The 72,089-nt window shown below is 36.0% G+C and overlaps 2 protein-coding genes and 2 long non-coding RNA genes across 5 annotated transcripts; 2 read left to right on the forward strand and 2 right to left on the reverse strand.

The window, feature by feature from the left end:
• The first annotated feature begins 9,578 nt into the window (after positions 1 to 9,578).
• LOC122195904 (uncharacterized) lies at positions 9,579 to 12,389 on the forward strand. The gene is made up of 3 exons (XR_006186951.2): positions 9,579 to 11,011; positions 11,387 to 11,560; positions 11,861 to 12,389. It is a non-coding gene; the product is annotated as an uncharacterized LOC122195904 (long non-coding RNA).
• Positions 12,390 to 31,153: 18,764 nt separating this feature from the next.
• On the reverse strand, positions 31,154 to 31,783 carry LOC111882846 (uncharacterized). Its single transcript, XM_023879219.1, has one exon. The coding sequence runs from the start codon at positions 31,781 to 31,783 to the stop codon at positions 31,154 to 31,156; it is 630 nt and encodes a 209-aa protein (XP_023734987.1).
• Positions 31,784 to 37,673: 5,890 nt separating this feature from the next.
• On the reverse strand, positions 37,674 to 55,186 carry LOC122195794 (uncharacterized). 2 transcript variants are annotated; one of them, XR_008226875.1, is made up of 3 exons: positions 54,736 to 55,176; positions 54,149 to 54,312; positions 37,674 to 37,833 (listed from the first exon to the last, which is right to left on the reverse strand). It is a non-coding gene; the product is annotated as an uncharacterized LOC122195794 (long non-coding RNA). The 2 variants fall into 2 exon arrangements; XR_006186541.2 differs by lacking the exon at positions 37,674 to 37,833 and having other exon boundaries at positions 52,609 to 54,312; positions 54,736 to 55,186.
• Positions 55,187 to 69,682: 14,496 nt separating this feature from the next.
• On the forward strand, positions 69,683 to 70,828 carry LOC111882845 (expansin-B15-like). Its single transcript, XM_023879218.1, has 4 exons — positions 69,683 to 69,851; positions 69,947 to 70,059; positions 70,235 to 70,425; positions 70,507 to 70,828. The coding sequence occupies exons 1-4, from the start codon at positions 69,683 to 69,685 to the stop codon at positions 70,826 to 70,828; spliced, it is 795 nt and encodes a 264-aa protein (XP_023734986.1).
• The last annotated feature ends 1,261 nt before the right edge of the window (positions 70,829 to 72,089 follow it).

A 72,089-nucleotide genomic window follows, 5' to 3' on the forward strand; every position in this document is an offset into this window, starting at 1 on the left:
AAGACCATTTTACCCCCCCCCCCCCCACCATGGTCTCCATTACCCATGTTAACCAAACCCTAAAGTCAACAGAAGTTAAACTCGAGTCAACAATCCACATTTTGCACTCTTGTGACTTGTCGAGTCCCTTCGTTTCCTTAGAAGTCTCAAGAAAGTCCAGATCAACTCGCCGAGTTATCGTACGATCAAGCTCATCGAGACAACCCTTACTGACTCGTCGAGTCCCTTCGATCTGATTTCTCGTTCATGCAATTTAAGGCAGATCTATATCTCCAAACACTAGATCTACCATCCTAAGGCTCGATTGTCACGTAAAGCTTCGATCGTTACACTCATGCATGGTGGTTTTGCTCCAAACTACCAATACATGTTCTCATAAGGTGTTAAACACCATACTCCTCATATGTATGAATAAAGTTGGGACTTTTGGGCTCTAGGGACCTCACAGGGTCCAGATTTGAGGGTTAAACCTCTAGATCACTTAGTATTCTCGAAATCCCAAATAATGTGATGAAAATCCTAACTTCTCAACTCATGAGATCTAACCAAATAAAGGGGAAAGGTTCAAGCTTTTTACCTTCCTCTTGAAGCTTTGGACAAAATGGCCTAAACCCCAACAACTCCTTCTTGTTCCTCGTTGAATAAACTCCTCTTCCTCCTCAAAGATGCACTAAAATCCTTCAAGGCTAGCTTGGAGACTCTCTTAGCTCACTACACTCGTTTAGGGTTTCACACATAAGGGTTAGGCAGTTGGTGAGGCAGAAACGGGGCATAAGTTCCCTTATATAGGCCCCAACCTCAGGAAATTAGGGTTACTCTGCCCAGCACCTACTCAGCGAGTCGGCTCTCTAACTCGTCGAGTCCATTCATTAATCCGAAGCAGACAAGTTGACTCTACTCGACGAGTTGGACTCACAACTCGTTGAGTCACTCCATAAATCTCAAAAATTAAACACACAATAATAAACCTGAAAGTCCGAATGTTACAATTCTCCCCCATTTGAATTAGATTTCGCCCTCGAAATCGCTTTTCAACATCACATAGATTGAACTCAAAAACACAAAAAGTACCAACGAAAGGATCTCATACCACACATCTAACTTCCTCCATGGACACCTGAAACCAAACAGGAAATCCCAAACCTGGAAGAGGACATACCCTTATGTCGCTATGATACCCCTTCTGACTCTCCAAAATCTGGAAACCGACTGTCACGATGTAACATCGTAAATTTCAAACCAATTTTTTTTCATTTTCAAACACAATAAACACATGTCTCATCTCCCAAAAATCTCAAGTATCATCATTAATGTCACACCCCAAAACCAAGAACGGCGGAAACATTCTGTGGCGGAGGACGTCATGTACAGTATCACAACAATGAAAAGTAGTAAACAAGCAACAACATCATCCATTGCATTAATAATATAAATTTTAATACAAGTGTGTTCTGTCAATATATAATAGACACTAAGTATAAATCAAAATAAAAGATGAGTCTTGAACGAGCACCATCTTCTCCGAACCTTGCATCGGTACCTGTCTATGGTTGACCTGAGGATACAAGTTATTTTGAAAGAGAGTATCAGCTTTAAAGCTGGTGAGATCATAATTATTTTAGTGTCTTAATTTGTATATAAGTATTTGTATGTATATGAACTGTAAGTATTGGAAATATATATGAACTGTAAGTATTGAAAATGTATATGAACTGTAATTATAAAAATGTTTTGTATGATCCTAGAAAGCCCTATGTTTCCTACTAATCGTATCCTTCTACCAAGGCATCTAATGTCTGTGTGTCTCTTGTAAGAGTGTGTATTTTCCCAATTTTGACTATCATTAACCAAAAATATAGTTTCTACATTACCGTGCGTCGTGTGAATGTTCACGAAGTGAATGTAATGGGAAAATGAAATAGTACTATGGTGTACTGTCGAACTACAACCGTACTAATTACCTTAAGTCTAGGTTAATTCTTCTAAGTACTGTAGTATTTGTAATAAATGACCACTTCTGTACTCCTATTCCCTTATTTGAGGGATAAGGTATAATGTGATGGCTAGATCCCAGGCTAGACGCTCCCCTGTCAAAGGGATTTTGGGACCTTTACACGACCCCTGCGTATATGCAAGCCGTGAACATCCACATTACTATGATCATATATACCCAATATAACTATCACAATGCGTTGTGATTCATCGGTATAGTTAGATCTTGAACTTGTTCTATGCTATAGCACCTAGTGATGTCTGTCCTTTTATTGTTTATGTAACCGTACTCATGTAAGCGTAATCATGTAAACATATCTATGTAATAGTATAGTAATGTACTGTAAGGTTCTACGTGTGCTAGCTGTAATGTGTGTTTTCTCTCTATCTAGCAAGTATAGTAATTGTTGGAATAGTCTCTAAGGCTGCAACTATATTTAGCAAGTATTTGACCGGTTATGAGAATAATATAAGGAATAATAATATTGTTATTTGATTAATATAAGTCATAAATTAATTAGGAATTAATTTGGTGACTTAAAGAGATTAATTGAATAAAGGGGCATAAATTGTCAATTGTATGATAGTTGTATTTTGAGCAGTGATCCTTAATGGATAAGGGGTGGATGGTTTTAGGGTTTGGAAGGACCTAGAAATCGTCCAAGGCTTATCAATAAGGAGATTGGATTGCTTAGGGCCTAAGTTATCCAATTAGGGTTTAAGGGTGAAACCCTAGGAGGCTCACTAGTATAAATACACCCTTAGGGTTAAGAAAATCGGCACCCTTGTGATTGGAGAAACCCTAGCCGACTTTTCTTACCCTCCTCTCTCTCTCTCTCTAATCATCCTCTTGCTAAGTTGGTGTTTGTAAGCCATTAGAGGAGTGACATTTGTGACTCTAAGCTCCAAGGACAAGAAGATTCAAGCAAGCAATTCAAGGTAATCTTTCAGATCTGATTTCATGTGTTATAATATGAATGTTTTCATTAGATCTATCAATAAAAGTCTTGGATACATTGCATGTTCAATTAGAGAAACCTAGATCCAAGCATTAGGGTTTGTATGTGCACATAGGAATGTTCTTATGGCTCAAACCCATCAGTAATGTACTGTAATGTTCTACGTGTGCTAGCTGTAATGTGTGTTCTCTCTCTATCTAGCATGTATAGTAATGTACTGTAATGTTCTATGTGTGCTAGCTGTAATGTGTGTTCTCTCTCTATCTAGCATGTATAGTAATGTACTGTGTGTACTAGCTGTAATGTATGTTCTCTCTATCTAGCAAGTATTGACTCATGAATGAACTGACTCATTGTGTGATATCGCGTTCTAGTAATAGTTCTAGTATCTTCCTAAACTACCCATATGGTAGCTTACTAGTAATTTAACTGGTACGTATGAACATGGGAATGTACCCTTGCTACCCAAAGGTATTGAACTGAACTGGAAGAACCTTTATGACTATATATGTACACATGATATATAACTAATATTTAAAGGACCTTCGGACGGATACCCGATATCCCACCAGACCACATCTCAAGCGCGAAAAGGAAATAGGGTGGACAACCTTCCTAAGTCTTTTAAACATTTCTCATATAACTATACATATATAGACATGCAATTTATAATATAAAAGCATAAAATAAGTTTTGTAAAATCTTTGAACATAATTATTATCTAAGAAAAGATCGACTTGATGTCAATCTATAAAACGGGTTGAAAGCCGAGTAGAGACGCGAATCATTATCCGGGTGGATGGCTGGACTCGGCGAGTCGCCCCAAGGACTCGGCAAGTCCACGCTGTTTAATGAAACCCTAATTCCTCGGGTTTGGGGCCTATTTAAAGGGCCTTATGGCCGTCATTTGCGGCTACCAGACCCCAGAGAGAAACCCTAAGTGAGCTAGAGCGATTATGAGAGGAAAGGAGTCATTTCTTGATCATTTGTTAGTGTTTTTGCAATTAGAAGAGGACCAAGACAAGAGGAGGCTGAAGAGGGTGCCGATCCAGTGATTCCAGGGCTCAGAGACTTCATTTTGAGGTATTCATTCGACCCTTCTCATAGAGTTAGGGCTTTTTAGCCCCTTTAGAGGATGGTTCTATGGAGTAATTGGTCCCTTCTCGTGTTGGTGCTGTAGATCTGGACCCAAAGAGGTCTAGAGACCCTTTTCCCTCGAGCTTTATGAGTGTTAATGGGGGTTATGAGCTTAGGATGTCAATTTAGAGGTCATATCTTCAAATAAGGCCTTTGAGCCCTTGCATGAGCACCAAGATGTTAGCTTTACGTGATTATAATGCTTTGGGAAGCTGGATCTACGGTTTAGAGGAGCGGATCTGACCTTAGGAGGTCAGTTCATCTTGAGCATGGCATGAACTCGCCGTGTCCAATAGCCGACTCGACGAGTAGGACGTGGGTTTTCCCGGTAATCACACAGTTAGTGACTCACTGAGTTGGGGAAGTGACTCGGTGAGTCAGAGGGAATCTAGAGGACAGAGTGCGCGATGGTACTCGCCGAGTCAGGAGCCGGACTCGGCGAGTTGGGTCGGGAATTTTCACAGATTGTGATCAGTGATGATTTCCAGAGTTGAGGTTGACTCAGTGAGTCGAATGAGGACTAGGAGAGTGAAGAACACGTGTGGACTCGCCGAGTCACAGTTGTGCACTCGGCGAGTTTGGTCAAGGTTGACCGTTGACTTCGTTGACTTTTAGGGATAGTCAATGTTTGGACCTTAGAGTCATCGGAAGGGTAGGATAGTCTTTTACCCTTCCTAGAGGATGTATAGAGAGAGAGAGAGAGAGAGATTTGCCTAGCTTTGAGAGTTGTATTAATTAGAGTATTTATTTCATGTGATTAGGAAGGGGCTAGATTAGAGTTTACCGAGTCAGAGATTTACTAAGATATCCGAGGTGAGTCTCCTCACTATACTTTACCTTGAGTAGGTAATCAGAGTTATGTGATACAGGGTTTGTATGCTATATATGTGTTATGTCTTACACTGCATTATTCTGTGTGATTTATGTTGTGCATGTTTACAGAGTTAGAACCTGAAGGTTCACAGAGATAGAACCTGAAGGTTCATAGAGTTTGGATGTACGGACCCACAGATTTATAGCCTCGAGTGGCTAATATGTGTTATATATGATATTTTGGGGAACTCGTTAAGCTTCGTGCTTACAGTGCTTTGTGTTATGTGTTTCATGTACTAGTGAGGATCGCGGAAAGGCGCCAACTTGATCAGTACACACACGGGATTTTTTTTTATCTTATGAGATCTTGGGATTAATATATGTTATGAATTGAGTTTTAAACAATGATGTTTTTATGAATAATGAATGAATCATGTTTTTATAAAATTCGAAAAATTGTTTTGAAATTTACGGTGTTACACCATTTGGCCCTATTCTTTGGAGTTCATGGCCCTGGAACTTCTTGGGCCATGAACACCTTACTCTTGGTGTTCTTATGGTGTTTTATAGTCCTAAACACATTAGTGTACATGTCTAAGCTAGTTTCATTGCTCAGGGAAGGGACTAGTGCATCATTTGACCCTTATAAAAGAGTTTATTCCCCAAGGTGTTCTTGGGCGGTAAACTCTCAGATCTTAGTGTTTTCCTATGATTTCTAGTGTATTAAGCATATAAGAAGCTTTAAAACAACACTAGATAGAAGTACTCACTTTCCGGAACGAAAGTCCAAAGATCCTTGAGAGAGAATTCGGCTTTTCTCTTGTTGGAAATGTAACTGATGAATAAATATGGTTCAAAATCCTATATATAGTCCTGGGATTTTTGGCAGAAAATATTTTTATTCATCCAATGAACTCTAATATCATAGAGTTTTGGAATAATAGTGTTGCACAAAACCCTAGTGCATCCACTCTCCTAATATCTCCTTAAGTGTAATTCCTAAAATACTCGAATTTATACCCAAAAGTCTGGAAATTTTTTGTAACTGTTCTAACTTCTATTGATTTGATATGCACTACTAGAAAACAGACCATTAATGACGCGTAAACAATGACACACACCGATACAGGACACGCATTTGTGGGCGCCCCAAAAATAAATGTCAGTTTTCAAAAATCCTAAGGATAGAAGACACGCATTTATGCGAGCCCTAAAATTAATGTCAGAAAAGAAAAGAAAAAAAATGCGGAGGGCGCCTTTCATAAAATGTGCGTCGTGTAAGAGTGTCGTTTTATATTTTTTTTAATGAAACACGCCTTTTAGGCGGGAAATGATGTCGACAAAAATTAACCCCCGCCTATTAGATCCCCCAAAATTTTGGAAGACCCGCTCATTCTTTCCTCTCCACCTGCCGATGACCTTCATTTTCTCCCCTCCTTCTCTCTGTAAAACCTAGCAGCCGCCACCACCAGAAACATGGTTTTATGTTGTCCTTCATTAATAGCTAAAGGGGGGGAAATCCCCCAAAATTTTAAACTACCCCGCTCACTCTCTCCTTAGATCTCCAACCGACGGATCGACCTTCATTCTCAACCCCAAGGTGTTCTTGGGCGGTAAACTCTCAGATCTTAGTGTTTTCCTATGATTTCTAGTGTATTAAGCATATAAGAAGCTTTAAAACAACACTAGATAGAAGTACTCACTTTCCGGAACGAAAGTCCAAAGATCCTTGAGAGAGAATTCGGCTTTTCTCTTGTTGGAAATGTAACTGATGAATAAATATGGTTCAAAATCCTATATATAGTCCTGGGATTTTTGGCAGAAAATATTTTTATTCATCCAATGAACTCTAATATCATAGAGTTTTGGAATAATAGTGTTGCACAAAACCCTAGTGCATCCACTCTCCTAATATCTCCTTAAGTGTAATTCCTAAAATACTCGAATTTATACCCAAAAGTCTGGAAATTTTTTGTAACTGTTCTAACTTCTATTGATTTGATATGCACTACTAGAAAACAGACCATTAATGACGCGTAAACAATGACACACACCGATACAGGACACGCATTTGTGGGCGCCCCAAAAATAAATGTCAGTTTTCAAAAATCCTAAGGATAGAAGACACGCATTTATGCGAGCCCTAAAATTAATGTCAGAAAAGAAAAGAAAAAAAATGCGGAGGGCGCCTTTCATAAAATGTGCGTCGTGTAAGAGTGTCGTTTTATATTTTTTTTAATGAAACACGCCTTTTAGGCGGGAAATGATGTCGACAAAAATTAACCCCCGCCTATTAGATCCCCCAAAATTTTGGAAGACCCGCTCATTCTTTCCTCTCCACCTGCCGATGACCTTCATTTTCTCCCCTCCTTCTCTCTGTAAAACCTAGCAGCCGCCACCACCAGAAACATGGTTTTATGTTGTCCTTCATTAATAGCTAAAGGGGGGGAAATCCCCCAAAATTTTAAACTACCCCGCTCACTCTCTCCTTAGATCTCCAACCGACGGATCGACCTTCATTCTCAACCCCCCCCCCCCCCCCCCCCCCCCCCCTCTCTGTAACACCCTCGCTTCATAAATAAATTTCTCTCTCATCCTTCTATGGTATGTATGTATGCTGTGATAATGCATGTATGTGTATATGTATGTGTGTGTGAGTGTTTGGGTGAGTTGGAAGTATGTATGTGTGAAACCATAGAGTTTGAGTTCATGGCATTTGTTCTTATATCCTTCAACTATGCAAATCAGAAATAGCACCCAAAAATCAAAACTCAGCAACAATTGATGAAGGTTACTGGAATCAAGAGAAATCATCTCCTACTCAGAATCGGAGACAAACCAGGTATGTACTCTTTCTTTATAGCGCAAAAGGGCATGAGCGATTCGAATTAATCTAACCTGTCCATTTGACGACCGATATCTGCTACTACCAAACAAAGATTATAATTATTTCACAGACAATGCTCTTAAATCAACCTTTGGTTGAATAGTTTTTGTTAGAAAATGTCATTTGGTTTCCTTTCCTGTATTTATTTCTCAAATTTTTTAGGTTCTTTGAGAATTGAAAGTCAATATATTCTGATCAACAGGAATGTGCACATTATGTGTTTGTTAAAATGTCTAAACCAAATTTTAAGCTTCATTAGACCACTTAACCTATCGCATCAGCCATGAGACATTTCTTTTCTGCAACCAAATATGTAATATGGATTTTTCTGATTTTACATATCAATAATATTGAACCAAAAGGGGGTTCAAACACTAATAGACCTTTTGCATAGTGCTGAAATTAGGTTTTAGAGAAACTGCTATATATAGATTTAACTTCACATTTTTGCAGAGAGTTGTATCCTTTTCAATTATTTATATCTTATTTTGTTAATCAATAACTGTAATTTCCTATTTCCTTCAAGATATTTGGAAGAGGCCCTGAAGATTATGGTGAAACATTCCATCTATTTCCATGAAAATGTCATACTTTAAGCCAATAAGCCATGATTGGTTTGAAAAGTAAGTTACAAATGATTCTCTTCAAGAATGGTTGTTGCTTCCATCTCTGAAAATCAGCTGTTTTCTAATTGTAGATACTCTAACAGTTGCTCATGCCTGCTCATGTAAGTGTGTACTTCATAACACTCATCATTCTTTTTAAAAATGGTTTTGGTTATTTTATTTATTTTCTTTTGCTTATGAATCAGGGGTGAAGTATATAAATGGCCAGGAGGGGTTGCCCCCCCCCCCCCTATTTTTTTTATTAGAAGTGTAAATTGTCCGTATCTTTTTTATCCATATTAGGCGTAGACTTTAAAAATTGGGTTGTGGCCCCTCCTGTGCTTTCCAATAGTCCAAATCAAACAAAAAAACCAATCATCATTATCCTTCATCCCTACCCTCGTGCCTCGTCTGAAGTCTGAAACAAAAATTCCTTAATCATTGTTGCGTGCATGCTGTCATGCTATTCGGCTGTTGCTGATGAGACAATCAATCAATCGGCACTCCTGCCTTATTCTCCAACTCCAAGTATGAAGTCTAAATTCTAAAGTCTTGCCTGAAGCCTGGAATTAATTGATCAATGTGAATACTGAATTGTGAAGTGAAGCCTGGAAAAAATGACAATCTTAATTACTTAATCAGGTTTGTTTTTTTATTTTATAATTTTTTTTCACAATGCAGGATTTGAACTAACAAAGATCAACTTAACGACACAAAAAATAACTAAGATAGTCTATATATTATTGAACTTACAAAGATCCTTATGTCTAGATGTTTCTGCATTACTGTCCCACAGTTTCTTTTCTGTCAAGAAAAGCTTAAATCTTACACAAGAAAAGCTTAAATCTTATTTGTGTACATTATGGCCATCCAGTGCTTACATTCACCTTTGTAGGATGGAGCATCCCAGACAAAAAAAATCTTAGTAAGTTCACTTATTCAGTAAGGGACAATGCAGCTGGTACAGTTGCAAAGATTATTATGGCCCACGAGAATGTTGTCCCACTATATCAGGTCTGCATACTAGTCTTATATATATATATATATATATATATATATATATATATATATATATATATATATATATATATATATATATATATATATATATATATATATATATTCTTCAGATTATGATTAGGGATGTTAATCGGGTAAACCCAATTGGGTTTTGTGTAGGGTTAGTCGGGTTTTTAATTTGAAAAAATCACCCGAAACCCCTATTAAGCTACGGGTTAGTTGGGTTCGGGTCAATCGGGTTTCAGAATGATAGAGTCGGTTCAATTGGGTTGGTCGGGTTGATACTGGTAATCCATTATGTAATCTAATTTTCCTATTTTCATAATCTATTAGAGATAAATAAACATTACATTCTTTTTAACTAACTTGGTTGAATTTATCATTCACATAAGGTTTACTTTTGAAGCAGTTTGTTTATCATTATGGCGGAACATTTTGAACATTTTGGGTGCATGAATAATAGAAAGTCCATGCAAGTGATTCTAGGAAGAAAGAAAGTGCACATCTTATTTAATTAAACATTTTGGTGGTATTACTCATATATCAATTGCAAATTAACAAACGAATTAAAAATAGTATCAAACATGATGCGTCAAAAGCCAAGAGTGAGGAAAAAAAAGCCAACAGTGAGAATGTTATAACATAAATTAATAAGTATAATATAGATTCACTAGAAAGATAAAAAATGATTTAGTTAATAGGATCGTATTTATTAATGATCTAACATGGCATTTCAAGTACTTGATGAGATTAAGTATTATTATTCGGGTTATTCGGGTCAACCCGAACCTGAAAAAAATGATATACAACGAACCCAAACCCGACCCTAATTATAGTTCGGGTTTATCGGGTTAACCCAAATAACCCGACTATGAATTTTTGACCCTATTAAACTCGACCCATTTAAGCTTATTCCGGTTTGGATCGGATCGGGTTAGTCAGGTTCGGGTAGTTTTGACACCCCTAATTATGATTTCGCAAATAATCAATCAAATTATCTTTAATCTTTCAATCATCAGGTCCATCCTATACTCCTCAAAGTTCTTCCTTTGAAAAAAGATTATGAGGAATCCAACCACTAGGTACTTGTATAAAATGTTTTCTCGTTATATAAAACATGTATAATGATGGTTTTCTGGTATTCTAATAAAAAGAAAGAAAGAATGTAATTGACATTGACTAATTTCTCATCATTCTTTTATTCGGTTGACCATTAGGCGTGGTTTGTACTTGCGTTTGTTTCTTGTTCACAGAGAGTGGTGACACACGAGGTGAACTTGAATTTACATGAGCATCTATTTGAACTACACGTTTGTTTGGAATTGATAAGTGAAGAGGTAAGGGATTATTGGAGAAGGATTCTGCTGTAACTTTCCTCTTTGAAGGTAATAATGGCTTCTGTTGGCCTACACTAAGTGATGAGTCTTGATTGGAAATAGGTTCCATTTGAAGAGGTGTTTATAATGGCTGAGATGCAATGCTGCTCATGTCTACTGGACTAGATGAAAAAAGCTATCCAGCATACCCCATTGACTTCCAGGATTATAGTCTACAATAAAAAAAAAAAAGAATTCAGGGATATGAGAAACTTCACTCAGGTAATGTTTATCATATGATATAAAAGTCAAAATAGCGCAAATACAAGATGACTAGACAACTTAACGAACCCCACGTATATTTAGCACCTAGACTATATACACTAGACACATATAGCAAGGAAGTTCAAGAATGCCCAAAACATTGTATAATATCAACATATGATTCTGCTTCATGTCTGTTACAAGCTACTCCATATACAAATAATAGTTATATCAATTCTTTCCCATCTCATTTTCATTGTCAGTAGAAATACTGTTGGAACAACTTATTTTGATGTTCTTACTTGATCCAGTTATCAGTTGAACTTGACAAAAACTGGTTTTAAAATATTGTGGAAAAAAATCTTGGAAAGAATAATCTTGGAGCACTTGCAGGAATGCCATAACACAGGAACAAGAAAGATTTTGGAGTACATGGAGTGTATTATAACAAGTCAAACGTATGAATGAAGCCAAAGCTGGAAGAGTCACAGTAAGGCCGTTGGATCAGGCTGCCACAACTTGTAATGTTGATGATAGCAAACGTCAAGCATCACACATGACTCCCCGGTTAGCAATTTCCCATGATTTTTTTCCTCCTTGACTTTGTTGTTACTAAGCTTAGTCTTCATCCGTTATAGGCTATCAATTTAGCAAAGGAATTATGAGTTAGATATGAAAATTAAGGGGAAGTCAACTGGTCAAATAAATAAGGTCAAACAGGTCAAGTCTTGGACTAGGGGTCTTTTAATCATTTTACTTGTTAGTTTAGTATAAATAAGAGGTAAAGAGGAGGAGGAGTTGAGCATCTATTGATTTTGTTCTTAGAACTATGTTCTTGTAAATGGGTTTTTGACTTTTCTGGTGCAGTTAGCAAATGAGAAGTAGCTTGTTGATCATTACAGCTCCAAGCATCCAAAGGAGAAGCCTCCAGCTTGTAAATGGGGTTTTGTGTTGTCTTTTTTTCTTTTTCATTTGCATGATGATGATATGTCTAGTGTTTCTTTTGCTTTGACATTTTTATAACAGTTACTCACTATTGGAATAATAATTTGTATTTGAGATATTACTGAAATGAATTATCTTTGTTATTTATGGTATTTTATTTTGTATTATGAGATTTTTAATGTATTATTTAATTTGAAAATAAGTAAATCTATAAATAATATTTTTTTTAAACATTTAAAATTATGATACGCAAAAATGTGTGTCATCTTCATTTATGACATGACCTTTCTTGACAAGGGCTTTCTTGATACATATTGCGTGTCATTAACACGCGCGTCGTAAGGTTACGACACGCGAATGCGTGTCGTCTTCCTTTATAATAGGTCCTTCCTTGATACGCATTGCGTGTCGTGAACGCACGTCGTAATTGCGCTTCGTAAATGCGCGTCCTCTCTCTTTATGACAGGGCCTTCCTTGACGCGCATTTGCGCGTCGTCTGAGCCTTTTACGACGCGCAATGAGCGTCGTAAAAGGCTGTTTTTCTAGTAGTGATGGTTTGTACAGAATGGAAATTTCGAGTTGTCACAATTAACACATTTTATATCAAAAGTTGTTTATCACAAAATCCAGGATCCTCCAAAAACATGTCTCCAATATGAGTGGGTGTACAATCAAGACAGGGCCTTCCCGCAATCAACAGAAGTACCTAAAACACATAACACATAACACGGTAAGCACGAAGCTTAGTGAGTTCCCCAAATTACCATACACAGCTCAGTAGCCATTCTAGGCTATAACTCAATAAGACCCTCCGGTCTGTGTGTCTTAGTGGGACCCTCTGGTCCCAACTCAGTAAGCTCATAATAACGATACTCAACATAAATCACAAAGACATAATGCAGAATATCAAATACACCAATAAGCACAATAAACATCTCAATCACACTTAGGTACTACTCATGGTATATAGAGTGAGAAGACTCACCTTGCAAGAAATCAGCAAATCTCGAACTCAAATCACCAGTCTAGCCTCTGCCTAACATACACGACAATTATCCCTAATTAATCACGGCTCTCAAGAGGCTACACTAAGAAAAAGGGCAAAAGACCATTTTACCCCTTAATGGCCATAAATGTCCATAAATTGACCAAACCCTAAAAGTCAACCAAAAGTCAACGGAAAGTAGTACGCTACACGTACCAGCTCACTACGTTGGGCGTACTCGGCGGTCATGCAGGCATCGGGGATGTGCGACCCTTACGCTGCGCGTACTGGAGTTACGCCTGGCGTACGCTCCAGTTTAACTGTAACACCCTGAATTCAGAAGACCTAAAAAGGAAAGAAAACCTCAAAATCAGGAAGTGACTCGTCGAGTTGATGGGATGACTCGAGGAGTAGGAGCGTGATTTGGGTCGCGGGTTAAGTGACCTACTCGACGAGTCAGAGGATTGACTCAACGAGTTGGTCAGGGTTTGGGAAACCCTAAATACGATCCTTGTATCCTATTTAAAGAACATTATAACACTCCATCAGCCTCCTTAATGCTCTCTCAAGACCAAAACGAAACCCTAGTGCCTTCCATGAGCTTGTGAGCCATTTGTGAGCATTCTTGAGTGTTTTGGAGCTTGAAGAAGAAGGTGAAGCCTTGGGGATACAAGAATAGGCTAGTGGATCTAGAGACCTCATGCATCCTTCTCCATTTTCTGGTAAGAAAGCTTCAAACTTGATCATTATGCACTTGGATCTCTTCTTTGTCACTTTTGGGGGTTTTTGGTCCAAGAACCCAATCATGAGAGGAATGGACGTCCCAAGGGCTTATGTTTTCAAATCTAGCACCATTAAGGGTTGTTATGGCATAAAGGTGCACGCTTTATGCCATAGGAATCCCCATGCAAGCATAAGAAGTGTTATTTTCGCCTTTTTAGCTCAAAAGGCCATGAGTGGAGGAAAAAGGCGGTATATTTGCATGGTTATGAGGTGGTTGGGTCCAGATGTATATTTTGGATGCTTTAAGACCCTCAGAAATCGATTGAATAGTTTTGGATATAGAGGTACTCGGTGAGTCACTCATAGGACTTGGCGAGCCAGGCCGTTTCCTTTCCCAAAACCCTTCTGCTAGAAGGTATGAGTTGGGTTAGTATGGGACTCAGTCGGTCTGGGTTCATAGTGGACATGAAGATCATGATACTCGACAAGTTCAAGGAGGAACTCGGCGAGTCCAAGGCAATCTCCCTAATTTATGAAGGTGGACTTGAAAAGTTCAAAGGAGAACTCGGCGAGTCAGATGAAGAAGGATCCCAATGTTTTGAAGGTGTACTCGACGAGTTCTAGGAGAACTCGACGAGTAGGATCGAAGTCCAGAAGTAACCTGTGAATTGTGGGACTCGACGAGTTGATGAGTCAACTCGGCGAGTTGAAGTCAACTCAGAGCGTTGACTTTGACCAAGCTTGACCTAGTTTGACTTTTGAGGGTATTGTGGTCTAAGGTCCCGTTTGATAGTTTCTGTCTGGGAAAGTGCTGTTTGGCAAACTGATGTCTGGGAAAATTTTCTGACTGGGAAAGAAACAATGTTGTTTGATTGTACATCTGATTGATTGTGCTAAATAATGAAAAAAAAGTAATAATTCAATAAAAAAAATTTAAAAAAAGTTATTTAAAAAAATTAACAATCCAATAAAGAAAGAAAGAGGCGGGGTTTGGTGTATAATTGTCTTTCCAACCCATTTAGCCAAAAAGATATGATTTTGGGGCTTTCTAGGAAAGACATATCTTACTGGGAAAGACCCCTTCTTTTGTGCAAATCAAACAGTCTTTCCGGTCCATTCAACCAGAAAGATATGTTTGGACCTAGAAAGATGCGTATCAAACAGGGCCTTAGTCTGTATTTGGGATTGTTATTTTTTACATCTACATCGGTTGTAATCTACCTATAATTCATTTCCCTACTTTTAGCCTGAACTAGTTCCCCCAAGTATGTTCTACAAATTCCTGCCTGGCGTTTGTTGAAATGTCATATGCATTCAAATGGTAGAGCTTCAAGATATGCTCTTGCAGTAACACCATTGGGAAAAGAGATTGTTCCTGAACACCACCCTCACTTTATTGGAATATATTAGGGTGATTTAAGCATTGTTGTACAATTATACTACAATTGTTTGAAGATGTTGTCAAGTGAGCATACAAAAGATGTTGTCAAGTGAGACAATTATGATTGCTTAAACAAGGGACTCCTAGTTCAACTATCGAAAACTTAAATTGCCACAAAGAAGCGGGTAAGAATCAAACATTGTTTTTCTTTTTCAATTAACAAAATTTATTAACGTTGAATTGTTGATCATCAAATTTTGGTGTTGTAGGTATGAATTCCAGATAGTTGGATTGTTTGATTATCGGCCCAGAATCATAACAAAATTTATTAATGTTGAATTGTTTGATGATTTTATTAACTTATCCAATATTGTAACAACTTAAAATTTTCATTTTTAAAACACACAAAAACTCATATTATATCTCAAAAACATAATTGTCTCAAGTGTCAACACACTCCACATAAAAATGTCATTATCCCAGAATCTTCCACATAATCTCGCATCGGCGTGTACAATCAACCGGTGCCTTCTCGTGATCCTAAAAGGTACCTGAAACACATAACACAAAAAACGATAAGCACGGAGCTTAGTGAGTTCCCCAAAATACCACACATATCTCATTAACCTTTCATGGCTATCCTCTAATAAGACCCCCCCGATCAATGTGTCTCAGTGGGACCCTCCAGTCCCACAACTCGGATGGACCTTCCGGTCCTAACTCAGTAAACTTAGAATAATACACAACACAAATCACAAAGAAATAATGTAGGATAACACAATACTCAATATAACACATAAGACCCTCCGGTCACACAAGGATTACCACTCTAGGTAAAGTATAGTGAGAAGACTTACCTCATAAGCAAGCTAGTAATAATCTTATACACGAATCTCAAACTAGCCTCCGCCTAACACATAAGATAATAATGTTTAATTAATACTTAAATCATGCCTTGAAATAAACTACGTTATTCTCTCTCTCAAACTCTTGGAATGGGTAAAAGACCATTTTACCCCTCCATTGTCCCCATACTCCCTGCTTTGACCAAACCCTAATTTCAATAGAAGTCAACACCCGAGTCAACTGTCCATGTTGACATGACTCGCCGAGTGCATCTATGTGACTCACCGAGTCCCCCTTCTTCCTTCAGATAATCACAAAAACCCAACTTAACTCGTCGAGTTGTCCCGTCAACTCGTCGAGTTACCCATGTCCAGACTCATCAGGGAAAACCCTAGCCGACTCGTCGAGTCAGATCTTTGACCCGTCGAGTCCCTTAAATCAAATTCCCATTTAGACGTTTTAAGGCAGATCTACCCCTCCAAACTCTAGATCTAGCCTCCCAAGGTTCGAATATCATGTAAAGCTTCGATCTTTACGTTCATGGATTGCATATATGCTCCATAATGACAATGCAAGCTCTAACTAAGGTGTTTAAGCACAATAACTCTTTCATGGTTGGATAAAGTTGGGACCTTTGGACTCTATAGACCTCACAAGGTCTAGATATGATGTCTCAATGCTTGGCAAGCACAAGTCATACCAAATCTCAAGGAAATATGGAAAAATCCCCAAAAGTTCCTCATTAACAAGATCTAAACAACATGATTAGCAAGGTGATGACTTTTACCTTCCAATGGAAGTTCCAAGTGAATGAATTCTGGATCTCACAAACTTTCCTCGTTCCTTGCTTGAATCTCACTTCTTCTTTTCCAATGATTCACTAAAACACTCATATATTACCTCTATCACTCTCTTTTAGCTCAAATGGCCGATAAGGATTTCACACAGGGGAGTTGGGTAGCTAGTGAGGCGGAAATGAGGACATAAGTTCTTTTAAATAAGTCTCAACCCCGGAGATTTAGGATTTCATCTCACAGCACCAACTCGGCGAGTCATCTCTCTGACTCGTCGAGTCGGTCATTAAACATGGATGCTCAAACCAACTCTACTCGACGATTCGGACACACAACTTGTCGATTCACTCATTAAATCTCAAAAATAAATAAATAAATAAATGTAATACTTGGGAGTTGGGATGTTACAAATATAGTTGGATTTGACTATCATCCTAGAAACTTGAAAAGGGTCTCACTATTGAAGAGTATCTCAACATAATGAATTTGATGATCGGCTTAGAAACCCTGTAAATTAATTTTCCTATGTTTCTTAATTTTCACTTTGTTTTAAAAAAAAATTCCCACTTTGAATTCTTAGAAATTAATTATGATTAAAAACTTGTTGTTGATAGAAATATAGAAACATTATTAGTAAATCCAAAGATTTTTTTTGTAGTATTCAGCATAAATAGGTACAATAAACTCATTCTTACAGAATATGATATCTAAGAACACATTTTTTATGTAACATTTATATTCTCACATAATGAACAAGTTCATTCTTACGAATTTGTTTCCTATTCTCAATTATTCTTAATGCCACTAACTCAATCATTTTTGTTTCAAATTTGTATAAGAAATTAATGTTCATGGTGTTTTTCTCATGCATGTGTTACTTAGATGCTCACATAAAGTCATTCTGACAGAATATCAATCTCACAAAATGTTATTCTAACATAATGATAGTGTATTTTGAAGTGTTATAGGGGTTAAACAAACACAAGACATCTAGGAATGAACCAAGAAGGTGAATGGGGATTCTTTCAAGAATGAGAATATGTTTTTGCAAACGATTTCAAGAATGATATGTTGGAAACAAACAAAAGAGGGATTCTTCCAAGATTTTTAAGGATGTTTTTTAAGATTTTTATTTTTTGATGTATTTCACTTTTTAATTGTATTTAGAGTTCATTATCATAAAGGTGTTATGGTTTATATTAACATTTTACCAAGGAAGTATTATCTTATTGTTCTCACTCTAGGAGAATGATTCAAGAATTACATATGTTTTTCTTTCGTAATATTGTTATTATTCTAACTAAACACGATTCTAAAAGAATAAAATAAATTTTAATCAGTTATGATAAAAGATTAAATTAGAATTGATATTGAAATCATTAAAAAAATCAAAATTATACTTTAAAATTCAAAATTTTCACTTTTTAAACATAGTTTAATTGACTAAAATACTCTTGTAATTCATTTTGAATGATAATATGGTACATGTTATTTTATTGTAATATCATGGACTCTCAAATCATAGCATTCATTATTTTCAAATGTGTGTATATATATATATATATATATATATATATATATATATATATATATATATATTAGTCAAGTAACGCCTATGGATTAATCGGAGATTAATCGGGACCTAGTCCAGATTTTTACAATAGTGGTATCTATATATATATATATATATATATATATATATATATATATATATATATATATATATATATATATATATATATATATATATACCACTATTGTAAAAATCTGGACTAGGTCCCGATTAATCTCCGATTAATCCATAGGCGTTAGTTGACTAATTAGAGGGCGTCTAACGATTAATCCCTACCTAAAATGTGTGAATTAGTAGAAATAGATGAAATTTTAATACTTTTAATAAGTTCTAACTCAATAGAAACTATTTGACGAACGATTATTGTTGTATTAATCAAATTAACTTATTTTATTATGATATTAGTGGTAATTACGAACTTTGTTATGATATTAGTCATATATATTTTTTAAAATTCAATGAATTTGCAATTAATGGTCCGCGATTATATATATATATATATATATATATATATATATATATATATATATATATATATATATATATATACACGTGTGTGTGTGTCGTATTGAGAACTTGAAAAGGTTGAGAACACAAGAACAATTATGAGTCAAACATTTTATAAGGAGCATTATAGGAATGTTATAATTACATTAATGAGATAATGAACTTAATGAAATGATTTGACTACATTTTACAATCCTAAGTTGTAAATGTTTTATAAATTTGGTGTTCAAATATGAATGATTTATGTATGATTTTTTGTGTTAATGTTGTTATGAATAAATTTATTTTTTGTATTGTATAAGTACGTGAGAATGTATTTGTCTTTATAACTATTTTTATTAAATTCAAAATGATTGATTTAATAAATTTATTAAACTATGAATGTAGTATTTAACAAGACATGCATAACTTTATATACGGATCTGACTTAGAAGGAAGGATGGATGTGACATTGGTAAAGGTGGTTGGTGCCGGCGTATGGTGGTGGTGGTTGTGGTAGATTTTGGGTTTACTTATCTAAAATTTTGAATTAGTGTAAAATTGATTGTATGTGTATTAAACTGTAAATAGATTGCATAAAGTAGTTTTTTTTATAAATTTTGTGTTAAAATATGAATGAATGTATGAAATAAAATATTAGACTAGCTGCTTTCTTACCAGTAAGATAAAAATCAGAATTTTAACATCTTTAGTAATATTCACAATACATATTACTCAAGAAATGGGGTTCATGTGGTTCCTAATCTTTTGTGGTTCTTATTTGAACTACTCGATACATTGAGAACGTGAAAAGGCTGAGAACGCGAGAACAATTATAAACCAATCATTTTATAAGAGGCATTATAGGAATTTTACAATTACATTAATTAGATAATCAAACTAGTTAAATAATAGTTTCCTATAGTGTTGCAATCATTGATTTCAACTTTTCAAAAAAAAATGTTATTTCAATACACAATTATTAAATTGAATGCATTCTCTTTCTAAAATATAATAATTCACGCTCTTTTTTGTCTACCGATTGAAATTCAAATTACGATATAACTAAATAATTACCTAAAAATAAGGAAATAATTGTTTTTTTTTCTTTTTTTGTGATGTATTATATATATATTTTAACATTTTTTCTACCAAAATAATTAAGTATTATCTTATTGTTCTCACTCTAGGAGAATGATTCAAGAATTACATATGTTTTTCTTTCGTAATATTGTTATTATTCTAACTAACCGCAATTCTAAAAGAATAAAATAAGTTATAATCAGTTATGATAAAAAATAAAATTAGAATTGATATTTAATTAATTAAAAAAAATCAAAATTATACTTTAAAATTCGAAAATTTCACTTTTTAAATATAGTTTAACTGACTAAAATACTCTTTTAATTCATTTAGAATGATAATATGGTACATGTTATTTTATTGTAATATCATGGACTCTCAAATCATAGCATTCGTTATTTTCAAATGTGTGCGTGTATATATATATATATATATATATATATATATATATATATATATATATATATACACACACACACACACACACACCACTGTTGTAAAAATCCCGACTAGGTCCGATTAATCTCCGATTAATCCCTAGGCGCGGCACCGATTAGAGGGCGTCTAACGATTAATCCTACCTACAAAATGTGTGAAGTAGTAGAAATAGATGAAATTTCAACACTTTGAATAAGTTCTAACTCAATAGAAACTATTTGACGAACGATTATTGTTGTATTAATCAAATTAACTTATTTTATTATGATACTAGTGATAATTACGAACTTTGTTATGATATTAGTCAGATATATTTTTTTTAAATTCAATGAATTTGCAATTAGTGGTTCGCGATTAATCCCCCTATTAATCCCCGTCTAGCCGATTAATCTCTTAAACCTAGTCCATCGACTTGCTAACGTCAAACGTTTTTTAGAACCTTGATATATATATATATATATATATATATATATATATATATATATATATATATATATATATATATATATATATATATATATATATATATCGTATTGAGAGCATGAAATGGTTGAGAACACAAGAACAATTATGAGCCAAGCATTTTATAAGGGGCATTATAGGAATGTTATAATTACATTAATGAGATAATGAACTTAATGAAATGAGTTGACTACATTTTACTATCCTAACTTGTAAATTTTTTATAAATTTGGTGTTAAAATATGAATGAGTTATGTATTATTTTTTGTGTTAATGTTGTTATGAAAAAATTATTTTTTGTATTGTATAAGTACGTAAGAATGTATTTATTTTTATAACTATTTTTATTAAATTCAAAATGACTGATTTAATAAATTTATTAAACTATGAATGTAGTATTTAACAAGCTAAAGCATAACTTTATATACGGATCTGACTAAAGGAAGGATGGTTGTGACATTGGTAAAGGTGGTTGGTGGGAAGTATGGTGGTTGTGGTAGATTTTGGGTTTTACTTCTCTAAATTTTTGAATTAGTGTAAAATTGATTGTATATGTATTAAACTGTAAGTAGATTGCATAAAGTGGTTTTTTTTATAAATTTTGTGTTAAAATATGAATGAATGTATGAAATAAAATATTAGACTAGCTGCTTTCTTACCAATAAGATAAAATTCAAAATTTTAACATCTTTAGTAATATTCACAATACATATTACTCAAGAAATGGGGTTCATGTGGTTCCTAATCATTTGTGGTTCTTATTTGAACTACTCGATTCATTGAGAACGTGAAAAGGTTGAGAACGCAAGAACATTTATAAACCAATCATTTTTAAGAGGCATTATAGGAATTTTACAATTACATTAATTAGATAATCAACTTAGCTAAATGATAGTTTCCTATAATGTTGCAATCATTGATTTCATTTTTTCAAAAAAAATTGTTATTTTAATACAATTATAAAATTGAATGAATTCTCTTTTAAAATATAATAATGCACACTCTTTTTTGTCTACCGATTGAAATTCAAATTACGATATAACTAAATAATTACCTAAAAATAAGGAAATAACTGTTTTTTTTCTTTTTTTGTGATGTATTATATATACTTTTTATCATTTTTTTCTACCAAAATAATTAAGTATTATCTTATTGTTCTCACTTTAGGAGAATGATTCAAGAATTACATATGTTTTTCTTTCGTAATATTGTTATTATTCTAACTAACCGCAATTCTAAAAGAATAAAATAAGTTATAATCAGTTATGATAAAAAATTAAATTAGAATTGATATTGAATTAATTAAAAAAAATCAAAATTATACTTTAAAATTCGAAAATTTCACTTTTTAAATATAGTTTAATTGACTAAAACACTCTTTTAATTCATTTTGAATGATAATATGGTAAATGTGATTTTATTGTAATATCATGGACTCTCAAATCATAACATTCATTATTTTCAAATATATATATATATATATATATATATATATATATATATATATATATATATATATATATATATATAGGCTTAGGTTATTTTATTCAAACTAAGTATTGTGTTATTGTATGCATAATTGTGAGCCAATCATTTTACTTAATTTTGGAAAGTGAATAATACATATTATTAAATTATATATAATTAAAAAATACCAACTAATTTCATTTTAAGGGTATTTTAGCCAATTAGCATAAATTTAAAAAAGGAAAATTGCATATTTTAAGGAAAATAAACTCTATTAATTTTCAAAATCTGATTGTATGGATGATAATTCTCCTAATTTCAAAATTCTGACGGAATATGTTTATCAATATATTGAAAAATAACAAATATGATTGAACCATACAAGAATTACACATTTTGACATAAGATATATTTTGATTTAATGAACTTCTTGAAGATTAAGAAAGTTTTGGATACAAGTTAAAAAAAAATTCACTACATTCTTAGAAAAAGAAAAAAAAATTATATATTATTCTATGCGAATGTTACACTTATTAATAACACAAAAAACGCAATACATGAATCATTCTATCATAATATACTATTACATATATTTTTTCATTATATTGTATATTATTCTGGTAGAATAATCCATTCTTTTTGGAAGATTGGTGGTCATTGTTCATCTTCATCCCATACAATGTTCATCTTCAAGATTTTGTTCTCACAGAATCAGAGTTCAAGATTCCATTCCAGTTCCACTCCAGGAGAATGTTGTAAGTTTCATATGTATCATGTTTTGCTTTGATATCTCTCGTTTCGTACCTACAAAAAATAATGGTATTCAACAGTTGATCATTATTAACCAATAATATAAGATAAAATTCATGCATAAAATTGAAGCAACTTGAAAATATTTTGAAATGTAAAATGTTGTAATTTAAGTGTGATATATCAGGGTTATTAAGAGTTATGTTTGCCTTCATACCATCATCAGGGTCACTAATCAAGAGATTTGCAACATGTGTTGCAGAAGCATCTAAGCCCTCCAAATCATCACACGCATCTTCCGACATGCTTTCCATATTAAACCCTGATAAGATCAACATGAATGTCATAAAATCATGATCATTTATTCCATAACCTTTAAAATACGTACTACAGGATTTCAGAAATACAGAACATACAAGCAGTGCAAGGTTATCCACCAAATAGAGTTACTTGACGTGTTGGTGCACTCGGGCAGATCCATTTGATCTACATCATAAATCAAATTACATAGTAGTTATATATAACGAAATTATGAGTGAAGTTTCTTGAGAAATGAATAAAAATTTCAAATTGTTACATTGGGAAGTGGTAGAGTTGCTTACTTTGCTTATATAAGGACCAACTCAATCTCAAATAGACATTCAATTAAGATTCGAGCATATGACACTTTTTGTAGTCAAATTTGACAAAAAATTTCTTGATGTTATATTTTCAAGATGTTTATGTTCTAATTAATGCATTTTATATAAACAAATGAAATAACACAATTTGTTTTTGGAACACGATATTTCGATATATGAAAATAACTTTAACTTTCAGTCGATTCAAAACGTCAAGCATATGCTTTTCTTTCAAAGTGAAAACTCAATTAGAAAACTCCAAAAATTGACGGTTTAGATTGGTCATCGATGCATAGTCCATATATAGAACAAAACATGATCATTTAACCAAAAAAGAATATATGTATCGTCAAATCACAATATATTCGATTCCCAAAAGAGTAGAGCCCACTGATTGTTCTTAAAGTTAATATAACTAAAGATGCATAATCACCTTGGACCCTTTTCGCCAATGCCATGCAACCAAACAATAGTTGCTCGGTGAGTTCCTTTGGGCATCACCACAAAAGTCCTCCCGAACTCCAACGCGTTTCTTCTAAGATTGCGACTACCTGAGAAAAAAAACACATATGGAGAATGCTATTAAACCATTAAATCTTTACAAACCATGCAAGATATATCATCTCGTTCCTCCATTAGGCGACACTAGAGTCGCGTAAATCACCACCACGTCGAGATCTTCTTCTTCACCTTCAAGATTGAATCTTTGGGTGCGATGGGTCTGCAATCGCCGGACATCCATCGCACCTCGCCACTGGAGATGCCTCTTCCCTCGGTCTATAGCTGCGATTAACAGTGGCTCATCCTTCGGAGAGCTGGAACGGTTTAATGAGGGGATCAATTTAGGGTTTTCAGAAATTGGTTTTTATATAAAGTGGGGAACAAGATTTAATAAAAGTCAATACAATGATTATAGGAGTTATTTTTGGAAGTTATTAAACAAAATACTAAATTACCCTTATTTATTTATTTATTTATTTAATTTTTTATTTAATTTTAATTGGCCCACATTTATGCATACGATAACACAATATTTAGTTTAAACAAATGAACCTAGCTCTCTCTCTCTCTCTCTCTCTCTATATATATATATATATATATATATATATATATATATATATATATATACCACTGTTGTAAAAATCCCGACTAGGTCCCGATTAATCCCTAGACGCTACTTGACTGATTAGAGGGCGTCTAACGATTAATCACTACCTACAAAATGTGTGAAGTAGTAGAAATAGATGAAATTTTAACACCTTGAATAAGTTCTAACTTCATAGAAACTATTTGACGAACGATTATTGTTGTATTAATCATATTAACTTATTTTATTATGATACTAGTGGTAATTACGAACTTTGTTATGATATTAGTAATATATATTTTTTTAAAATTCAATGAATTTGCAATTAATGGTCCATCGACTTGCTAACGTCAAACGTTTTTTAGAACTTTGATATATATATGTCATATTGAGAACATGAAAATGTTGAGAACACAAGAACAATTATTAGTCAAGCATTTTATAAAGGGCATTATAGGAGTGTTATAGTTACATTAATGAGATAATGAACTTAATGAAATGATTTGACTACATTTTACTATCCTAAGTTGTATATTTTTTTATAACTTTGATGTTAAAATATGAATGATTTATGTATGATTTTTTGTGTTAATGTTGTTATGAATAAATTTATTTTTTGTATTGTATAAGTATGTAAGAACATATTTGTTTTTATAACTATTTTTATTGAATTCAAAATGACTGATTTAATATATTTATTATACTATGAATGTAGTATTTAACAAGCCAATGCATAACTTTATATACGGATCTGATTTAGAAGGAAGGATGGCTGTGACATTGGTAAAGGTGGTTGGTGGCGGCGTATGGTGGTGGTGATAGATTTTGGGGTTTACTTATCTAAAATTTTGAATTGGTGTAAAATTGATTTTATGTGTATTAAACTGTAAGTAGATTGCATAAAGTGGTTTTTTTTTATAAATTTTGTGTTAAAATATGAATAAATGTATGAAATAAAATATTAGACTAGCTGCTTTCTTACCAATAAGATAAAAATCAGAATTTTAACATCTTTAGTAATTTTCACAATACATATTACTCAAGAAATGGGGTTCATGTGGTTTCTAATCTTTGGTGGTTCTTAATTGAACTACTCGATATATTGAGAACGTAAAAAGGTTGAGAATGCGAGAACAATTATAAACCAATCATTTTATAAGAGGCATTATAGGAATTTTACAATTACATTAATTAGATAATCAACTTAGCTAAATGATAGTTTCTTATAATGTTGCAATCGATTTCATTTTTTCAAAAAAAAAATTGTTATTTGAATACAAAATTATTAAATTGAATGCATTCGCTTTTAAAATATAATAATTCACACTCTTTTTTGTCTACTGATTGAAATTAGAATTATGATATAACTATATAATTACTTAAAAAAAAGGAAATAATTGTTTTTTTTTTCTTTTTTTGTGATGTATTATATATATTTTATCATTTTTCTACCAAAATAATTAAGTTAACGTTTTTTTCTAATTTATCTTTTAATCAGAATACTTGTAATCATATATGAATAAAACTTATTTGTATTTACAAATAAATACAGCCCTTTTCTAAAATGAATAATATACAATTTATAGATAAAAAATTCAATACAATTATAGACATAAACGAATAAATCTCATTGCATAAATATGTGGTTGATACATCTATTCATAAATGAATAATGCATTGTAGTATTTAGGCATTTTCTTATAATAATGTATGAATATAACACAAACTAAAATTTACTAATTAACTACCACTCTATACTTATAAACGAATCATTCTTAATTTTCAATATATTTGATTGGATATTGACACTCTAATATTGCATACCCAAAACATCTTGACATCTTGATTTTCTCATGATTTTCTCTGTAAATTTTTAAATAAAAAAATTAATATCAATAACATTAACTACATCAATAAAAAAATTAAAAATCTAAATGAAGTTAATCTGAACATATCCTATAATCATCAGTGAATAAGACATCTTATAATTATTAGTAAATATGACGTTCTATATTTATTACAGTATTAAATACTACATCTTGTATACAATCTCTACCACCCATTCATTAATAACTAAAACATGATTAGATATAAAAAACCAATCAAGATTAGAGCAATCACAATAAACAAAAAATGATATTAGCCCATTCTTTTCTTGGTAGGTAACCGACAAATTATATACAGCTTACATTATAATTGACAAATTTTATGCATTTTTAGAATTATTTTTTGTAATCAATCAACAAGTAACAAAAGAAATATTTACCCATTAGTATTCTCAAATCAAACATAAGAAAACAGAAAAATGGAATCAAGTGGAATTAGAGGCAACAAGTTTGAAATTCTTAATGGACTCACATGTGATATGTGTTTTGTTGCTGCTACTCTAGATTTAATCGACACCGCGACACGGATGTTTGGAACACTACCACCATCTGTCTATAAAAAGAATATTTGACTTTTAAAAAAGCAAATAGGAAATATTCATATTTTATCCCAAAATGGTAAGAAATCAGACAATGTTTGATAAGAAATTCATACAAGAGAAGATAAAAGGAATGCATTCTATTTGAGGTGAAGAACATCATTTTACATGTTATTATGTTATGAGAAGCAGAGTCATTTGCGATTCTTATAAGTAGTTGGCTCTATCGGTGGACCCCGTCTATTAAGAAGGTAAATTAACAATGTACCAAGCTACTCAAATCAATAAATTGGAATGAGTCAATGACCTATGAGTTTTGAACTGAAACCAACCCCACCCTTATCATTATTTTTCTTGGCCTGCGAGAAAATGAAGGTGGCTGGAATGGTGATGCTATTGGGTCTCCAATTAAACAAGGGTGTTGTATCTTTGGCTTGTGGTTTTTGTGATGATGGTGGATGTATGAATTGTTGGTAAAGTTTGGTATTACCCGATGAATGCCCTTTCATTAACCAATCATCAAATAAATACAATGTGAATCCTATATCTAAGGAAAAGATAAACACAATAGTTTAAAACAATAAATAATATACTATAATATGGAGTATATATCGTCTAAGAGTCCTCCTCAACTTCAGCTGGAGGAGGCCAGATGCTCAAGCTATCTCTAAAGTCAAAGAAAAGTTGTCTCGATAAACCTTTGGTGAAGATGTCAGTGATTTGGTATGCATAGGGAACATGGAGTACGTGAATGTGACCAATAGCTACCTTTTCTCGGACAAAGTGAATATCCATTTCGATGTGCTTGGTGTGTTGATATTGAACCGGTTTGCCAGACAAATAACAAATAGACAGTAGATATGATCGCAATACACTAAGGTAGCTTTTCAAAGGGCGGTATGTAACTCAAAAAGAAGGTTGCACAACCAGAATCTTCAGCGACAACATTTGCGTATATTTAGCTTCGACACTGGATATTAAAAGAGTGGCTTGGTGCTTGGTGGACCATGAGATGGGATTGTCACCTAGGAATAAACAGTAGCCAGACGTGGAACTTCTGGTGTCAGGAAAATCGCCGCAGTCAGCATCAGTGTAGGAAACACGTTGTATTGAAGGTAATGAGTATAGGGGAGTATATGATGAGCGGCACCCTGTAAATAACAGATGATGTGTTTTAAGGCATTGAAATGTGGGACCTTCGGGGAATGTATGAAAATCCAGATTTGTTGTACAACATAAGAAATATCAGGTCTAGTGAAAGTGAGATATTGAAGGGTACCCACCAAGCTCCCATAAAGAGAGGGATCGGCCACCGGTTCTCCAACATGAATACTGAGTTTGGAGTTAGTATCGAAAGGGGTAGCAATAGGCTTGCAGTCTTTCATATTGGCAAGGATGTATTTTTGTTTTGAAGGGAACATGATATTTTTTGGTGCGAGTGATAGCAATGCCCAAAAAACGATAAGGGGCCAAGATCTATCATCTCAAACTCCCGAGTTAAGGCCGAATAAGTCTGGTCTTCATGGTTGTAGATGACGTAGCTAAGATGATACCATCTATATATAGGAACAAGTATGCATATTTTTCTCTATGTTTATAGATGAACAAGGATCACTTTTGTTGCAAAGAAAACCAATAGTTAGTAGACAAGAAACAAAGCACTGATACTAGGTCCATGGTCCTACTTTAGCAAGTAGAGAGACTTGTGCAATTTACAGACATGATTGGTAAATTGAGTGTTGAAAAACCCAGATGTTGATGCATGTATACTGTTCTGTAACCATGTAAAAACGCATTTTTAACATCTAATTGGTGAATTTCCCAGTTGCGCCCACATCAAGCCTCAAAACAGTCCGGATGGTGGCTGGTTTGACCACCGTGCTAATTGTTTCATCACAATCGGTCCCAATTTCTTATTTTCCCGTTAACTACAAGACGTGCTTTATACCACTCCAAGGTGATCAGATCTGAATTTATGACAAAATACCTACTAACAACATATAATGTTGTGACCCGTTGGTCGTGGGACAAGTTCCCATGTTCCCTGTTTCATTAAAGTAAGATATTTTGTTTTCATAGCATCGAGCCAATTCAGGTCATACAGAGCAATTCTTAGATTGGGAGGTATGTAGGAGATGCTCTAAGTGTGAAGCGTAAATATGTTTTTTTTCTTTTTGATGATGTCATTCATAGAATAGGTGTGCATTGGATGAAGAGGGGGTGGGTGGGGAGGGCGGAGATTAAGGTACAGATGGATTTGGGGAAGCCAATGATGAAGGATTGGTTGTGTAGGAGTGTGATGGTGTATTATTGTTGGGCAGGGGTGAGGAAGTAATTGATGGTGAGTGATGTAAGGCGAGGGCTCATCGTCATTTATAAAGACACAGGAAGTGGTTTGATATTTAGTGAGGTTAGAGTAAGTAAAGATATGCTCATGAAACATTACGTGTCGAGATATGATTGGTTTAGAGTTATAGAAAGGGAGCCAGAGATATCCACGATGGTTGTCGGGATACCCAAGGAATACACATGGTGTGGAGCGGTGGGCTAGTTTGTGAGGGATGGTGGCTGGGGTATTCGGGTAAAATAAATAGTTTAATGTTCTTAGATGTAAGTATGTTGGGGTATGAAGATATAGGACTTGAGTGGGTGTCTTGTTACCAATTTCACAATATGGTAAGATGTTGGATGGGTAGGTAGAATTGTGTAAGGAATAATTCCAACAGGAAGGAAGTAAGGATGCATGGATAAGAGATGTTTGAATCATGTTCTTTAAGGTTCGACTTCGAATGATTCTTTCGGCTTTTCCATTTCAAGATGAGGTGTATAGGCGTGTAAATCGAGTATGTAAGTCGTTGGTGGTGCAAAATTGTTGAAAGAGATTATTATTGAATTCTTGTCCATTGTCATTATGAAAAGTTTTGATGTTTGTAGAAAATTGTGTTGGGATATATTTGTGAAAGTATATGAGGATATGGAATTTCTCTGATTTATTTTTAAGTGGGAAACTCCATATAAAATGAGAGAAATCATGAAGAAGGACAAGATAGTATTTGTGACCAAGTTTAATTTCAATTGGAGATGTCTAAATATCGGCATGTATGATATCGAAAGGTAAATAAGTAATCTTATTAGAATCATGAGATGGAAATTAACAATGTTTACCCAAATAATAAGCATTACATGATAAAATATTTTTAGTGCTAGTAGGTAAAGAGCGATAAGAAGCTATAAACTGAAAACTAGGAAATGCAGGGTGACCAATCCAATTATTCCATGTTGTAGGAGATTAGGTATGGAAGACATCAGGATAAGGATTGGCTGAAGCAAAAGGGGTGACACGATATAGGTTGACAAGGCTATTACATCGGGTTATACTTTATAGTTTTCTTTGTGTTGAGATCCTTAACAATAAAATCGAAGGGGTTAAATTCAATAGAAGTGTTGTGATCACGGTTAAATCTTTTAATGGAAAGAAGATTTTAAATAATATTAGGGACGTGATTAACATTATTTAAGCGAAAAGGAAAATTAAGTTAAGAATTAACAGTTTTAATTCCATGACCGAGAATTGGTACTCGATGACCATTGCCCACAAGAATATGATTTGTATTATTAAAATGCGAGAAGTTAGAAAGTATACCAGCATCGATTGTGAGATGAGAGGTGGAGCCTATAATAATTTACCAAGAATTATCATGTGGTTGAATTTGCATGGTGTGAATGGCATCAGAAAGTTTAATAAGAGTCATGGGAGTGTTATGGGCTGGTGATTGGTTGTAAAGTTTGGCTTGAGGTGTAGCTTGGGCCTGTTGTTGTTGCATTTTTGTGGGTGATAATTTGGTCGAGAGCCCATAATACCATCTGAAGAAGAGGTCGTTCGGTAAGGAAAAGGTGGATCAGTCCATAGGTAGGGCAGTCCATAGGTAGGGCAGGAACCACCCGATCCAGAAGGGAAATTGTGGGTTAGTACGACCATTTTTGTGACCTCATCCCCTGTCGCCTCATTGTCCTCTACAAGACCATCGTCCACCACAACGTTGGTTGCCATGGGACTGTCCGTGGCCAGTAAAGGTGTATTGGGAGTCTTGCTTGTTACGAAAAAAAAAAATCAAGGTGGAGGCTTGATTTTGCTTTATTAAAGCTAGGAAGAGGGTCTGTCTGTTGAATGATGGTGGCAACCATGTAATACTCGCCCTTAGTGAGTCTTGAGACAAGTTTAAGCACCATTTTTATTTCTGATATGGGATTGACCACATTCTTGAGTTGATCGGCAAGTTTGTTGAGGCATGCACAGTAATCAGTGATGTTGGAGAAAGCCAAAAGATATTTTTTGTTGAATTTCTCCTTGAGATAAACGGATCTAGTGGTGCGGTTGTCTTGGATGATTTCTTGCAGATGTTTCAAAAGACCAAGGGTAGTAGCACCAGGTTTCATGATGGTGTGGGCGAGTTCTGGGGATATGGTGTTATAAATCCGTTGTTTCACTAGGGCATCGAGACGGGTCCATGTAGTATTGTCAATATTAGTTGGCTTTGGCAATTTCTTGTCATTGTGATATTTGACATTGTAGACACATATGTGAATGTGAAAGAAATCCACATGTATCGCATAGTGATCATCATCTTGTTTAATAATGATAGCGATGCTGTTCTTTATATTGGTAACAGTGAACGCCAGGTGGAAGGTGGATTTGGCAGAAGGTTCGCCTTCAGTAACAACCATGATGTTGCATGGATCTGAATGAAGAAGGAGAAGAGATGTGACGGCTAGGGTTAGCAACAAGGAACTGGTTACCGTAAAGTTTCGTATTGCCTGATGAATCCCCTCTTATTAACCACTCATCAAATAACTACAATATCAATCCTAAATATAAGGAAAATAGTTTACAACAATAAATAATATACTATAATATGGAAAATATATTGTTTAAGATTTGGTGTTTATCTTTATTAAAAAAATGAAGCAAATGGTCAGGGTGTGTGTAGGAAGAATGATGGTTGCAAGTGTGTTTTGATGAAGGGAATGTAATCATGTTATGTTGATGGACGTATAGGTTCGGTGTTGGTAGTGATCTAAGGTGGAGATGTTGATGGTAGCCACATATGGTGGTGGGTAATTTGTAGTCGGGTGGAAGGGTGAAATAAGAAATAGTGAATGACGAGCTCCTCGCCAGTTGGGTGAAATCGAAAATCGGGAGGCATATAGTAACAACCATAAAAACGTAAGCCAATTTAAAACTTTTTAAAACATTTATAAGCCAATAGTTATTACAAATTTGTTTTCAAAATAGTTCCATATCATAGTATCCCAGAAACAAAGTCATAAAATGTGAGGAGTTGTACGATCATGCCTTTGCCTTCCTGCAATCATCTGAGGTACCTGAAACCAAAACTGAAACTGTAAGCCCAAAGCTTAGTGAGTTTCCCCAAAATACCCATATACACAACAATACACATATAATCACGAACAACATACTATGGGTCAGTCAACCATCGGGTTGGAATACCACAGGCCCTCAACCTTCTAGTTGGAATGCCAACATACTATGGGTCCAATCATCATCGGGATGGAATACCCCAGGCCCACAACCAACAGGTTGGAATGCCAACATACTACGAGTCCAGTCATCCTCGGGATGGAATAATCATAGCCCACAACCATCGGGTTGGAATGTCCGGGTCTATTGGCTTTCGCATAAAGCAGATAAGCCTTAATCACCAATCAAACATGTGCACGTATATTAGCTAATCACATAACAGATCATAACAATAATCGAGCATATAACATATCAGAATAGCAATCCAAAAGCGCCGGCCTTGGTGCCTTAGACCCTTAAGAATAGTGAGGAAAACTCACCTCGCAATGTCGATCTAAACTGAGGAATTGAACTCCTGAATCGTTGTCTCACCAAAAATCCTGAACTATCCAAATAACGAATATTAAGTCAATAAATGGGAATATCAATCTTGACTAAAGGTCCACATAATTCATTTTGTCCTTTCTCTTTATTGGGCCAAGCCCCAATTGCCAAATCCATAATCTTAAAAGTCCATATATCCAAACCCCATTAATGGCCCAAATTTCCCAATTTAGGCCTAAATTCCTAATTGGGTCTTATTATAGGATCTCTTATCAAAACTGGCCAAATCGTAATTATTCAGAGGGCCCAACAAGGCCTAAGTCCAGTTAGTCCAAAAGCGACCCAATCCCGAAGCCCAATTTGTCAAAAGCCCAACAAAGGAAGTACGCGGGGCGTACTCCGATTGTACGATGGGTGTACTCTTCCTGACGTTGACCTCCATCGGGGTGGTTGACCCAGTACGCTAAGCGTAAAGAATTTATGTGGGGCATACGCGGGGTTTTGCCAAAACCCTAATAAGTGCTTAATGGCTTAAGCATTTAAGTCCAAACTCCAGATCCATCGACCAAAAGTGCCTTAGAAGCAAAAAGTTTTGAACTTTAAGACTTTGGACGTCCAGAAAGTTCTTAACACATGGTCTTAATCCATTGAGGCCTTCCTACTCCATGTATGAGATACATTTAACTATTGGGACATCATTTTTATCACTCAGGACCTCTTCAAGGGTCTAAAAGGACAGCTTATCTCGTCTAAATCACATCATGCACCAACTTGGGACTTTTGGGACAAGAAATGGTTCCGTAAAGCTAGCATGGCAAGATCTATATCATACAAGCATAAAGTTTGAAGCTTTTTACCTTCTCGAGCTTCTGGGGCACCAAACAACTTCAGATCTACAAGCTTGTTCTCCTTCTCTAACTTCTTGATGCAACACTTTCTTATCCAACTACTCAAAACACACTCTATAAGCTCACACACTCAAGGAAAGGATTAGGGTTTGGGGAAAACGGCTCTAAACTGTGGAGGTTGAGGTAAGGGAGGGTTATGAACTCATAAGGATGTTTATACAACACTCAACCCCTAAATATTAGGGTTTCCTCTTGACGTGAGTACGCTTAGCGTACACAAGTGTACGCCCAGCATACTAAGGCGCGCCTAATATGCTTAGCGTTCCTTATGTACACTTAGCGTACTAGCCTTGTTTTTCAAAGTTGCAACTTTAGCCCTTAGGCTTCTCATGGGTCGAGTCTTCTAACCTCAGGGACTACAAATGACAAAATAATAATAGAAGAGAGGATTAGGAAATACCTACAAAATCTCAGGATGTTACACATATTCAATGCAACTTCAGCATATCTTACCTTTTTTCGGTGATCTCATCTTCTAATGTCAAAAACAAAAATTGATCTGGTTTGACTATCTATCTGATAATCTTGTTTTCTATTGATGTTGAAATGAGTAGGAATTGAAGTTCGTTTTGAGGATTTGAATATGAGGAGAATTTAGGATCCCTAGGTAGGGTTTTATACATGTCTCGATGGTTAACAAAAGTGTCTAGGGTAGTGGTGGTTGTTCAGAGGTGGTGGTCATGGATGATGGTGGTGGTGGCTCTTTTTTGTCGGAGACGGGGCTATTGAAATGAAGAGCTACAGTTCTAAGGACCTCTGTAATGGTCTTCACAACCATAACCGCCTTCCACCACCACAAATCTTCCCCTTGCAATCGAGATGGTGTGCACGAGAAAAGATTATTGTCAAAGAGAGAAATAAGAGAGGGAAGGAGAAAGAAGGCAGAGAGAAAGAGTTGTGGTCAAATGTGGTGGTGACAACAATCCTCCATGACAACGAGCGACAATAGAGGATCGGGATAGTGTGCATAGCCATTGTTCGTGGCCACGTCGACCATGACGAGCCTCGTGCTCAGTATAACGAATAGCCTAAACTTCCGTTTTCATTTTGAGAGTATATCAAGGAAGAGAGGTAAGAGTGAGATATTTAAGGAACCAATCGACAATGAGTAATCAAAATGACTCTAATACCCTGAACACCCTTATCCTATTTTATAATATTTAATATTTTTTATTCAAGTTTCATTATTTACATAAATGGTCCATTTTATATAAACCTTAGATTTTAATATTTAAATGGTTCAAAACTGTTTTTTCTTTTCTCAACCTTTCTGGTATTTTTGATTTACCGCACCTATATATATATATATATATATATATATATATATATATATATATATATATATATATATATATATACTTTCTGGTATTTTTGATTTACCGCACCTATATATATATATATATATATATATATATATATATATATATATATATATATATATATATATATATAGGGCTAGGTTAAAGTGTTTTTTACATTTATTGTGTGCTAGAATGCACTAATAGTAATTTAGTAAAATTATATTATTATTTAATTAAATAATGATAGATATTAAATGGTTCCAAAATTGTATGTATATTAAATGATATCCATAATTATAATTTTCTCTTTATGAAAATTAATTAAATTTGTCATTAATGTCAGCAATAACATTCTTTCAGAATGAATTCGTATCTAGGTTTTATGTCAGCAATAACATTATTTCAGGACTCACTCACTTAAAATACAATATAGTTGTATGGAATATGAAGAATGAGGGTGTATTCTAGTAGAATATACTTTAGTTCTCCTAGAATACACTCTTATTATTTTATATATGAATTCATTCTGAAAGAATATTATTATTGACATTAATGACGAATTAAATTAGTTTCCATAAAAAATATTTATAAATATGGATATCATTTAATATACATTTAATGTTTACTCAATTTTTATTGGTGCATTCTAGCACACAATAGATGTAAGAAACATTTGAACCTGCCTCTCTCTTTCTCTCTCTCTCTCTCTCTCTCTCTCTCTCTCTCTATATATATATATATATATATATATATATATATATATATATATATATATATATATATATATATATATATATATATATATATATATATAAATCCCCCTCTTCAAGCAGCTTGTGCACTTCAAAACCAACCAAATATTTTTGTGTGTCGTGGAAGAGGCATTGGCTTTAATTGTCTTTCCATTCAAAGGAGGAAAACATGAGTATTCGTTCGGTTTAACATGTAGAGGAAACAGCCTTGGGAGCGAAGAAGAAACTCCGAGTAATGGTTTGATTAGATGTGGTTTACAATTTTTTTTTGCTTACAATTGCATGTATTGAGAATAACTTATTTTTTTCTCACTTTATTCATCTTTACTTTTTTTTCCTTAGTACTTGTTTTCATTTAGACCGATTAGGGGCGTCAAATGGGCTTTGAAGAATTACAACTAATCAATTTCTATATATTGTCTAGTTAATGATTGTGTTATATGTGACCTGTGTTTTGCTCTTTTTTAAAAACATTTGAATTTCCTCGTGTAATATGATATTCTATTAATGAAACATATATATATATATATATATATATATATATATATATATATATATATATATATATATATATATATATATATATATATATACACGATTATATAAAAATAAGGCCAATGGGCCGATCATTAAACACAATATAACATAATAAAAAACAATGATAATGAGCTTCCTAACAGCCCCCATCAATGTGAACAGGAGTAGGATCTTGAACATTCAAGTTGGATCTAAAATCAAGAAATAATGGTGAAGGGAGACTCTTCATAAATATTTCAGTTTATTGAGACAAGGATCGAACGTGAAGAACATGAACATGACCAGTAGTGACCTTGTTTCGAACAAAACGAAGATCAATCTCAATGTGTTTGGTCCGTTGATGTTGAACCAAATTTAAGGACTTGTACACAACACAATAGTAGTCGTTAAGGAGAATAATGAAACTCAAGTAAAGGATTATGAATCCAACATGTCTTTGTAATAGTATTTGCTATTGTAATAGTATTTGCTACACCCTGATATCTTTCCTCTATACTAGATATTGAAGTCGTATTCTAACATTTGGAAGACTAGGACAACAGATTATGGCCGAGAAAAACACGATAGCATGCGGTGGAGCGGCGAGTGACTAGGCAGCCGCCCCAGTCGACATGTAAATAGTAATCAGATCTCGATTGGGTGATGAAAATAACTGAAGTCTATAAGTTGTTTGTCATGAATGTATCGCATAATACGTTTAAGAGCAGTAAAATGAGATTCCCGAGGATTATGCATGTAAAGAAAAAATTATTACATTAGATATCGAAGATCTGATCTTGTGAATGTAAGGTACTAAAGGGCACCTACAAGACTGCGATACAAAGTAGGATCAACAATAGGAGAACCTGACCCATCAAGTTTGGATGACATATTAGCAAGGTTACGAGATGGTTTGCAGTTGAGCATAGAAGCACGATCACGGATTTCAGTGGCATATTTATGCAAAGATAAAAATAAAAGAATGGCGGAACGAACATTGGAAATACCCAAAAAAATAATTCAGATCAATAAGGTCTGTCATCGAAAACTCAACACTTAATAAGGATATAATCTGAGTCAGCAAATGAGAAGAAGAACCAGTAAGGACAATGACATCCACATAAAGAATAAGATATGCAATAGAGGACACCCTACCAGTATATAATTAAGGAAGAGTCAGTCGTATTCTGAACTGTCACACCCCAAAACCGAGAACGGCGGAATACGTTCTCGGGTGGATGACATCATGTACAGTATCATAACAATGCATAATAGTAAAAACAAACAACAACATCCATTGCATAAATATAGTAATTGTAATACAAGCGTGTTCTGTACAGTTTGTTAGACACCAAAAGTATAATAAAAAATAAAGACGAGTCTTGTATGCGCTCCGTCTTCTCAAAAACTGCATCTGTACCTGTCTATTGCCGACCTGAGAATACAAGTTATTTTGAAAACGAGTATCAGCATAAAGCTGGTGAGTTCATAAGAATTTAGTGTCATTGCTTGTATAAATATGTTTACAATCGTATAACATGAAAGTTGTTATTAAGTTTGAAATTAGTGTGAATCTCTAGAAAATCCCATATTTTCTAATAAAAGTAGTCTTTTAGCCAAGACTTGGTTATTTGTAAGTTTGGTCCATCTGAGTGTGTAAAATTTTTCCCGATTGGGTTCATAATTATAAACATCTAATTTGAAATCCATTTAACCAAAGTAAATGGGAAAATAATGTATTATTTTTAACAGTATTACTGCCGACTGGATGGTAACTAACCGCAAACTCTAATTAGCGATATGTATTTAATACACCATCGGGGAGTCTACTTTACCTTTAATTTGTAATTTGTTAGATTAGGGTTCCGAATGTAAAATATGTGTGTAACCATGCGGATAGGCGATTGAATGTAATCATGACCCTCCAAGTCATATGTAGTGTGGTAGCATGTTATCATCCCTGTGCCTAGTCGGCTCGGACTGTAGCTAGCAGTCGGGATGTCTGAGTATCTTCCCGGTATAGATCTATACACGTAGAGCCCGCTCTCCCTCCAGGAGACTAAGGTTACACGATGAAGGCGTAGTCAAGTGTCGTATATAGAGATAGTGCCTCACATTCTGTTTTAGTATGTTCTCTGGTATTAGTGCATAATGTGCTTCTCGGTATAATGTATTTAGTATTCTTCTATTATAGCATATACTATTATTCCTGTATAGTATTTAATATGTAGCGAATCGTGATATCACTAACCGTGGAAAGTATCATAGTAATGGTAGGGAGGAGTGGAAGGCCTTAACTATACCTATTATAGTTAACTGGCATGTTGTAGTCGTTCTTGGATATTCTTAAATATTGAAATAAACAGAGGTATTCATATCCAACACAAATACATACAATATATAACTAAGAATTCAACGACAGTCGGACAGATAACAATATACCCCAAGACCCCAATCAAAAAAGAACAGGTAATAAGCTATCAGTCCTAAATCCTTCAAGTCTTACTTATATAATTATATTGGTGTGGATATATTTTTAGAAACATAAGAAGTTTAAAAGAGTTTGAAAATAATTTTTGTAGCAATCTACATAAAAATGAGTTTGATAATTAATGAAAACAGTTCTTTGAAGGCAAAACAGCTAAAAGTATAGAAATCCCCTTTTGATGGTAAGTTACAAATCACATGTGATTGATACTATTAATTGATGGATTCAACTTGTATTCCCCCCCCCCCCCCCACCCCTAAAAGCATTTAAAAACATTTGAAAGGTTAATTAAGGGGGTATGAACTCACCTGCAGTGAGTTGAGCGGATGAAAATGCCGGGTAGGATGCTAGGTGTCAAATGAGAATTTGAACACTCATACTGATCCTATAAACAGGTAGTGACACATAATGATGTCTAATTAGTTATTTATTCATTAAATAAGTAAGTAATTACACCCTAATGCATGAAAACACTTTTTTTTAAGTGCTAGGAGTGCCAATGGTTGCATCTAAGGAGCATATGACCTCACTATGGAGTTTACACCTCAAATACTCACCTTTGGTGAGTTTACGATTGAGGGACCCTTTCCCCCATGAGTTTACGGCCATAAACTCATGGAAGAGGTGTATTTGTGTGCTTTTTAGCTTCATGCCTCACTAAGGAAGGTTCTAGGGTTGATTTCGAAGGTTTAGGAAGTGGTTAGGGCATAAATTGCCCACTTATTGGAGTTTACGGTCCTTGGACCCTTTTGGGGAGTTTACTACCGTAAACCCATGAGTTTACGACAGTAAACTCATGGTTTGTCCATCCACTTCAAATTTTGGGGTTCCTAGATCATCCAAGCAAGTTCCTAGTCAATAAATCATGCTAGATAGGGAGTTGGGTCATCAAAACACCCTTTTTGGGGTGTTTACGGTTCTTGAATAGTTCTTGGGAGTTTAATACCGTAAACACATGAGTTTATGACAGTAAACTCATGGCTACTCCATCTATTTAGTGATTTGGGGTCCTTAGTTCATTGATGCAAGTTTCTAAGTGAAGGGCCAAGGCTAAATAAGAGGTTTAGGCTCATTTTGCATCATTTGAGGGAGTTTACGGCCTAAGAATGTTCTTGGGCCGTAAACCCTCTTCCAAGCCCCCAAACATAATGTTCAATGTCTAAAACACTTCAAGGGTAAGATCCAAGTTAGCCTCTAAGCCTAAGGAAGGGATTTGGGGCATTTTTGGCACACTTTTAGGGGTTTACGGCCTAAGAGGGTTCTTGGGCCGTAAACTCCTTGTTCTTGGCCTCCATGGATGATTTTCAAGATATATTGACATGTAATGAGCTTTAGAACAACCTAGGGTAAGAGAACTTACGGTTTGGAAGCATAAACTTGCAGATTTTTGGAAAAACCAGGACTTGAAGAGAGAGAGAGTAGAGAGAGAGTGACTAGAGTGGTAAAAAGTCTAAGTTGGTGACCACTCAACCCTTATATAAGGCTTGAGTTGGTGGCCAGGTAGGGATCCACCCCATACCGACGTTAAATGAAATTTAAATTTTTACCCGATTAAATGGTCGTAACCCGGCTTAGTTGTAACTAAAAATTTTTCCGAAATAAATTTGAGGGTAATACACGTGTTTTTATTTATTTCATTACGATACTAAAATAAAATAAATTATTAGTTGATTTTTCTAACCCAAATGTTAACAATATTAAAATAAGGTATTCTATTAACGGAAATGGGATGCCGTAACAGAATAAATTTCGGGTTGTCACATGAACAAATCTAATATGAGAAATTGATGAATTTATGTAGGCGTCCTCGGTGCTGACCAGTTCTCGATAGCTTTAATCTTGGATGGGTGCACGTGGATTCCTTCCTCACTAACCACGTGTCCTAAGAATTCGACTCTTCGGATCCAAAATTCGCACTTAGAGAACTTTGCGTATAACTTCTCCGATCGTAGGGTTTCTAGGACTCGTCGTAGATGATCGCTATGTTCTGCCTCACTCCGAGAGTAGACAAGTATGTCATCAATAAAGATGATGATGAACTGATCTAAGTAAGGACGACACACCCTATTCATCAAGTCCATGAATATTGCGGGTGCGTTAGTCAGTCTGAAGGGCATCACTACGAACTCGTAGTGTCCGTAACGAGTTCGGAAGGCTGTTTTCGGAACATCCTCCTCAAACACTCGTAACTGGTGGTACCCGGACCTAGGATCAATCTTGGAAAAGTAACTTGCCCCTTGCAGTTGGTCGAATAGGTCGTCTATACGGGGAAGATGGTAGCGATTTTTGACTGTGAGTTTGTTGAGCTCCCTATAATCTATGCACATACGGAACGATCTGTCCTTCTTCACGAACAAGACCGGAGCTCCCCAGGGTGAGAAGCTTGGTCTTATAAAGCCCTTGTTGAGCAGCTCGTTAAGTTGATTGGACAGTTCTTGCATCTCCGCAGGCGCTAGACGATAAGGCGATTTAGCTACGGGGGTAGCCCCTGGGGTTAGGTCGATTCTGAACTCAACCTGAAGTTTAGTAGGTAAACCTGGGAGCTCCTCTGGAAAAACGTCGGGGAAATCGCATACGACGGGGAAATCTTTTAGATCTTTCGTTTTCTGACTTGTGTCGCAACGTGTGCAAGGAATGCGCGATATTCCTTACGCAAGTACTTCTGGGCTTGAATACTCGAGATGATGCGAAGGCTCGTACTGGGTTTGTCTCCATAGATTAACAGAGTTTCGTTATTCGATAGATTTAAATGGATTGCTTTGTCGAAGCACAGGATATCATATAATGGGGACTCAACCAGTCCATGCCCACAGTGACATCGAAACTGGTATGAGGTCGATTGGGAAGGAATGATAATCTAGCGTGAGGGTGCAACCTATGTAGATTTCGTTAGAGCTCTCTGTATTTCCGTTAGCCATTTCTACGACGAATGTTTCTTTTAGTGGTTGTGGGGATTGCTTAAGTAAGTGTTTAAAGTTTTGGTTTATGAAGCTTCTTTCTGCACCACTATCGAATAAGACACAAGCATAAAAGTTGTTGAGAAGGAACGTACCCGTGACTACTGTGGGGTCTGCTACTGCTTCATTGTGGCCAATGGAAAGTAGTTTCCCCGTTCCTCCTGTACTTCCAGCTTTTGGGCAGTTTTTCATGAAATGCCCCACTTCACCACAGCCATAACAGGCCTGGCTGACTCCCGAACCAGAGACCTGAGAAATAGGTTTGGGCTGAGATCTGCAAAACCGGGCGGTATGGCCCTTCCGGTCACAATTAGTGCAGTGCATTTCACGGCAGAGGCCGTTATGATGAAAAGGGAACTTTGGGCACTTGGGCAGGTTTCCAACATAGGTTTTTGTTGGTACAGGGGTAGCAAGAGTAGTGGCAGCATGGACAACCACTATCTATTGGTTTTTGGAAGAGGATTGAGCTTTCTTATCCTTCTTTTTGTCCCACCGCTTCCTCTTGTTGTCGGATGTCTTGGGATGTGCAGTGGCGGTTGTTGTTGTTGTCGTTGGAGTGGAAGGAGTCTCATGATCGATCAACCTGTGGGCCAATTCCTTGGCGCTGTCAAAGGTTGCCGGATTTGAAGATATAACGTTTCCTCGATACGGGGGCACTAAACCCCAAATGTACCATTCAATTTTCTTGCTTTCAAAGGGGATCATGTTAGGGCACATAGCTACCAGGTCGCAGAACCTGGCCGTATAAGCCACTATGTCGGTTCCCTTCATCTTGAGGTTCCAGAGTTCCTCCTCAAGCTTCTGAACCTCACCTCTAGGGCAGTACTCCCTTCTCAGTAGGTCCTTTAGTGTGTCCCAGCCCATGGCCATTCCACCACGTCAGGGCCCTTTCAGTGAAAGTGGCAACAACGAACTTTATTTTGCTTTCTTCGGGGCATGAGCACATTTTGAAAACGGCTTCGGTCCTTTCGATCCATTGGGATAGAGCAAGGATTCCTCCGGTCCCATTAAAAAATGTTAGTTTACAGTTCATGAAATCCTTATAAGTACACCCCTGTGTACGTGAGGGAATTTCACCATGTGTGGAGTTGGTGCCCATTCCGGCTCCACTAGCATCGCCAGAATTCATTTGGGCCATGGTTGCCGTCACAGCTGCGGTCACAGTTGTTTGAAACAGCACTGGATCGAACTACGGAGGAGGAGGTGGGGTTTGAGTCGCAGGTCTGCCTCTGTTCAGGCGCTTGCGAGGAGGCATCTTTTACTGAAAGTTCATAGAGATGATGACAATAGTAAGGGTCTATTGCAAGTATGATAAGAGCGTTTCATGGACTAAATCAACATAGCCCAAAAATCAGAGAGAGTCATAGCAACAGAGTAGGTAACTGCCAATATTACTGGTATTAATGATGTAATATGAGTTCGTGAAAAGTGACCTAACAGTAGTTATTACATCAAACCATAAGGAAAATGTTGGCAGTCTAAGAGTCTAGGTAAAGTACTTTCAAAGTTAGGAATGTTTACAGACAAGTGCTCTACCGAGCATAGAAAAGAAAAGACTATTCCTTAAACAAAAGAGAGGGATAAGCTGACATCTTCTACTAGCGACGGGTATCCCTTGGGCGAACCCTAAGATCATCTAGTTGGCGCACAACTTCTTGAAGATGTCTTTCATGTGCTCTTTGACGCGCCCGGAGTTCCCTGACTTCGGCTCGGGATGCGGCTAGCTGTTGCTGCAGAGCCTCATTGGTCCTCCTCGTCCTATCCATAGCTTCTTCCAGTTGGCGGATACGAACAGTGTTAAGGTTAGAGTTGACATCAACTTCCACAACTCGGTCAATAGCTACTTGACCTTGTTCGACGTTCCTGGCAATCCTTTGGACCATGATGGGCAAGACTCGGTCCGCTGAACATCCCTCGCTTATGTTGTAGAAGTTTCGGTCTCCATTGAAAGGTAAAGGCTGACCCTGTTCATCGCTCCATCGGTTCAAGGTTATTGCCCACATGGGAGTGGGACCCTGAAATGTCGGATGGGGGTTAGGGTTTGGAGCTACTGGGGGCAGGTTGTTGACTTCTGGCTCAGAGTCGGAGTTATCCGAAAAGCCTTCTGCATGGTGATCATCCAAAGGGATCGGGTGATCATCTTCCGACTCTTCATCGAGCCATCCTCCATTGCCCTGATTTTGATAGTATGGATCGCCGGGATGGTGGAAGCCAGCCATGCTATCTACGCGAGAATGGGGTAAGAAAGGTTAATAGACGTACTAATCTAGGATACTTATAAGATGATCGTTACTAGTTGACCCAATACTTGCATAGTGCATACCAATTACATGTAACCGAAGCAGGATAGACCTTCGAATAAGTGACCCTAACTCTAAGTCCACAATCAAACAAGAACAGGAAATGAAGCAAAGGTCACAGATTCTAAGCCTATAGCGCCCTAATCACATGTAACTGTGGTGTATCCACTTAGCAATTATCGTCCCACTAGTAATGACCCTTTTTAGTTATCACATATGTAGCTAACGGAATGCAGAATACTCCTATAGTATTCTTGTTCTGACGTTCTTGTGGTAGTGTTGGTGGTAAGTTTTTAGACTTGTTGCAACATCACAATCACTATTAGGCACATGCTAGTCACTCCTAAGGAAATGTAGTTGATCAGGCTACATCCACCCAGATGTAACTATATGTCTCTAAGCCCAATTGTACTGTTCAACAATCTTAATACTTTTGTTATGTTCTAGTATGATACTGATCCTTTGTAATAATGGATGTGCATATATATACTTACTTAAATATTTTAGTATTTAAAAGTATATATTCTTGGTCAGAGTGTTTTAGTCCCGAAGTGTTTATAGTTTGTATATGTTTTATGGGTTGATATACTTGATTCACTATAAACAATGCTTTGATACCAATCTGTCACACCCCAAAAGCAAGAACGGCGGAATATGTTCTGGGGTGGATGATGTCATGTACAGTATCATAACAATGCATAATAGTAAAAACAAGCAACAACATCCATTGCATAAATATAGTAATTGTAATACAAGTGTGTTCTGTACAGTTTGTTAGACACCAAAAGTATAAAAAAAAAAAAAATAAAGATGAGCCTTGTATGCGCTCCGTCTTCTCAAAAACTGCATCTGTACCTGTCTATTGTCAGCCTGAGAATACAAGTTATTTTGAAAACGAGTATCAACATAAAGCTGGTGAGTTCATAAGAATTTAGTGTCATTGCTTGTATAAATATGTTTACAATCGTATAACATGAAAGTTATTATTAAGTTTGAAATTAGTGTGAATCTCTAGAAAATCCCATATTTTCTAATAAAAGTAGCCTTTTAGCCAAGACTTGGTTATTTGTAAGTTTGGTCCATCTGAGTGTGTAAAAGTTTTCCCGATTGGGTTCATAATTATAAACAACTAATTTGAACTCCATTTAACCAAAGTAAATGGGAAAATAATGTATTATTTTTAATAGTATGACTGCCGACTGGATGGTAACTAACAGCAGACTCTAATTAGCGATATGTATTTAATACACCATCGGGGAGTCTACTTTACCTTTAATTTGTAATTTGTTAGATTAGGGTTCCGAATGTAAAATACGTGTGTAACCATGCAGATAGGCGATTGAATGTAATCATGACCCTCCAAGTCATATGTAGTGTGGTAGCATGTTATCATCCCTGGGCCTAGTCGGCTCGGACTGTAGCTAGCAGTCGGGATGTCTATGTATCCGCCCGATATAGATCTATACACGTAGACCCCGCTCTCCCTCCAGAAGACTAAGGTTACACGATGAAGGCGCAGTCAAGTGTCGTATATAAAGATAGTGCCTCACATTCTGTTTTAGTATGTTCTCTGGTATTAGTGCATAGTGTGCTTCTCGGTATAATGTATTTAGTATTCTTCTGATATAGCATATAGTATTATTCTTGTATAGTATATAATATGTAGCGACTCGTGATATCACTAACCGTGGTAAGTATCATAGTAATGGTAGTGAGGAGTGGAAGGCCTTAACTATACCTTTTATAGTTAACTGGCATGTTGTAGTCGTTCTTGGATATTCTTAAATAGTGAAATAAACAGAGGTATTCATATCCAACACAAATACATACAATATATAACTAAGAATTCAACGACAGTCGGACAGATAACAATATACCCCAAGACCCCAATCAAACAAGAACAGGTAATAAGGCTAGCTATCAGTCCTAAATCCTTCAAGTCTTACTTATATAATTATATTGGTGTGGATATATTTTTAGAAACATAAGAAGTTTAAAAGAGTTTGAAAATAATTTTTGTAGCAATCTACATAAAAATGAGTTTGATAATTAATGAAAACAGTTCTTTGAAGGCAAAACAATTAAAAGTATAGAAATCCCCTTTTGATTGTAAGTTACAAATCACATGTGATTGATACTATAAATTGATGGATTCAACTTGTATTTATTCATTAAATAAGTAAGTAATTACACCCTAATGCATGAAAACACTTTGTTTTAAGTGCTAGGAGTGCCCAAGGGTTGCATCTAAGGAGCTTATGACCTCACTATGGAGTTTACTCCTCAAATACTCACCTTAGGTGAGTTTACGGTTGAGGGACCCTTTCCCCCCATGAGTTTACGGCCGTAAACTCATGGAAGAGGTGTATTTGTGTGCTTTTTAGCTTCATGCCTCACTAAGGAAGGTTCTAGGATTGATTTCAAAGGTTTAGGAAGTGGTTAGGGCATAAATTGCCCACTTATTGGAGTTTACGGTCCTTAGAGCCTTTTTAGGGAGTTTACTACCGTAAACCCATGAGTTTACGGCAGTAAACTCATGTTTTGTCCATCCACTTCGAATTTTGGGGTTCCTAGATCATCCAAGCAAGTTCCTAGTCCATAAATCATGCTAGATAGGGAGTTGGGTCATCAAAACACCCTTTTTGGGGTGTTTACGGTTCTTGAATAGTTCTTGGGAGTTTAATACCGTAAACACATGAGTTTACGTACTCCATCCATTTAGTGATTTGGGGTCCTTAGTTCATTTATGCAAGTTTCTAAGTGAAGGGCCAATGCTAAATAAGAGGTTTAGGCTCATTTTGCATCATTTGAGGAAGTTTACGACCTAAGAATGTTCTTGGGTCGTAAACCCTCTTCCAAGCCCCCAAACATAATGTTCAATGTCTAAAACACTTCAAGCGTAAGATCCAAGTTAGCCTCTAAGCCTAAGGAAGGGATTTGGGGCATTTTTGACACACTTTTAGGGGTTTACGGCCTAAGAGGGTTCTTGGGCCGTAAACTCCTTGTTCTTGGCCTCCATGGATGATTTTCAAGCTATATTGACATGTAATGAGCTTTAGAACAACCTAGGGTAAGAGAACTTACGGTTTGGAAGCAGAAACTTGCAAATTTTTGGAAAAACCAGGACTTGAAGAGAGAGAGAGAGAGAGAGTAGAGAGAGATAGTGACTAGAGTGGTAAAAAGTCTAAGTTGGTGACCACTCAACCCTTATATAAGGCTTGAGTTGGTGGCCAGGTGGGGATCCACCCCATACCGACGTTAAATGAAATTTAAATTTTTACCCGATTAAATGGTCGTAACCCGGCTTAGTTGTAACTAAAAATTTTTCCGAAATAAATTTGAGGGTAATACACGTGTTTTTATTTATTTCATTACGATACTAAAATAAAATAAATTATTAGTTGATTTTTCTAACCCAAATGTTAACAATATTAAAATAAGGTATTCTATTAACGGAAATGGGATGCCGTAACAGAATAAATTTCGGGTTGTCACATGAACAAATCTAATATGAGATATAAACATGGAAAACTACTAAATCCATGCTTGAGGACAAGGGCAGAACCAACCAGTAGCAGCCAGGGGTAGCCCGTGATACCCCTCATGTTTGTCCGAGAAGTATAAAATTGTTTTGATGGTATAGAGGTGCTGAGACAGATGAAATGCTACTCACAGAAGTTCTCGGATATCCAAACATTGATGAAGTTGAATAAGAAATACGGGTTCATGGAAACCTAAATACTGATTACACGATGGGTTACTTGAAGCATTACGTCCAGATGTATTCCTCAAAAACAATTTGAGATTACTAGTAATCGAAACAATTTTGTAGTTGGCTATTGCTCCTGCCTTCTTGAAAACCGTTGCTTCTATAATTGTTGATCTAGTATTCAAAATTGAGTTTCCAGTAATCAAAAATCAAACCTCATGATGACACAATGCACCACTTTGATACCAAATCCATACAAAATAGAAGAATTTGAAATATTTTATGGCAAAAATTGGTTGTATGATTGAATGTTCAAGGAGTTGAATAATTACCTATTACTCTCCCAAGTGATTTCAAGGTATATTTAGGTGTTCTTCAACTTATTAATGAAAGCTACCATTTTGGAGGTATCTTTGATAGTCTAACCAGTTGTCTATTCTTGAATTTGATTTCTAATTTGATTATAGTTATGTTCTAATTTCCCTACATTTATGTGGGTTTTAGTTGCTTATTATAGAATTCAAAGTAATGATCGGGTTCTACTTGTTTAATGTTATCACTGCCATCTTCCATTAACTTGATTTGATTTTCGAGTCAATTTTTTTGTTACTTTTGCTTCAATTCAAGTTATCTCATGGGTTTTGGGATTCAAATTTCGCCCAAAATAAGCCATATTATATAATAATGTTAAACTTATATAAGCCTTTGGCATGTAAACTATAAATTGTAAATCTTGTTACAACCTTACAAGTTTAGCTGCAAACAACTGTAAGGTGATATTTAAAGTGGATAATATAAAGTGACAAAACCACATGCAACTCCTTTTTTAAACTCCGTATTATTTAAGGCATAGTGTTGAAGTTATTGCTTGCAGATTCATGCTTAAAATGGAGAGCATAAAGTGATAAAACCGTCTCTTAAACTACCAAATTTTGATTAAAATCCATAGCCTAGACAATTTGTGGTTGGTCTAAGATGAAAATTGACCAAATTGTCTCATTCCTGCTAAAACTTTTATAGGTGTATCAGATACATTGTATGCATATACTGTTGAAAATTGTGTGCTATCCCTAATGAAAATTTTTAGTTTCGCCCCTGCCCGAGGAGCTTGCTTAAGACCATACATAGACTTCTACAACAAGAAAACATGATGAGGTCTAGAGGGATTCCGAAAACCTTTAGGCAACTGCATATAGAAGATTTCCTGTAGCTAACCATGAAGAAAAATCATTCTTCACATCTAATTTGCGTATGGGCCACCAGTGCGTGATAGTAATCCTTAAAATCGTGCGTATATTGGCCAGTTTAACTACCAAACTTAAAGTCTCGTCACAATCAATGCTAGGTATCTGACTTCGTCCATCAGCAATAAAAAGAGCTTTATAACTAAAGAAAAAGCCATATTCATTTAATTTCTTCTTAAACAACCAAATACAATTAATAATGTTAACAATGGGAGGTCTTAGTACAAGAACCCAAGTTTTGTATGTGATAAGAGCAGTATATCCTTTTCGCATTGCTTTAAGCCAGTTAGGATCATTAAAAGCCTGCAAATAATTTTTAGGGACATGAGAGGTAGAGTCAATGTAAAGATTGAGTTTTCTAATGGGCTTAATGATATCCATTTTGGATCGAGTAATCATGGGATGATGAGACAGGTTGGATTTGGCATCGAAAGACAAGTCAGGAGAGACCTCAAAGGAAGACGAGGTGGGTTTGATTTAGGACTAGTAGACACAGATGGGCCTATTGGGCTTAGAGGTGGACGACTCAATGTGACTGAGCTAATGTGATGAGGTGTTAGGAGAGTTTGTGAATGGACAAGTAGGATCAACGAAATGAGATGGAGTCTTGAGAGGAGACCCACCATCAATAGGTAAGTCGAAAGTATTATTATATGAGAGAGGAGTGGTGAGATCAACATGATCAAGAAATATGTAAGAGGGGGTAACATTTAGAGTCATAGAACCAAAAGGAAAGATTGTTTCATTAAACATCATATGTCGGGAAATAATAATTTCATTTGTGTCAAGACTTAGACACTTGTATCCTTTATGATTAGAGTGATAACCAAGAAACATACATGGATTAGAGCGAGGTGGCAATTTGTGAGGAGTCACAATGTTAGGGAAACAAAGTCATCCACGAACACATAAATGATCATAGGTTGGTTGAGTTTTTAATAATCTATGATAAGGTGTGTCATGATTTAAAGTGGTGGATGGAAGTATATTTATAAGATGAGCAGACATATGGAAAGGTTTAACCTAATAGGTGGGAGGAAGACTAGCATGGAAAATAAGAGCACGAATACCATTGTTTAGAGTGTGAATCATACGTTCGGATTTTCCGTTTTGCTGAGAGTTATAAGGATAAGAAAAAATGCATGATAATGCAATTTTGATCAAACAATTGGTGATATTTACTATTATTGTATTCACCCCCATTATCACACTAAAAAGATTTAATATCGGTTTGAAATTGCTTTTTAACAAAATGCACAAAAAATCATAAATTTATCAAACACATCAGATTTAGCACACAATGGATATACCCAAACATAGTCAAATTATCAAGGAATAAAACATAATATTTAATACCACTAGTGCTCTCAATAGGAGAAGTTCAAACATCAAAATGAACAAGTTCAAAAGGAAATGGAGAAACAGAATTTGAAGAGTTAAAGGGAAACCTTATATGTTTACCCTTTTGACAAGCATGGCATAAACTAGAGTCTTTATTTGGAGAACATGAAATAAAACAATTGTTAAAAAGTTGTCTAAAAACTTAGTGTCCTGGGTGCCCAAGACGTTGGTGCCAAATAGATGGAATAATGGAAATGCGAGCTTAAGGGGTCAATGTCTTGACATGATAGAGATCATCAGTGTTGTCACCTCACATGAGGATTTGTTTGGTTCGGTAATACTTCACAAAAAATCCAAAAGGGTCAAAGTCAATGGCATAAGTATTTTCATGAACAAAGTGAAGAATAAATAAAAGAGTTTTAATAATATTGGGAGTAATCATGGAATTTTAAGAATTAAAGTACGATAAGGGTTAGAGAGAACAAGGGTGGTGTGTCCTATTTTAGTCACAAACATTAATGATCCATTCCCAACTAAAACTGATTAACAAAAATTACTATTTTTATCAGATATGGACTTGAGTGTACCTACATTGACATGGAAGTGCAATATGGATCTGGTATCCATGTACCAATCAACATGACATGATTCATTTAATGTCATGCTATTGAACATCTGAGGTAAGATAGTGGCCTCATTACTCTGTTGTTGAGCCAGGTATGCCGAGTGATAGGCTTGCTGCATTGGAAATTGGCTAGAAGGTTGTGAAGGACTACTAAAAAACTGATGTTGTTGGGTTGATTGTTGTTGGGTTTGCTATTGTTTGGGCCCAATTCTAGTGTTGTTGGACTGAAAAGAAGCAAGAATTGGACTTGGAAGTAGTCTATCATGTTGCATCGCATGGTTAGGCTATTACACTTAAAACCAACCATAATCCCATGTACCTCCTCCTATACGTTGTTGTTTCTGCCCTCGATTAAAAGAATGTTTCCTCCATGATAGTTTTTGCAATGACCATTACTTCCACCACATCAGTTTCCTTGAAAATTCCGTCCACCAAGACCTCCATGGAATCCTCCATGAGAACTGTTGTTTGGATTCATGACAATGAGAATTGTTTGGGAGGAGGCATGTTCAATGTGTGAAAGGGATGCCTCTTTTCGTTCATCTTGGAGCATCTCCCGTTCCTCGAGGACTAACATTAATGAATCCCGGTTATGAAAAGTCGTTCCTATGTGACTGCATTTAGAAGTGAGCCCATTTATCATGTATGAAACTATATTGATTTCTGATACTTTTCCATCCATGTATTCAAGATGACCAGTAAGGGATTTAATTTTATTGCAATTTCGTTACATATCTATAACTAATTGAGATACTACGAAGTTCTTTGTCGATTTGAATGATCTTTGATTTTTTGTTGTCACGAAACACCTTTCCAAGACACTGCCAGACTTCAAATGTTGTAGCCTGTTTCTTGAAGATCATATTCAAGAGAGGGATGGAGAGAGTACCTTATAACCAAGACCTTACGGTTTCATCCATGCAAAACCATGCAGCTTTGGTTGTTGCTGATTCAACTTGCAGCTTGTCCTTCTCTTTATCTGTAGATGATGTGACTTGTCCGAAAGGAGGCTAGAGGTGATCATCGACCCGATAACCAATGCAATGAACTTCGAATAATACTCTCCATATGCATAATTCATCTACTCCAGATCAAGAACTAGAGGAGCAAGATGCTTAATGTTAATTGTAGGGGACGGTTTAAACCACAAAACTGTAAGCACACAACTTAGTGGGTTCCCTAAAATACCACATATCATGCATATCAGTAGGCCCAACCCTAACAGTGTATTTCAACCCTATGTGAATGCCATGATCCAACCATAGTCTTACAGTCACTTCTAGATTATAACCCAATCGTAGCCTTTCTGCCATGATCCAACCATGGTCTTCCATGCAAGTCACAAAGACAAACAAGTGATGTGATCCAACCATAGTATTTCATATAAGTGTTGTGATTCAACCAAAGTCTTTAATAAAAGTGTTGTGGTCCAACCACAGCCTTTCATACAGGTGATATGATCCAACCATAGTCTTTCATGCAAGAGTTATAAAGACAATCTAGCAACCTACATAGTATAGTGAGAAGACTCGTCTTGCAGACGTAATCAACAACTAATAGCTCTCATAGTTAATAAATCGAGTGTTATATACCCCTAATAAACCATACAATGTAAACCCTTAGTTCACCTTCTAAAACTAGCCAAATGGCCAAAAGGTAACAAAGTAAAAAAGGCAACGGTTAAAGTCAACTTCAGTGAGTCTCCACGTCATGGCCTCTTATTGGCCACATCATGGCAAAATAACGACAAAATAGTTGAGCATCCCCCGGTCGCCACGTCGTTGAAATTGGGTCGTAACAACTTAATGACTAAATTCGTTTTCCTTCCACTCTAAGAGTTCCAAAGCTCATATCTAGTCCTTCCCAAGGTCTTGATGGATAAAGTTTCCAACTTTATTCATTAATACATGCCAATAAGACAAGATCTCTAAACCTAGATCCTAAATGACAACTTAAGGCATGAACTAATCTATTAAGCACTTAATCACCAAAGACATAAGTCCATAACTTCCACAAGGATTTCCTACGCCCAAATCATTATAAAACCATTGCTTTATAGACATGCATGTCTCTTACAAACTAGGATAAAATATGGAAGAAATGAACTCAAGCTTCTGTATGAGACCAAATACCCCATAAGACTCTAGATCTGGAACATATAACCCCAAAAAGGACCTCAATGATCCATAAAGTTGCCAACTTTATGGAATCCATTCCTCAAACTTCCACAACATGGAGAAAAAGGGACAAGGAACCTAGATCTAGAAGCATGCGACATAAAGCTTGGATCTTGGACACTTACAATGGTCCATAAATGTGTTAGAGAATGATGGTGAGGCTTGAAAGTCAAATCTATGTGCCAAGGGATCTTCCTTCTTCTTCAAGATGCCAAAAACACCAACAAGAACCTCAAAGACTCAATAATGGAGGCTAGATCTGATCAGGGTTAGAAAGGAAGGTGTTGGAAGTTGAGGGCATGCACAACTTAGCTCCCATTTTCCTTAAATATGGCCTAAAGCTCGAAAAATTAGGGTATTGCCTTAAGATGACGCCACATCGTAGCCTAGTACTTGCCACATCATGCGGCACAAAAATGATTTGTGATCACTTTGGCCAAGCCACGTCTGGAAATGGTTCATTTGAGATTGCCTTGGAAAAGGTTTGACTTTTGAGATTGCCACTTTCCTTAAATATGTTTGACTTTTGAGATTGCCTTGGAAAAGGTTCATATTGTCATCTTTTGTGAATCTCTCTTAGCCTTCCGTTTTTATTCGTTTTTGTATTTTTTATTGTATTTTTTTACTATGTTTTTTTAAGTGACTTTTTATGTCATGGCCTCACACCTACTGTTCATTCATCGAGTTCTATGTGTATAAAGTAGTTTATATGACCTTAATTGTCCATTTATTTTGGTTGGATATTTAAATTTTGAGTATATAGTATTAATTTTTTGTTGGGTTAATGTCATTTTAGCTCTACATCTTTTGCATCTGTTTTAAAACGTCCCTAATGTTTTTGTTTGTAGTCTAGGGAACTTAATTTTTGTACGTTAAAAAACATCCTTATTGGCAAAGTGAAGGGGTAACCTGGTTACCCTTTGGATAAGGGTTATTATTCATCTTCTTCATGTTCAAGTATCATCCTCTTTGTCGTCTATATATGCTCTTTGTCGTCTATATATTGTTCAATTTCACTCCAAGAATAGTGCAACATGCTTCTAGCCTGGCTGCTTCTCTTTTCCTTGATTACCCTTTTAAACAAACAAAAAAAGATACCTTTTATATAATCCAATATATTTGTATCGTTTTTAATCGAATGGGATAACTTATGAGGAAAAATATTGCGTTCTTGAGATGATTGAAAGATAATAAACAATATATTTGGTTAAAAATCACCCTTCTATTGTTTGTTGGTGAATATGTGAGTCCAATGTGACAAGTTATGCATGTTTGGTCCAGATCACAATTACTTAAGACTGCTGTCTAAGTTCCAGACTCCTTATTTATAAGGAAATACTAATTTGTTTAGGAATCCTAATTATATACTAATTAGTTTTGTTTAGTATATATAGTTAATAGGTTCCTGTAATCAATAATGATCGATTGAAGTTTTTGAGTGATATTTCTTCAATAAACAAACCTGCGAGTTTATACAGTAACAGCTTTCTGTTTACCTTTAATTGGTATCAGGGCCAGTGAATTTGGGAGTGTAAAGAATCTGTGAAGAGAACCTGTGCAGCAAGTGAAATAAGCCTTGTGACAGAAGGTAGAGTCGCGACAGCAGAAGTTCTATCACTAAATAGAAATCAAAATCGAAACAGTCAGCAAGTTTTTCTGTCTTTCTATTCGGCTGGAGACCGAAGAGACAACTTTCCTGCCATCTATTCTCCTCAGCTGTTCGCATCTATAGTGACGAAATCGAAGATTTCTGTGTTGATGAAATCAGCGATTGCTTGAAGCTCTCGTGTGGTGAAATTGCTCAGAGTTCTCGTGTGATTCGCTGCTGTTCCAGTTTTCTCGTGTGGAGAATCTGAAAGGCAAGAAACATCACGAACGCATAGAAACCTGCGACAACAGTTCTTGAACCTACGGCTGATTGGTGAACGTGTTTTACCCTAAAAACAAAATAATAAGCGTGTTTTTTTTTTTTTTTGTTTCTTTGATTTGGGCCTTGCACAAAGCAGAAACCCAGATTGCATGTTGACCTTTTATTATCTATTTTGGGCCATTTGATATAGAACTTCAATTCATTCATTTGATTTGCTAAGCGATATTGGCTTTAATTCAATTCATTTGAGAAATATTAATAAAAATAAATCATTTTTTATTTGTGTGGAGGAATCAAAAATTGAACCAAGATGTCCGGAGGAGAATCGTCACAACCACTGGCTAAGGAACACACGTCGTTCACGTTCCAATGTCCGACTTTGACATCAACGAATTACACAATTTGGAGGATGCGCATGGAGGTGCTACTCGGGATTCATGGCGTTTGGGATGTGATCGATCCCGGACTAGATGACGTGAAGAAAAACAACATCGTGAAAGGATTGTTGTTTCAATCGTTTCAGGAGGATTTTATCCTTCAAATCGGCAATTTAAAAACCGGAAGAGAGATGTGGGAGGCAATTAAAACTCGTAACTTAGGAGTTGATCGTGTGAAAGAAGCCCGACTCCAAATTCTAATCACGGAATTTGAAAATCTAAAGATGAGTGATAATAGTACAATAGACAAGTTCGCTGCAAAGTTATTCGTAATTGCCTCAAAATCCACTTCACTAGGAGAGATCATGACCGAATAGAAGCTTGCGAAGAAGTTTTTTACGAGCCTCCTTAGACGATTTGTCCACATTGTTGTAGCCCTTGAACAAGTTTTGGACCTTAAAACGATTGGCTTTGAAGACGTGGTTGGTCGCTTAAAAGCTTATGAAGAAAGAATCAAAGGTGAAGACAAAGTAATTGAGACTCAAAATAAATTACTTTATTCCAAAACCAAATCGTCCAATAGAAATACCGATTCATCAAGAGGTAGAGGTCGGGGTTCAAATAACCGAGGAAGAGGACGTGGTGGTGGACGTGGCGGTGGACGTGGTCGGGGTAACACCCAAAATCACGGTTACTCGGAATCCTCTAAAAATCGTGAAGATCAAAAGCAAAAAGGAAAACAACACGAGCAAAAAGATCTCTCAAACATCCAATGTTACCGGTGTGATAAATATGGACACTTTGCTTCAAGATGCCCAAACCGAATAAAAAATCATGAGGCTAACCTTAATCAGACACACGAAGGAGATATAAACCATGAAGAAGGGACGTTATTTATGATGAATACAATTCAAGTAACGGTGTTCTTGAATGAAGACAAATATGTCCCTCCAAAAGTCGAAGAAAATGCCGATGAAGACGGAATTTGGTACTTAGACAATGGTGCGAGCAACCACATGACCGGAAACTATTCTTATTTTTCTGAATTAAATAAAAACATAACGGGTAGAGTGAGATTTGGAGACGGATCGTGTGATACAATTAAAGGAAAATGGATAATTTTGTTCGAAGGGAAAAGCGGTGAGCAAAAATTAATGAAGGATATTTATTATATTCCATCACTCGTAGCAATGTTATTAGCCTCCGGCAATCTACAATAGCCGATTGTGATATTCAGATGCGAGGTGATTTCCTAACCATACGAGATGGAGACAGAAGATTACTTATGAAAGTCCCGAGAAGTGCAAACTGACTCTACAAAATAATGTTAAAAGTTGGAAAACCACATTGCTTCAAAGCCATTTTTAATGATGAAGCTAGGTTATCGCACGCGCAACTTGGCCACATTAATTTTGGCACGATAAACTTGATGCACAAGCTAGCTAAAGGGGTACCGGCAATCTAACATCTAGACCAACTTTATGAATCTTGCATGGTTGGAAAACAAACAAAGCAGTCGTTTGCAAAGAAAGCTAATTATAGAGCTACAAATATTCTCGAGATGGTGAATGGAGATATTTGTGGACCGGTTGATCCCCCCACTCAAGCGGGTAATATTTATATTCTAGTTCTTATCGATGATTATTCTAGATACACGTGGTATTTTCTTTTGAAGCACAAAAGTGATGCATCCGGAATTATCAAAAGATTCAAGATATCAATTGAAAAATGAACCGGTAAAGAAATCAAGACTTTCCATACGGATAGAGGTGGAGAATTCACATCGACTGAGTTGAACCGTTTTTGTGATGAAGAAGGATTTCACATATTTTGACGACCCCTTATGCACCTCAACAAAACGGTATAGTTGAACGGAGAAATTAGACTCTACTCTAGATGACATAGTGCCTAATGAAAGCAAAAAATATACCAAACCATTTTTGGGGCGAAGCGGTACGACATGCAACGTTTATCATAAATTGTACACCTACTTGAGCATTGATAGGTACTACACCATTCGAGAAATTTTATGTTGAAAAACCAAATCTTGAAGATTTGAAAGTATTTGGTTGTGTTGCATATGAAAGAGTAGTCTCAAAACATTTGAAGAAGCTTGATGATAGGTCACGACCGTTGGTATATTTTGGAAAGGAACCCAATTCGGGAGGATTTTGTTATATAATCCGCGGGAAAATAAAATTATTATTAGTGCCCATGTAATTTGTGATGAAAATAAGATATGGCAATGGAATAATGAACTCATAAATCAAGATGGAATTGACCGGGTACATTTACGGTCATGTGGAGTAATGGTCAAGCAACTCAAGATAATGGTGGTTCAATCCCGACTCCAACAGAAACCGAACAATTCACTAATTCGGCCCAAACTGACCAAACCAATGACATTTATAATGATGACATCAACCCATCGCAACCTGTTGATGATCAAAATAACGATGCAAGTTTTGTCCCACTTCGACGGTCCACTCGAACTTCAGTGTTGCTAAGAAGATTAAATGACTACGAGCTAGATGTGGATCATTTAATGTGGTCATTCGATGAAGAACCAAAGAACTTTAAGGAAGCCAAAGTGAACAAAAATTGGCTCGATGCAATGAAGGCCGAAATTGACTCCATCGAGAAGAATAATACTTGGAAATTAGTTCCTCGGCCTAAATATGTTAAACCTATTGGGTTAAGATGGTTGTATAAAATTAAAAGAACTGCGAATGGATCAATTTCAAGGTACAAAGTGCGTCTAGTAGCAAAAGGCGATGTACAAGAGCAAGGCATTGACTTTGATGAAGTATACGCGCCAGTAGCTTAACTCGAGAAAATAAGATTATTGATTGCTCTCGCGGTCGGGAACGGATGGAAGATTCATCACTTAGACGTAAAAACTGCATTTTTGTATGGAGATTTAAAGGAAGAAGTGTACGTGTGCCAACCAGAAGGTTTCGTGAAGCAAGGTGAAGAAACAAAAGTCTACAAATTGGCAAAAGCTTTATACGGCCTCCAACAATCTCCACGTGCATGGAATTTGAAGCTTAATAACACATTGAAAAATATGGGTTTTAAACAGTGCATGCAAGAAAGTGCAGTTTATAGAAAGGTTGCAAATGGAGAATACATAATAGTTGCAGTTTATGTAGATTATTTGTTCGTGACTAGAACAAGTTTAGAGTTTATAAACCAATTCAAGAGACTAATGGCATTACAATTTGATGTCGGACCTTGTTGAACTAACTTGCTACTTGGGTATTGAAGTATTGCAAGAAAATGGTTGTGTAAAGGTGAAGCAAGCGAGTTATGCTATGAAGATTCAAAAAGAGGCAGGCATGTAAGAGTGTAATGCAACTCAATGTCCGATGGAGCCAGGACTAAAGTTGTCAAAATCTAAAGATGAACCAGAAGTTGAGGCAACCCATTATTGAAAATTAGTTGGTTGTTTATGATATCTCTTACACACTCATCCAGATTTAGCATATTCGGTTGGAGTAGTTAGCTGTTATTTGCAAAGCCCAAGAGAATCTCATGCACGCGCTATTAAGCAAATTCTTCGTTACTTGCATGGTACTCCATCTTTTGGGATTGTATACAAATGAAGTAAAAATATAAGCTTGATATGTTACAGTGATAGTAGTCACAATGTGGATATTGATGATGGCAGAAGTACAACAGGGCATATCTTCTACCTTGGTGACTCACCTATCACTTGGTGCTCCCAGAAGCAAGATACATTAGCGTTGTCATCATGTGAAGCAGAGTTCATAGCAGCTACTACAACTGCGTGTCAGGCGGTTTAGTTAAGAGAGTTATTGGCTGAGATGATAGGAATGAAGAAACAGAAGGTGCTAATTCGCATAGACAACAAATCAGCAATAGCATTGTCAAAGAATCCTGTCTTTCATGGAAGAAGCAAGCACGTTCACACTCGATTCCACTTCGTTCGAGAGCGTGTGGAAAATGAGCAAGTGATTGTTGAGCATGTTTTGGGAGATAAGCAACGAGCAGATCCACTTACGAAGGCCTTAGCTCGAATAAGGTTCGCAGAGATGAAAGCGTTACTTAGCGTGCAAGAATTACCCTCGACTTAGAAATTAAGGGGGTGATTTTTGATGAATATATGAGTCCAATGTGGCAAGTTATGTGTGTTTGGTCCAGATCACAATTAGTTGGAGTGTTGTCCAAGTTCTAGACTCCATAAGTCATAAGGAAATACTAGTTTGTTTAGGAATCCTAATTATATACTAATTAGTTTTGTTTAGTATATATAGTTAATAGGTTCCTGTAATCAGTATTGATCGACTGAAGTTTTTGAGTGATATTTCTTGAGTAAACAAACCTGCGAGTTTATGCGGTAATAGCTTTCTGTTTACCTTTTATCTATCACCTTCCTCGTTTTGCTCTATTTCTTTTTGTTTGCTGTTGCAGGCTTGCAACAGGTAGAAACACAAGGGTCTATACTTAAAGATCGAAGAACCAAATTCATCACTTTATATGTCAGTTTCTGCCAATCATCATCCCATTTCTTATATTTATTGTCTACCTCAAACCCACGAGAATATTGCAAGGGGAATGAGCTGGTTGACTTCTCTCCATGACAGACCATGGTAGTTTATCACTCCAACAAACCAATTTGAGTTCTTTCGGTGTTGGTAACTTGAAAGTAATCATGAAATTGAGGAACGATAGTTTGGGTGTAATCTTGGGCAAACCTAGATTCCATTTCATGCAATCGATTACACAAAGAAGGATTTTGATGATTCCTCAGAACTGATGTTATTCGGTTTTTCTTTTGTTGCCGGAATCTTTTCGGAGGGTGAAAGTTACCAGGTGACATAGAGGAGGTTGGAGAAGGTGAGGTGCACCTATCAAAAAACAGGAGCCAGCAGGAAGAGATTTTGCAGGTAAGACGTTCATATTATGAGGGAAAACCCAGAAATTGAAATCAAGAATGAGATGTGTACCTAACAAAAAACTTTTATAGGAGATTGTAAACAAAAATCATTTGGGTTCTTGATGATTGATTGTGAAATTCGGTGGGTTTTGCAAAAAAAAAAAAAAATGGAAGTGCCAATGAAGTTCCTACGGAAAGTACATCCATTTCTGTGTATATAAAACGTGGTATATCAAATTATCAATTGGAGCTGAGGTGGAATCTTATAACAGGTTAAGTGGTCTCACTAATAGGTAAAAATAGACTTTAAGCCTTTAAACTATTAAAATAATAATAATAATAATAATAATAATAATAAAATAAATAAATAAATAAAATCAATGACCTTTTAAAACAAACACGAAAAGTTTGTAGGACTAAAATGTCATTAACTCTAATTGTAACCATTAACCAATAATAAATGTATTTCTCTTCGAGTCGATCAATGTCTACCTTGCATTTTTATGAAATATTTACTATTTTAATTTTCTCCTTTTTTTAATAGCATTGTATTCATTCTATAACATATTAAATCCCAAAATATTATCTATAAAATTGTTCTATGGTGTGTAGAGTTCAAAATTTTCCTAGAGGGTAATACATTAAAGGAAAAGAGAAAAATATATATGTTGACTTAGTGCACTGACAAATTTTGTTTCACAACATTGCCAATATGATGGATGCAATTGGGTATGTTTGAGGATGATAAATTGTTGTATTATCATTTCAAAATGCCAATTTGCTATTAGCGGCGACAAATGTTACCGCTAAAGACCCTAATTGTTGCTAATATTACCTTTAGCGGCGACACGTCGCCAATAAAAGGTTGTTGCATTGTATTGCTATTTTTTGTATTGCTATTTTTTCATTGTCACAACTGATAATGTCGCCACTATTTCTGTAAATCGTCGCCACTAAACATAGTCGCGACTATCACCTTCGCCACTATTGACTTCGTAGCGAAAACATTTCCTACTACAACAACTATTGTAATATACAAAAATTTCTATTAAAATATAAAAAGCATTATATCAATTGCACCCATGCAGAAAAGCATAATGTTGTGTAAAGAAAAAGCATTATATCAATTGGAAAGAAAAAGTTTTGGAACAAGCGCAAGGGCTAAGCTTCGCAAGAGCCCTCCAAGAAACAACAGAAAGTGGCAGTTCACGCTGCTACCACTCCTGCTGATGTTTCCACAACTCAAGCACCTGCCAGTAGATATGTTAGAACCCTCCCAAGGTGCGATAAGTGTAACTTCCATCATCGCGGACCCTGCTGTGACATTCAATGCAACAACTATGGAAAAAAGGGGCATACAACCCATTTTTGCAAAGCACAAGTCCAACCAACCAATTAGGTTCCTAGAGTTGGAGTAAGCCAAGCCTGCTATGGTTGTGGTGAAACCAGACACTTTAAGAGGAATTGCCCTAAAGCAACGACAGCTAGCAACACAGGGAGAGTGCTAACTATGGGCCAGGAGGAGGCAGTCGCTGATCCCCCCGTAGTTACGGGTACGTTCCTCCTCGAAAACTCTTATGCATGCATTCTTTTGATAGTGGTGCAGAGAGGATTTTTGTCAGTCATGCATTTAAACACCTTCTCAAACATAAAACTCCTCTCTGCATTTACGACATGGGCGGAACATTGAAGCAGGCCCTGACTTAGGAGGAGGTCTTTAACTTCCTGCTTTTCATTTACGACATGGGCTAGGAATGCATGACACTCCTTTCACAGATATTTTTGGGCTTTGATGCACGATATGATATGAAGGTTTGTATTGATTTTATCACCATAGATGATGAGGGCTTCGCCATTTAGCAGATTGAGGTGAATGGCTTTTTCGAAACAAAGAATATCCACATGATGAAGACTTAACCTGTCCATGCCGATGATGTCATCGAAGCTCTTAATGGAGACCAACATAAGATCGATGGGAAAGGAATAATCGTTTAGGGTAAGGGTACAACCTATGAATACATCGTTAGTGCTCTCTTTCTTTCCGTTAGCCATCTCTACGGTGAATGTTTCGTTTTGAGGTTGGGAGAGAAGCAAGACACTGCATTCCAAACATTGAAGCAGGCCCTATGCAGCGCACCTATCTTGTCTCTTCCTGAAGGAACGAAGGACTTCGTTGTCTACTGCGATGCATCTAATCAAGGGTTGGGCTGTATGCTCATGCAGCGAGGAAAAGTTATTGCTTATGTCTCGATATAGCTGAAGGCACATGAACTCAATTATACAACTCACGATCTGGAGTTGGGAGCAGCGGTCTTCGCATTAAAGATTTGGAGGCATTACCTCTACAGAACCAAGTGCACTGTCTTCACCGACCACAAAAGCCTCCAGCATATTTTTGATCAAAAAGAGCTTAACATGAGGCGACGATGATGGGTAGAGCTACTGAATGATTATGAGTGTGAAATATGCTATCATCCTGGCAAGGCCAATGTCGTAGTGGATGCCCTCATCCGAAAAGAATACTCTGGTCGTAGAGTGAAGGCACCAAAAATGACAATCCATTCCCATCTGTCCGCTCAAATCAGAGAGGCTCACCTAGAAGCTTTAAAACCAAAGAACATGACGGATGAAGCCTTGAGGGGAATGGAGAAGAACTTAGAGATCAAGGGAGATGGAGTTTACTATTTCATGAACTAGATCTGGACCCCAAAGTTTGGTGGTTACAGGGAGGTTGTCATGAATGAAGCTCACAGAACTCGATACTCCCTTCACCTAGGTTCAGATAAGATGTATCTGGATCTCAAAAAGCTCTATTGGTGGCCAAACATGAAAGCAGAAATTGCTACCTTTGTGGGCAAGTGCCTAACATGCGCCAAGGTGGAGGTGGAATATCAAAAGCCCTCAGGTTTACTTCAATAGCCAGAAATACCTAAGTGGAAGTGGGAAAGAATTACGATGTACTTCATCACCAAATTGCCCAAAACCCCGAGTGGCCATGACACTATCTGGGTAATCGTCGACAGACTGACCAACTCCGCCCACTTCCTGCCTATCAAAGAAACATACAAGATAGAGAGACTGACCCGAACCTACATCCAAGAGATAGTACGACTGCACGGTGTGCCCTCATCCATTATCTCTGATCGGGTTAGCAGATTCACCTCGAGATTTTGGTAGTCACTACAGAAGGCTCTTGGAACTAAGCTGGATATGAGCACAACTTACCATCCACAGACCGATGGGCAGAGTGAGAGAACCATCCAAACACTAGAAGACATGCTAAGAGCATGTATTATCGACTTTGGCAAGTCGTGGGACACCTATTTGCCCCTGGTTGAGTTTTCCTACAACAACAATTATCACACTAGTATTAAGGTTACTCCATTCGAAGCCCTCTATGGCCGTAAGTGCAGATCCCCTCTGTGTTGGGATGAGGTGGGTGACACACAGCTAGCTAGAGGTCAAGTCCTTGATAGCACTCTCACTGGCCCTGAAATCATTCGAGAAACCACTGAAAAGATCATGCAAATTAGAGAACAACTAAAAGCCTCCACAGATAGACAAAAGAGCTATGCCAACAAAAGATGAAAACCCTTGGAATTCCAGGTTGGTGAACGTGTTCTGTTGAAGGTCTCATCCTATAAGGGCATGATACACTTCGAAAATAGTGGAAAGCTAAACCCAAGATACATTGGGCCATTCGAGATCCTCGCTAGGATTGGCCTCGTAGCCTACAAACTTTGGTTACCCCAAGAGCTTAGCAACATGCATCCTGTCTTCCACGTGTCAAACCTTAAGAAATGTATATTGAGACTCCTGTGATTCCACTCGATGAAATTGAAATCAACGAGAGTCTTAACTTCATGGAAGACCCAGTCGAAATCATGGATAGGTAGGTCACACAAACGAAGCAAAGTCGCATCCCGATAGTGAAGGTTCACTGGAATGCCAAGCGGGTACTCGAATTCACTTGGGAGCAAGAAGACCAGATGCAACAGAAGTATCCACATCTCTTTCCCTAGTCCATAATTTTATTCCTTTTAGAAAGAATTTAGGGACGAAATTCCCTCTAACGGGGGGATGATGTGACAACCCGATACTTTCTAGTCAACAAAAGTCAATTTCCGTTAAATAAAATTCGAATTTTATTTGTTCCGTTAAGTTCTTGTGGGTTAGGAAATAATATAAAGTATATAATTAGAGGTTATATAAGTTTCTAGAACCAAAAATGCTCGAAAAATCAACATTTCCCTCAAAATTCCGCAAACTCGTCCAGCCACGCGTTTACAACCGTAAACCCCTTGGGCCGTAAACGCGTTTACAACGTAAACCCCTGGACCGTAAACCCGTTTACAACTAAAAACCAATTCCCGGCCATAATCCTAACCGGTATAAAGGTTTTTCCAAGAGAGATTCTTCATTTCTTACCTTTTTCAGCCGAAAACTCTCTCAACTTGCTCCTAAGAACCTCCCAAGAACATTCATATCCTCAAGAACAAACCTTCAAATCTTCATATTTTCACCAAGAACACCAAGACCACCAAGAACAGCCTTCATATATTCAAAGGCCGCAAACGTGTTTACAATCGCAAACCCGTTTACAACCACAAACCCGTTTACAACCGCAAACCCAGTTCACGGCCACAAACCCTCTTTTTTCCACTTCAAACAAGTCTCGGTAACATTCATAACCCAAAAGCAAGTATTTTCTAACACTTTAAGTAATGGTTTTGCTAATTTAAATACAATTATGTATTTAATTATCATTAGGATACCGTTAGTTCTGTGTACTCTAACTCGAGGGTCATCTTTCCGGTTTTGCTGTCGAGCACGTGCACGTAATCAACTGTGAGTTCATTCCCCTACATTTTTACTGTTTTTAACGTTTTCAGGGGGAATACAAGCAAAACATAAGGAAATTTTGTGTTCTTATATAAAGGATTTCAACAGAATTAAAACTTATGCAATTGATACAACCAAGAGATCACTACATTTTATAAAATATTTAGATATTTTATCGCTTTTGTAACATGTTGAGCATAAGGGAATTTATCAACATACAACCATAATTGCAAAGTTTTCAATACAATACGTGAATCAAATACATAACATACATGCAAACTATAATAGGTATACTTTGGGATTTAACACATGCTTTTATCAATTCCAGAGCTTACACATTAACAAACATATAAACTATGATAAATAGAGTTTATGGCATATAATACTATATTCTGAACACAAAAGTACAATACTAAATAATTATTTGAGTGTAATTATTTTTACTCTACAAGTACACATATAGTTTCTAGTACAAGAGAACACTACAACACTACACGTAAACTAGTTAATACAAGGTTGTGAGGCACTACTTCAATTGTAACCTTCGGGGTGTGGAACTAAATCCTATCATAGCATAACCAGAGTTTCATGGAGGGAGAGTGTGAGATTTGTGAATAGATCTATTCAGGACTGACAATCCCACACATAAACTGCTAGCTGCAGTTAGGCAGGCATGCTTGGGGTGACAAATATCATACCGTTCCGACGACTGAAGAACGCCGTAGAGGTCACTAGGTCATATCAAGCATGGTTATACCAAACTCACAACAGTATAAACTAACCATATGTTTATGGGATTTCATTCTTCATTAGTTTTATTTTAATTAATAGAACAGCTACACACTGCACTTGAGGATTCCATGGATTTCAAATACATGGTTTTAATTTAAGTAATAGAACACACTATACAATACAACTGGTGGTAGCCAGGGTTTTCATACAAAGGTTTTCGTACCAAACACACTATACAATACAGCTGGTGGTAACCAAGCATACAAACTAACATTTTCATATACTACTACAGAACAGTAACGAACGTACATTTTGGGTCTTAGGGTTTAAGACTACTTTACACTACTAAAGAAAATATTTGATTTTCTTGAGAAACATACAACCATTTTCATAGATTCAAAGACAGGTTTTTCAATATAAAAAATTTCTTATGAACTCACCAACTTAACTGTTGATACACTTTCAAAATCGCTTGTATTCTCCGGTAACCAGTAGACAGGTACACCTGCAGACGTTTGAGAAGATGGAACATATAGGGTCGCGTCTTTTATACTTTTGTTACATTTTTTATTGTATACAAAATATGTATCGAACAGATGTAAATACCTTATATATATTTAATGTAATGGTTGTGTTTTCTTTGGTTACTACGATGCAATTGTTGTGATATTGTACATGACGTCCTCATTCCCCGAACGTTTCCACCGTCTCGGTTTGGGGTGTGTGCCAGAGAATATCTAAAACTTGCCACCTATCCAGCCTCCTATGGCATCTCTCACCTTACCTCTCCTCAACATAACGGGTATGCTGAACGCCGACATCGACACATCGTCGAAACCGGACTTGCTATTCTGTCTCACTCCCAGATTCCAATCACTTTTTGGCCTTTGCATTCACCACTGCAGCCTATCTTATTAATCGGATGCCCACTTCTACACTCAATAATCTATCCCCCTTTCATTTTCTCTTCCAAAAAGAACCCAACTATTCCCAAATCAGAAGTTTTGGTTGCCTATGCTATCCATGGCTCAACCATACTCTCCACACAAGTTACACCCTCGTTCCACCCCCTGTGTCTTTGTTGGTTACTCTCCAACACAAAGTGTTTATTATGTATTTGATCCTACCTCCTAGAAACTATATACATCTAGATATGTTGTTTTTGTCGAACACAAATTTCCCTTCAACAAACTCACAACCCAACCTACAGATGTACCCATTGTCAATCTTGATCATTGGGTACCATTATCCATTCCACTAAATTCTGATACAACAACCTCACCATTCACTCCTCCGCAACCTAACATCCCACTCCCTCAACCAGATATACCACCACCACCACCGCATAACTCTCCTCCTTCCTCCCCTTCACCATCCCCTCCCCATCCTCAACCTTCATCCAAAATGACCACAAGAGCAAAAATCAGTGATTGCAAACCCTTATCAACATCGATGACCAACGCCGAATGACTACGTCTAATAGGTGGCATACCACTATCCTCACCCACTGATTACAGAGCACTGGTTGGAGCACTACAATACTTATCTATCACAAGACCAGACATATTTTTTGCAGTCAATCGTCTATCCCAATTCATGCATGCACCAACATAACTTTACTGGAGAACTCTCAAAGGATTACTTAGATACTTACATGGAACATTATATCATGGCATTCTCTTGCGTAAACATTCACCACTTACACTTCATGCCTTTATTGATGCTGATTGGACAGGTGATAAAGATAGTTATAGAAGTACTTATGGATACATTGTTTACCTTGGCTCCAATCCAATTTCATGGAGCTCCAAATGCCAAAGCACTCGTGCTAGAAGTTCAATAGAGGCAGAATTTAGAGTTGTAGCATCCACAACCACTGAAGTCCACTGGCTTACATCTTTACTCAATGAACTCGAGTTCTTTCCTGCTACAACACCTATAATTTACAATGATAATTTGAGTGCAACATCGTATTCTGCAAATCCAGTGTTTCACTCAAGAATGAAACATCATGCTTTAGATTTTCACTTTGTATAGGAAAATTTTCAACAAGGATCTCTTAGTGTTCAACACATTGCAGGTGATGATCAATTAGCAGACGCCCTCACCAAACCACTTCCTACCTCATGATTTTACTACCTGATTTCCAAGATTGGACTCATCTCCAGATCGTCCATCTTGCGGGGGCATATTAAGCTATAACTCACGTGTACATCATCTGTTTACTTTGTTAAATATTGTTGTAGATCTCCACCAATGTCTACCGTATATATCTTCTATTAGTTGCACTCTATTATACTATAAAAAGGATCTCTGTTTACTTTGTAAATATAATGAATAATATAAGTTTTCTTCTTTCCCTGTATCCTCTATTTTCTTTATACTTATGTTATGATTTGGAAATGTTAGCTTTTTTATGATAAATTATGTAAATCACACTTGCAGTTCCTTAGATCTACTATAATAAATGAAGGTTTTTTTGCTACATGTCACACTCTCATTTAATTTGCTAAATATCATGTTGTAGTTATTTTGAATTAATTTCTTTTCCACATGTCATTTTATGGATTGTTTCAATTTTAATAAATTTCACATAATATTTTAATATTAAAATTACAATAAGTATAGTAATAAATGAATATCAATTTCATTAATGGACTGATATACTTATTTCAGAATTCTCAAATTAAAGCTCATTAGTTTATTTTATTTATTTATTTAAATTTAAAAGATAAAAAAAATCAATTATAATAATTCACTACTTTTCTTATTTTTTTTTATAAATCCAAAGTTCTTAAATATTTAGATTTTTATATTTAATTTTTTTAATTAATTCATATGAGCATAGGTCTTACACCTAGTTACAGAATATAATCTCATTTAGGATGCATTAGCAGAGATTTATCTATATAATGATTGTACTGAATAAACACAACATCGTAAAATTTATATCTCGTTGTCATTAAAAACCAATGACCCAAACCACCATCACCCATATGAGTTGCAAAATAGCCCCTTAACCCCATAAATGCTCAATTTGACAGCACCCCTGGCTTCATTGTGGTGGAGGCTGATGAGAACATCAACCTTTGGAGCGTTTTTAAAGTTGGTTGGGTGATTTGCGGACTAAATTGAACTTCACTTTCATAACCGGCAGACAGAAGCTAGTACTAACATTATTAACGTTCAAGTAAGATTTAATTAATCTTAAATAGCTATGAAAGAAATGTGAACGCTTTCTTTAAATGACGAAATAAATGGCATCTTTGATTTGAATTCAAGACTTACTAATGCATGAAATAAACTTAAATTAATTACTTTTGAAAACTTAGTGAATAGATATTGTAGTTAATTTTGATAATTTAAAATGAAAACGAGTTGCATAATTATGAAAAAAGAGATTACTTATATAATTGTATTTACAAATTCCCACAAACTAATTTATGTATAATTTTTATATTCTTGACTTATTTGCGATAACAATGTTCACAATAAATTTAGACACAGCAAATACTGAAATAACTTTCTCTACAGAAAATTTACTTACCGATATATATCTCGAACGTACTATGAAGATATAAAAACAGAAATGTTGAAAATTAAATATCGAGAGTATTTCAAGGACTACAATTATGCTAACTAAATAAAAATATTAATTATCCCGTTCTTGTTACCAATATAAATACCAAAAGAATGCCGAGCAAATTCAAATTCAAAGTAAAATGGCGTTCAACCTTCAAACCCCATTTTCCATTTTCATTTTTGTGTGTTCAATTTCTTCTCTTTTTGCAAGCAATTCTTTGTGTTCAAGTGATGACCTCTTTGCAAATGGAGATGGGTTTTCACCTGCTCTAGGAACATGGTATGGAGATCCAAGAGGTGCTGGAAGTGGTAACAAAATCTCAATATTATTTGTTTCATTTTCGAGAAAAAATCTCATTACTTGTGAAGAATATTAGTATTCATTTTATCAAATATATCTACAGGAGGAGCTTGTGGATGGGCTAATGATGTACAGTCACCACCATACTCAGCCATGATAGCAGCAGGAAATTCTAGGATTTATTTACAAGGAAAAGGGTGTGGGGATTGTTATCAGGTGAAGAAGTTAATCCCAAAGTGATTTTCTTGATTATGATTACAAATATATATATATATATATATATATATATATATATATATATATATATATATATATATATATATATATATATATATATATATATATATATATATATATATATAACTTGATTATTGTGGTTAATTCTTCTCAGATTAAATGCAGTCGAGAGCCATACTGCTCTTCGAACCCTATTACTGTAACAATAACTGACGAGTGCCCAGGTGCATGTAACAATGTTCCGTTCCATTTTGATTTAAGCGGGACTGCTTTTGGTGCAATGGCGAATCCAGGACAAGTTGATAACCTCCGTAATCTCGGCCAGGTTGATATTCAATTTCGAAGGTACGTGCGTGATTTCATTAAATGATTGAGTATATATAATAAAGATCGTTATCTAATAAGACAGTCTACGTACATGTGTAGGGTGCCATGCTACTATGGTAGAACAAATATAGCTTTCAAGATTGATGCAAAGACAAACCCTAACTGGTTCGCAACTGCAATTGAGTTTGAAGATGGTGATGGTGGACTTAGTTCAGTGGAGATATCTCCGGCTGGTAGTCAACAATTTGTTCCAATGAAGAATATTTGGGGTGCAGTTTGGGAAGCCGATGTCAGCCCATCTTTCCATGGCCCATACTCGTTCAAGCTCAAGTCTCCAACCGGCAAGGTAGTGGTTGCTTCTAATGTTGTTCCGAATGGCTTTGTACCTGGTCAAACTTATTTCTCAGACGTCAACTTTTAGCTGCTAGCAACGTTTGTCGATAGATTAATTGGATCAAAACTGAAGTAACATTTTCAGCTTACTTTGACTATAATGTATGCCATCTAGAAATTAGAAGGTTGATCCTTAAGATGGTTATGTGTAAGACCCTACCTTTTAATTATATCATTTTAAAATACTATTTATGTTTACAAAGCATAATGTTTAGCCAAGACTTATTCCATTTATGTTATTTTTTGTCGTTAGATAATTATAAGATTCAAGGGGTTTAATTACGTACTTTTACAATACACAAAAATACTAGCTAGTATGATGCTTTCCAGTTTTAAGTTCCCAAAAATAAGCCTTTTTCTTTTCCAAAACTTCATGTAAGTGATCCAAATCACTTCTATTTATCTCCAACATCTAGAATCTCAGTACATGTCATATTAAAACAGAAATATATATTTTATTCCGGACAATTTCCATATATCAATAGTATAAATCATCCCATGTCGTAACATATGCAATGGAATGCATGATTCAAACATATAAAAGTTTTGGGAGACCACGCATGAGACCCCGTTGTCGTCGGAACTGTTGGCTCCTCTACCATTTTGGATGACCTATCAATCCCTTATAGCCTTGGTCTTCCCGAAGTCATAACTTCAAGTCATACTTGGCATGGCAATGCCACCGTCCCTTATTGACATGGTTGTATATACGGGCGGAGACAGTTGGGGGCTGTCGGATGTTTTTGTTAGGTTTTATAGGTTACAAAATTCATGCGGTGGAAAATAACTTAACCCTTAAGTTCACATGCAACCTAATTAGATCTATGGTTTCACTATTGAAAGCTATAAACCATGAACATCAAAGAACCCTAATATGGAAACCCTAGAAATTTTGAAAATAATAAAAGGTTAGGGTTTACATACCTTTTAGTTATTGTTTGTAAATAACTAATCAAATCACTCTTCAAAAATTCCTTGAAGCAAGCACCAAAAATCTCGTGTCTTTGATGGTTCGCATCCAAACCCTATAAACTAAGGAAAATTGAAGAGATAGGAAAGGGATATGATTTTCGGTGATTCTCTTAGTAAAAGTGATGGCCGAAAATGTGATGCCAAGAGACCTTATTTATAGCTGATACAAGAAGCTTTGGAAACCTTAATTGGAATACAATATTATTATTTTAAATTTGGTAATTATCCAACTCCTTAATTATCTTTAAGAGATATTTTAGAAACCCTAGAATTTCTCCCCAAAACCTTCCACCACCTTGGGGAAGGTTCTGGAACCC

This window comes from Lactuca sativa, chromosome 9 (assembly GCF_002870075.4).
Source record: "Lactuca sativa cultivar Salinas chromosome 9, Lsat_Salinas_v11, whole genome shotgun sequence".
Taxonomy (NCBI): domain Eukaryota; kingdom Viridiplantae; phylum Streptophyta; class Magnoliopsida; order Asterales; family Asteraceae; genus Lactuca; species Lactuca sativa.

Coding starts and splice junctions, on each gene's coding strand:
- LOC111882846 (XM_023879219.1), bottom strand. CDS start 31,783: ATGGTTGTTACTGAAGGCGAACCTTCTGCCAAATCCACCTTCCACCTG.
- LOC111882845 (XM_023879218.1), top strand. CDS start 69,683: ATGGCGTTCAACCTTCAAACCCCATTTTCCATTTTCATTTTTGTGTGT. Junction 69,852..69,946: donor TCCAAGAGGTGCTGGAAGTG/GTAACAAAATCT, acceptor ATATATCTACAG/GAGGAGCTTGTGGATGGGCT. Junction 70,060..70,234: donor GGTGTGGGGATTGTTATCAG/GTGAAGAAGTTA, acceptor AATTCTTCTCAG/ATTAAATGCAGTCGAGAGCC.